We start from the raw sequence: 71,668 nt of genomic DNA, 5'->3' as shown, positions 1-71,668 counted from the left end.
GAGTTCTTTCTTCAGCCCAGCCATGTGTCAGCGAGGCCCGACACGGGCTTGGCTCACCACCTCCAATCAGTGGGATTGCTGGACTTCAATCACCAGTAAGGGTGGCCCCCTCCCTGCTGGGGCTGCTCTTTCCAGGGTGTTCCCTTGGCTGGTACCCTCACCCTGGTAACTATTCTTTTTTTTTTTTTTGCGGTACGCGGGCCTCTCACTGTGTGGCCTCTCCCGTTTTGGAGCACAGGCTCCGGACGCACAGGCTCAGCGGCCATGGCTCACGGGCCCAGCCGCTCCACAGCATGCGGGATCCTCCCGGACCGTCCGCATCGTCAGGCGGACTCTCAACCACTGCGCCACCAGGGAAGCCCTGGTAACTATTCTTGAGGGATTTCTGTGATTGTTATTAAAGCAATCTCTCCTTCCCCTCCTCCATCCCCACACCCCACTGTCAGGTTGGGCTTCCCTGATCTCAGGGAAATAGACCTAGAATTCAAGCTCATGTTGCTGCTTCATGGAGAGGCTCAAGGGACACCAAGGAAAACCCAGCCTTTCATGGTGGTTGTGAGGCCTGGAGATATTTATGCAAACTGTTTAGCACATGCCCAGCAAATTATAGACTTTCATTAAATAACCTAGATGCTATTGTTATTGTTTGCTGTGCAATCAACCTAAAAGCAGTCCCACTAAAACGGAGCGGGAAGACTGCAACTGCACCTCCCAGAGTGTTGCCCTCTTACTGCGATGGACTTTTCCTTCTCTAGGCTGCCTCTGAAGTTCAATGCCAGTTGGGTTCCCCTACAGGAACTTCTTGTCATGGGAGGGAAAACACACAGGTGATTTGTTCCACAACTTGCTTAGGGTCATCCTTTCTTAGAAAATAAGGCAAAAAAATTGAATGGGTGAGAGGAAGCACTACGTGTTTGGGAAGCGTCTATAACATTGTTGGTTGCAGAAAGTAGGGGTGAGGTAGAGAGGGGGCAGAGCAAATATGAAAAATGGGAAGGGTGTTCCAAGGGCACCTTCATCTGCTTTGCAGTACTGTGTAGGACCAAGATGACAGCTCCATTCCCTCTTTCATCCTCGGAAAGTCCTATGAGGTGGGATATTATTACCCCATTTTCACTTGAGAACACTGAGGGGAGTGGTCAGATAACTTACCTGAGGTTCAATAGCTGTTGAGAAGCAGCATTGAGCACTGAGATTCACCCCAGGTCAGCCTGAGCCAGAGCTTACGTGCATCCTTCCCAGATTGCTGTCTTCTCCATAGTGGTCCTGGGGTAGGGAAAGCAAGAAAGATCTGGAGTGAAGTAGCCTGATTTCCATTTCCTGACCCAAGCTACAAGAGGTGGGACAGCACTGCACTCACCCCCAGCACAGGGCCTGGCTACGGTAGGCTCCCAGCAAACACTGAGTGGGGCAAACAATGAGAACCGAGTTCAGGTGAACTCTAGCCAGGCCATGGAAGAAGGGCAGACAAATACCCACACTAGAAGTGCCATTTGCATCTTTTCTAAATGCTCTTTATTTGCTTCTCCCACAAGGATCTTGAATCAGGAACCCAGAGAAAACTGCAATTATATAGTTTGTTTGGGAACCATTACTTTTTATTTATTTATTTATTTAAAATAGACAAAATAACAGTGCCCATGAGATGCCTATAAAAACGGCGTTGACCTAAATAATGTATATGTAATTTACAATGATTTCTCTTTCTTTCTAAGATTCTTAGAATTAATACTTACATTTGGGGGCTGGAAAGGATCTTGGCATTTTTCTGATCAAAAAACCCCATTTCTCAGATGGGAAAGTTGACACAATATCATGCAGCTTGTCTAAGGCCAGCCTCCATGGAGCAACAGAGCTGGTTAAAAGGCCAGGGCACTTCCTACAGGTCACAAGTTTTTAAATTGTGGAGAAGAAGCCACCAGCAGGTAGTAAAATTAATTTTATAAATTGCAACCAACTTTTATCTTTATTTTTAAGATATTTTTTAATAGATTTCATTTTTTAGAGCAGTTTTAGGTTAACACAAAAATTGCACAGAAGGGACATTTTTAATTGATGAGCTGATATTGATACACGATTATTAACTAAAGTCCATTGTTTCTGTTAGGGTTCGCTGTTCGTGATACTCTATGGGTTTTGACAGATGCATACTGTCATGTGTCCATCATTACCATATCATACAGAATATCCTTGCTGCCCTAGAAATGTCCTGTGCTCCGCCTATTCATCTCTCCCCCACTCCTCCTGGACCTGTAATTCAATTTTTTATACACAAGATAGAATAGAATAAAAAAATCATAGTGCATACCTCATGGTATGGATATTAGTTCATGAAACTTTTAGATATTTGTAAATACATGTGTATTTGGGTTAAAATGTAAAATATATTTCTTACTATGGATTGAAGAGAAAAAGTGTTTGAGAAACACTGCTCTAAGCTATCTTTTACTTAAAATTCTGGGGAATAAATCCAGAAAATGAATACACAGATGGAACATTTCTTATATGAAACCGAAGCAAGAAAAACACATAACCAAGGGACATTACCAAAATAAACAAGCATAAAAAATGCTCTGAAGAGTGAGTACAAAGAGGTCAGAAAATTACTGTTTTTCCCCAAATCAGTTTTGATTTTAGTTTTCACTGGGCCTGCAAATCATTCAGATTTGAAGACTTTAAAGTTCTCAGAGTATAAGCTACAGTTAGTGTGTAGGGAGGAAGGGGTAGGAGCAAGGGCTGCCTCCTTGCAAACCGATTCTGTTCAAAGTTTCCAAAACTGTTAGGTCCGTATGGTAATCAACAAAGAAAAATTTCTTTTCCGGAGGGTTTTTGAGGTTTGTTTGGCTCTACAGCTTCACATTTCTTCCTTTTTCATCAGAAAAATCACAGAACAGGGATGCCGTTGTATTTAACTTCATGTCATATCAGGTGTCTGAAGATGTCTAAAAAATTTGAATTTATGCTTGAGTTAGATTCCTCTATTTTTAAAAATCTCCTTTCCATGTATATCGATGCTTCATGTGTCCAGGAGACATGTGGAATCTAGATATACCAGGGTGTCTAAGAGAAAATCCTGATTTCAAACTCAGAATCGCATTGGCTCATTATGTGGCCTGCAGGTAGACTAAGGTTTGAGTCCCAGGTTCTACTAGTGATCCCTGCGTGAGCTTGAAAAGGAATTCTCTCCTAGGGTTCTTTTTTTAAAATTTTTATATATTTATTTATTTATTTATTTGGCTGCGCCGGGTCTTAGTTGTGGTATGCAGGATCTTTTTAGTTGTGGCATGCGGGATCTAGTTCCCTGACCAGGGATTGAACCCAGGCCCCTTGCCTTGGGAGCACAGAGTCTTAACCACTGGACCACCAGGGAAATCCCAGGATTCTTTTTTAAGAGTGACATATAAAAATTCCATATTAAATGATGCTAAGATTATATTAAGTGCTTCTCCTTGTATGAGTAATGTGCTGGGCTAAGCCCTTTGCATGTGCTTCTAATCCCATCAAGAATCCTATGACACAGAAATTATTGTACTCATTTAACAGTTGAATAAACTTAATCTCAGAAAGCTTAAGGAGCATGCCCAACACCACCCAGAAAGATAGTGGTTAAGCTAGATTGGAACCCATGCCTGAAAGAGCATGGGCCTATCCTTCTGTGCCCCCAGGGCCTAATACAGTGCTCCGTATGTAGAACATGCTCAGTAGATGTTTCCTGAAGGGATGACTGATGGATAAGCAAAAGCTCAGCAAAGATTTGGGGGTGGGATAAGTAAGATACTACTACTAGTACTGCAATAATAATATATTATGCAATATAATAACATAATATACTACCACTACTTCTATATCTGTCATTCATTGAACACTTATTTGTGACAGGCACTATGTTAAAGGCTTTACCTGCATTCTATTATGTACAGAATGTACATACAGGAATTAACATAGCATATGATGTCAATGTTACTAACATTATTACATATGACTATAATGGGAGCTATCAGCATTATAGCAAAAGAGCTGAAAGTTATGATCTCTTCCAACACACACACTTAGTGCTTCTCTTGGAGCGGTATTGAACAGGTCCAACTGAGGGTCAGCTCTTTCAGCAGTGAACCAGCCCCAAACCTGGTTTCTCCTTCCGTCTCTTTTTCAGGTGGGTGCAATTATAACACGCTGTGTTGGTTAATCCCTACATCATATAAGGACGTGCTTTTTGGTGTGAGGGAGGAAGGGGGTTGCGTTTTTGTGCTCGCGCCTAGTTTGCATAAGGTACTCTTCTCTTTCGGGCTGAAATGAGAAAGAAGCCATGTGGTCTGATGGTGGCAGCTGGGAGGAGAAGGTGGTGACTCAGCAGGACTCTGCGTGGAACAGTGCAGGGCAGCTCTGGGGAGCAGCACGATCGGCCTCCCCCTAAGCCATGTGTGGGCTGCGAGCTCTGAGCAGAATCAGCCTGTCAGGCAGCCCTGGCATGTAGGAAGGAGAGGAAGAAAGTTGCCTGTGGTGGGACCTGGTCAGGTTGTGTCAGTGGCCTTGGGGACACCATGAGCAAGTTCTGGGACACAGGACTGTGTGGCATCATGCTAGTACTGAAAGTTCTTTGTGACCCAAGATAGCATATTTTTAAAGTGGGAAAGTACCAGGTATTGCTCACAGGTCTAGGTAAGGTCTTGAGCCTGTAGCCTTGAAATTAAACTTCAGGCAGGAATATTATGCATATTTTTAGAAATATAGCATTTTATCATAACTGGAGGTCTTCAATCTAGTGGTCCTACTATTGAACTCAGTATCAATATATTTTGAAACAGGACTTATATAAATAGAATATGAAGTCACTGTTACCTCTAACGACTTGAAAGTTTTTCAACAAAAATTCTCATGGAAGAGATCTTAGAGTGTATTCATTCATTCATTCATTTAGAGTGTATTCATTCATTCAAGCTACAGTTTATTATCCTTTTAAAAAAATATTTACACTCTCTGAGGTAGGCTGATGGTGACCTGAGTATACAGAGATCTTGGGAAGTCTGTAAAATATGAATAAAATTTCTTTGCCATATTCTAAGAACTTTAAAAAAAATTCATGTGAGATAATGTATGGAAAGTAACTGGTAAGTGGTAAAACATGATATGAAATTATTGTGTTTTACCTATTAAAGAAACAAGACATGGAGTGAGCAAAAATTTTGCTGAAAGTCATCATTAGCTAGTAAAGGAGGGACAAAGATGAGGTATAAATTCAGGTGACTGGACACATTACATGCTGGAGTTGATTCAGCAAAACAGTTTCCGGGCTTCCCTGGTGGCGCAGTGGTTGAGAGTCTGCCTGCCGATGCGGGGCACGCGGGTTCGTGCCCCGGTCCGGGAGGGTCCCGCGTGCCGCGGAGCGGCTAGGCCGGTGGGCCGTGGCCGCTGGGCCTGTGCGTCCGGAGCCTGTGCCCCGCGGCGGGAGAGGCCGCAGCGGTGGGGGGCCCGCATACCGCAAAAAACAAACAAACAAAAAAAAACAAAAACAGTTTCCTTTTTGTAGCCAGGATGTGCGTGACTGTAAGAAACATCAGTCCAACTGAGGTAAAACGGGGTACTTACTGAGAGTACACAGAGATCTCACAGGATCCAAGGACAGAAAACGAAGTGTTGCTGGGCTCCATTCAAATTGGCCAGAGAACTGGGGAGCCCTCAGGAGCAGGGTGACTCTTCCCTGTGTCTCTCTGTCTCTGCTTATGCGCCAGCTTCCGCCTTTCCTCCATTTTGCCTTCCTTTCTCTGCTCCTTCACCCTGCCAGAGGCACGGCTTGGCCGTTCCTCCTGGACTTACACCGTGGCTGGTAAGCTCCAGGACCCACCCTCAATTGACTACACACACTGAAGTCCTTCAGAGAGGAAGGAACTAGCCTGGCTCTTCTGAGAAAACCTGGGCCACTCAGGTCGTTTCTGAGCAAATGATTGGTTCTTGCTGGGTCAGGTGTGTGCTCACCCCTGGTCCAATCAGCTGTGCGTTTCCCCACCCCCATCACCTCCACCGCCCATCCCTAGAAGTCACATTATCTTACACTGTCTTGTGTAGCTATATCTTCCAGAGAGCTGTGGCTGGCAAGGGTGCTAAATTGCCAGGCTGGATGTTATCGCATAAAGAGAGAAGCTATTTATAGGGAGACTGTACTTGGAAAGCCTTTATGATGTATTTCATTTATGAAATCTAAGCCCCAAATTTCCTGGTCAAAAAAATTCAATTCAAGGGAACTCCCTGGCAGTCCAGTGGTTAGGACTCCATGCTTCCACTGCTGAGGGCCCAGGGCTCAATCCCTGGTCAGGGAACTAATATCCCACAAGCCTTGAAGCACAGCCAAAAAAAAAAAAAATCAATTCAATTTAATAAATATTGTGTTGGGCTCTGAAGATAAGACATATATGCCCATAAGATATGTCCACAAATAATTATAATACAAGACAATTCTATGAAAGTTTCTTAGAAAACTTTTAAGAAACTGGGGCTTCCCTGCTGGCGCAGTGGTTAAGAATCTGCCTGCCAATGCAGGGGACAGGGCTTCGAGCCCTGGTCCGGGAAGATCCCACATGCCGTGGAGCAACTAAACCCGTGAGCCACAGCTACTGAGCCTGAGCTTTAGAGCCCACGAGCCACAACTACTGAGACCACACTCCACAACTACTGAAGCCTGCATGCCTAGAGCCCGTGCTCGGCAACAAGAGAAGCCACTGCAACGAGAAGCCTGCGCACCGCAACAAAGAGTAGCCCCCGCTCGCTGCAACTAGAGAAAGCCTGCGCTCAGCAGCGCAGACCCGATGCAGCCAAAAATAAATAAATAAATGAATAAATTTTTTTAAAAAAGAAAACTTTTAAGAAACTTACAAAATTACATGAAAGCTTTATAAAGGATTATAAGGGTTAAGAACAGGCCTCCCTAAGGTGTGCTAATTTGGCATGTGGATTATTTTGTGTTAAAGGCAATGGAGACCCTGTAGGCTCAAGAGAAACTACTGCCCCTCCCTTAACTACCTGGAAGAATTAAAATTGGGGATTTTTCCCAGAAAAAGTTATTACCAGAAATAAATTTTACCTAAGCAGCGCCATCTATATGGCAGAGTAAACATCTAATTCCCAGCCATCTGCTCTTCTTATCATTCTGAAATTGCCTTCCTGTCCTTGGAAATTCCAGGCCCCGATCCCATTCCTTAGCTCAGGATGGCATACATGCCTCATTTTATCTTTCTGTCTCTGAACCTCTCATGTATGTAGGGTTTCCATATGCACAGATTAAAATTTGATTTTCTCCTGTTCATCAGTCTTACATCAATTTCATTCTTAGACCAGCCAGAAGAACCTAGAAGGGTAGAGGTAAGCTTTTCTTCCTCCCAGACAGCTTTGTTTTAAATACATAAATTTATTTTATTTATTTATTTACTGGCTGCGTTGGGTCTTCGTTGCTGTGCATGGTCTTTCTCTACTTGCGGCGAGCAGGGGCCACTCTTCATTGAGGTGTGCCGGCTTCTCATTGCCATGGCTTCTCTTGTTGCAGAGCATGGGCTCTAGGCACGCGGGCTTCAGTAGTTGTGGCACACAGGCTCAGTAGTTGTGGCGCACAGGCTTAGTTGCTCCGCGGCATGTGAGATCCTCCCGGACCAGGGCTTGAACCGATACCGCCTGCATTGGCAGGCGACTCTTAACCACTGTGCCACCAGGGAAGCCCCCAGACAATTTTAAATCTCCTGGGGGAGTCAGAAAACTTTCACTGAGTAAATGCACTTTGAGATATGTCTTGAAGTGTTCATTAAATTTTTATAGAGTGACCAGGAGGACATATGTGAAGCAGTGGAAAAAGGATAAGCAAAAACTTGGAGAAGGGAAACTATGTGTGTGCTCTGAGACAGCAAAAACTACAATGTGGCTGAAGAGCAGGGTGCAGGAGGGAGAAAAAGAAACCAGCACGAATTGACTGGTCTCAAGTATATGCTGGACATTTTCAGATGTCACCTCATTTAATCGTTTCAGCAATCCTTGAGGTGGTGTCTATTGCCCCTATTTTACCAAGTGCACAAAGGCCAAAGCCATTCCCTCCATTGTACCGTGGTGAGGATGAGGTGGAGAGGATGCAGAGAGCAGAGGGAGGGAGGTTGCCTGCCAGGTAACGAGCCCACACTCGACTCCGGAGGCACTGGGAGGGAAGTCATGCAAGAATTCGGAGCCAAAAATGGCCTGATTGCCTCTGAATTTTAGAAAAATAATGCTGGTGGTAATGGAAGAATTAAACAGAGTATTCTTTCTCTCTCCTTCATTCATTTAATTCAAAATATATATTGAAAACTTCCTTTGGGACAAGACTGTGGTGTACCAGACCTGTGGGAAAAAATGTCTGGGGCAAGATACAGCTCCAAATCTCACGAAGTTTACAGTTTCTGTGTGTGTGCATATAATGCATAGCTCATACATACTATTTTATTTTATTTTATTTTATTTGGCTGCTCCACGTGGCTTGCAGGATCTTAGTTCCCTGAGCAGGGGTTGAACCTGGGACCCCGCAGTGAAAGCACTGTGTCCTAACCACTGGACCTCTGGGGAATTCCCATTTGAGCTAATTTTTCTTTGTTTGTTTGGGTTTATTTTTGGCCAAAGAATTTTTATTACTTTTATGTACAGAAAACTCAATAGTGTACACTCACCTGGCCAGTTTGGTAGGCAGCTCTTTGGTCTTTGCCTTTTCCAGCTTGGCAATGTGAACCCCTGATTTTGGACCAAGGATGTTGCTTCCCCAGTGAAGGCAGAGGTTGTCATATCATCATCGTAATCAGTCCTGATGGCTTCCGCTAGCTTAGCCAGAGCCCCTTTGTCTTCTGAGTTGACTTGTGTGAAGGCAATGGTGGTGCAGGTCTTCCTGTGGACCACATGTCCCAGCCTGGCCATCCCCTTGATGATGCAGTAGGGATCCCCCATCTTACAGCACAGGGCAGGCAGGAAGACCACCAGCTCAATGGGATCCATGTCATGTACAATCACCACCAGCTGAGCCTTCTTGTTCTCCACCAAGGTGGGGACAGTATTAACCCCTGCTTGAAGGACAGGTGGCCTCTTGGTGGGGACACCCCCTTTGCCCTCAGCTTTCTTCTCAGCTCAGGCCAGCAACCTCTGCTTCTTCTCTTGCTTCATCTCTGGTCTGTACTTGTGGGCCAGCTTAAGCAGGTGAGTAGCTGTTTGGCGGTCCAAGGCCTGGGTGAATTGGTTAAAAGCAGGAGGCAATTTCAGCTGCTTATAGAGGATTTGCCACTGCAGCTGGATATAGCGGGGCCGTTTGACGAAGTGGGTGAGGTCCCTTTTGGGCTGGATGTCCTGTCCAATGCCAAAATGCTTGGGCCTTTTTTCAAACAGGAGATTGATCACCTTCTTGGCCTGCTGCTTCTTCACGGCAGCAGGGGCCGGGGCCACCTTCTTCCCCTGGTCCTTCTTTCCCTTCGGCATCTTGAACGGCTGGCAGAGAGAACTTGAGCTGATTTTTGTATATGACGTAAAGTAAGGTCCAACTTCATTCTTTTGCATGTGGATATACAGTTTTCCCAGCACTGTTTGTTAAAAAGACTGTCTTTTCCTCATTGAATGGTCTTAGCACCTTTGTTAAAAAGCATTTGACCGTATATTCAGGGTTTATTTCTGGGCTCTCTATTAGCTTCCATTGGTCTATATGTCTGTCCTATGACAGTACCATATTGTTTTGATTATTACACCTTTGTAGTAAGTTTTGAAATTAAGAAGTGTGAGTCTTCCGATTTTGTTCTTTTTCAAGGTTGTTTTGGCTGTTCTCTTGAGATTCCATTTGAATTTTAGGATGGGTTTTTCTATTTCTGCAAAAAAAAGCCATTGAGATTTTGATAGCAATCACGTTTGAATCTGCAGATTGGGTAGTATTTACACAGCATTTTGAATGCACTAAATGTCACAGAATTTATACTTTAAAATGGTTAATTATACATTTTGTTAATTTCAGCTTGATTTTAAAAAAAAAATTGGGCAATTTTACCTGAAGAGCAGGTATGGGGATGGCATGAGGCTGCTGGAAGGTAAAGGAGGTTGCGATCAGAGGGAGGAATGTTGGGATTGAAGACCCCAATACTGAATAGTTTAGGGCAGGTGAGGGCCCCTGGAGTTGAGCAGTAAAAATGGCTAAGGTGACCCAAACCTTATCTCCAAAGATACTGACTTCACAAGGAGATTCAAGACTGCAACTTCAGAAGGATACATGTCCAGTTAGGGATGGTGGCCATCACTGGAGTGGGGTGGGGATAGCTGAGATTATAGGGGAATTTTATTACTATAGTATCTTTTTAAGGTTGTTTTAAAGTTATCTTTTAAAGTTGTTTTAAAGCTATAATACAGGAACTTTACTTTAGGAAAGGAGGACAATGACCTAAGTGCCTTTTATTTTTAATCGTCGTGGGAGTGGGAGCAAGGTGTCAGATGATACAGGCATGGATAGGGCGTGGGCAGGCCAGCTGACTTAATCTCCTATTTATTTTCAGAGTAATGGTCTGGCAGTAATATTGTGGAGCTGGGAAATGGCCAATCCTGCCTTCCAACCCTGAAGTATGTGAGGCTTGTGAGAGTAAACATCCCTCAATTCAAGACGATAGCCAGGTTTCAGTTAAGGCAAGGAATGGGAGACAGACTGGGGATGTGGAAGGATTTGTTCACCATGAAATGGGGGTTCCAGAGAAAACAGAAAAGTGTGAGAAGGAAAGGGGCAGCTGGGGAATGCGTGTGGGAAGGCACAGGGCAGTTTGGGGACCAGTGTACAGGAGAAGATGGATGACCAGAGGCATTCACATTTTGGCACTTATATGGAATGGGAATAGGGTAGTTCAGTGAGTCACAGTGGCCTTAAAGGCCCAGAAAGACCTATGATGTCAAGTTTAGTAACAGTGGGACAGGCCTCCTGGGATTCAAACAGGATACTGGACTTCAGCTGGGACTTCGGACAGTAGAATTTGGGTAGACAATAAAACAACTGTACAAAGTCCCTGAGGCAGAGACAATCATGGATAGCTCGAGGGCCCACGAGCAAACCAGACAAACCGAAGCTGAAGGTTTGTATGGGGGTTTAGAAGGCTGGCTCCCAAGGGTGGGGCTGGGGTCTGAAGAGCCTTATAAGCCACCAGAGGAGTCAAGACATGATTTGTGGGCGGACTCTGGGAGGCTTCACGCCAAGGAGTACTTCCCAGAACTTCTGCTGCCAGTGTCCTTGTCCCCACAGTGAGCCACAGCCACCCCCCGCCTCTGCAGGAGACCCTCCAACACTAGCAGCCGTGTGGCTGACAGGGTCTTGGTGCTCTGGCCGGGTGTCAGGGCTGTGCCTCTGAGGTGGGAGAGCCGAGTGCAGGACATTGGTCCACCAGAGACCTCCCGGCTCCACGTAATATCAAATGGCGAAAGCTCTCCCATAGATCTCCATCTCAGCGCTAAGACCCAGCTCCACTCAACAACCAGCAAGCTACAGTGCTGGACACCCTATACCAAACAACTATCAAGACAGGAACACAACCCCACCCATTAGCAGAGAGGCTGCCTAAAATCATAATAAAGTCACAGACAGCCCAAAACATACCACTGGGCACGGTACTGCCCACTAGAAAGACAAGATCCAGCCTCATCCTCCAGAACACAGGCACCAGTGCCCTCCACCAGGAAGCCTACACAACCCACTGAATCAGCTTTAGCCACTGGGGGCAGACACCAAAAACAACGGGAACTACGAACCTGCAGCCTGCAAAAAGGAGACCCCAAACACAGTAAGTTAAGGAAAATGAGAAGACAGAGAAACACACAGCAGATGAAGGAGCAAGGTAAAAACGTACCAGACCAAACAAATGAAGAGGAAATAGGCAGTCTACTTTTGACCACCTAGAGGGATGGGGTAGGGAGGGTGGGAAGGAGACACAAGAGGGAGGGGATATGGGGATGTATGTATATGTATAGCTGATTCACTTTGTTATAAAGCAGAAACTAACACACCACTGTAAAGCAATTATACTCCAATAAAGATTTTTAAAAAAAGATATGATTTGTAAGTAACAAAGCTTCATTATGGGTTTTTACCAGTGGAAGGACATGAAAACAGCATTTAAGGAAGATTAGTATGAGAAACATCCATGCTAAGTGGATTGGGGCAGGAAAAATTGGGCTTGCCACAGATTTTGCAACTATCCAAACATGATGTGGTATAGGATTGGACTAGGGAGGAGAAAAAATGATAATTTCAAAATAAAAACAAACAGAACTCGGTTTATATGTGGGAGAGATAAAGAAAAGAAGGGATTAAAATTTTTCAAAAATTTGAACCTGGCTGAGAGTTATATCAAGCATGGGCAGGGGAGACCTGAAAGAGAAGGATCAGTTTAGGGGGAAGGAGTGGACAGTGATGAATTTAGTTTGGGACCTAGATTCATTTGAATCTTACAGCTAAGTGAGACTTTGCATCTAACCATGTGGAACAACTAAGTATCATGTTATATAGATAAAGAAATCTTGAATTTGAGATAACACAGAACATCCTAGAAGAGATGTCCTAGAGGCAGTTGGCCATTCAGAGCTGTACTTTAACGACAGATCAAAACTAGTGATATCCATTTTGGAGTCATAGGAATCGTCTTGTCAAATAACTGTAGGAATGGATGAATTATCCAAGGGAGAGGAAACAGTGAGAAGAGGAGAAAAGCCATAGGAGGAGACAGCAGAGAATTGAATCAAGAGGCAGAAAAGAGACAGGAATTTTGGCTTTGCTATTTGTTAGCTATAGGAACTTGACAATTTATTGACCTTTTCTGGGTCTCAGACTGCAGTCATATCAAGGCTTTCCAGAGTCGGGGTGGGGTGTGGTTGGGGAATCTGCTTCCAAGCTTTGAGTGAGCTTGGAAGCAGCCTCCGCTCCCTGGCTGTTGGCTGGAGACATTGGTATCTAACCATGTAAGCTTCTCCATAAGGGCACTTAGAACACGGCAGCTGTCTTCTCTCTGAAAGTGAGTGAATGAGAGAGGGCCCGGTCTCATACAACCAAATCTCAGAGGTAACATCTCATCACTTTTGCCCAATTCTATTCATTAGAAACAAGTCAAGGGGAAAGGGTTACATAAGGGTGTGAATACTAGGGGGCAGGATTATTGGAGGCCATTTTAGCAACTGCCTGCCATAATATCTAACAGTTATATTCTTAGACACTCATACTCATTACTTTTGTAGCTAGTTCACTTAAATTGGCAATTTAATAAATATTGAATCCACTGAGGTGGGCACAGGCACAGGTGGGGCACAAAGAAGGCAATTTTACCTAGAGGGAAATTATGCTTGCACTGATTCTTTTTTTTTTTTTTTGGCTGTGTTGGTCTTAATTGCCTCACGTGGGATCTTTCCTTTCGGTGCTGGGCTCCAGAGCGGGTGGGCTCTGTAGTTGCGGTGCGTGGGCTCAGTAGCCCTGTGGCACGTGGGATCTTAGTTCCCTGACCAGGGATGGAACCCGAGTCCCCTGCATTGGAAGGCAAATTCTTAACCACTGGACCACCAGGGAAGTCCCGCTTGCACTGATTCTTAATGGATAAACAGGAGTTTATCAGGAGACAAGATGGCCAAGTTAAAAGTTTATCCAACGATTATAATTTGGACTGTGGAGTTCTTAGGAACTGATTTTAAAGTTGAGTGGAAATATGGCAGGCATGAAGAAAATATTTCCTAATTTGAGAAGTCTCCAATCTTATCAAAATGTGAAACATTGAGCGATTCACAGGATTTTATCATTTGGTTTCAAATATATCTTTAGAAATCCTAATAGTTTAACACAATCTACAAGATCTTGAAACCCATTTTACTAAATTAGCACTCCTAAGTTTCATCTGTTTTCTAAAAATATTTTATGAGCACACTGATCAACTAAAAACTTGCATGAAATAATTCAGAAATTTAAGATTACAATTTAGAATGTACTTAGGAAAAACACAAAGGCTATTCTCCCATTTTCAGTGCTATTACTCTAGTACGATAAAGCTGAAATTCTAGTTTTATTTTTCATTGTTGATTTTACTAATTCTGTGAGCTTTGTAGGCCCCCATAGTTGACACACATTCTAGTACCTTCTTGCTTTCCTCACCCATACATTCAGTACTCAGGATGCGTAGGATTATGAGTATGGCTGAACTTCAAGTAAGCTGGTTTGGCAGTTTCCCAAAGTGTCAAAAATGACAGAACAGGGCTTCCCTGGTGGCGCAGTGGTTGAGAGTCCGCCTGCCAATGCAGGGGACACGAGTTCATGCCCCGGTCCGGGAGGATCCCACATACCACGGAGCGGCTGGGCCCATGAGCCATGGCCGCTGAGCCTGCGCGTCCGGAGCCTGTGCTCCGCAATGGGAGAGGCCACAACAGTGAGAGGCCCGCGTACCGCAAAAAATAAATAAATGAATAAATAAATAAATGACAGAACATTAAGGAGCTTCTCTAAGGGCTTCTCTCCTCATGACTAGGGCTATCACTGTAGAATGGGTAGTCCCATTTCTCCCCTGTAAGTCTGAATTACTCTTTGGGGCTGTCTGATCACTCAGGCTTTGGCCCAGTCTAATCTAACTCCCCCAAATCTAAGCAACCAGAAGGCATAACAAGAAGTGACAGGAGGCCCTGAGTAATGCCAGCTCATCACATTTGGATTGAATATTGATTGACATTGAATTCAATTGACATTGAATATTGATTTTGATTTTCTGACCATTGTTCTCTAACAACTAAAAGGTTTGGTTCATCATTTTACTGTGGTATTAGCAACCAAATGTTGGATCCCAGTGCTTGATGGTCATGTAACTCTGCTGCCAGTGGGTACGGTGCCTGGGAAGTAAGAGGCATGCCACAACACAGACCCTCTGTGTTAAATCATCTCCCACTCAAGGGCTGCTGCTGGCAGCTGGAAATTTGACTTAGGAATCAAATATGTTGTTAAGCACCATTGTTTTTGTGTACAAAGAACAATGACTGAGACTTTTTTCTTTTAAAGCATTCTTAATGTTATACTATTATAGTGTCCCTCATTTTCTATTTCTTCACTTTCTTTGAAAAGCAAACACTCTTTTCTTGGTAATTAGGCACACAAGTAAACATAAAACACCCCAGTTTTTCTTGGATAGCTTATCTCCATTTTTATGACTACCATTTAAAATTAAAACAAACAAACAAACAAACAAGCACTATTCAGTTCTCTCAAATTAGAGGCATTTTCTTTTCTTGCTTTTTCTTTTTCCTTTTTTTTTTCCTACTGTAGGCTATTGATTTCCTTGGGGAGGAGGAGGAATCAATAATAGCTAATCACAGATAAAATGCATCCTAATTTTAGTATGAGTAAATAATGCATTATAAAGAAATAGAACTTCACATGTTAATATGCAATCATCACATTTAAAGTTAAAATAATTTTAAATTTTGCTGGTTTTTAAAAAATAATATTTAATAAGTAGTAATGAATATGTTTCACCTTTACTTTGTGACTAAGTAAGGAAAGTGTCTAAGAGGTCCCTCTTCTGCAACATCCTCCCAGGGCAGAAATCCCTTCTGTATCTCTGAGTGAGTCCAGTGACAATATATTGATAGCTTTCTGCTCCACAAGACATCCTAGGGCACTGCCAGTTACTATGCTGTTAGGAAGTAATCAGAGGTCTACGTGCAAGGCACTGTGCTGAGTGTTCCATCAGATTAAAAAAATAAGAATAAAATCCTTGCCATAAAGAAGCTTCGTGAACTTTTCACAAAGTTCAGACAATAATTACAATAACATAAGACAAGAAATTAAAGGGGCTATAGGAAGGCACAAACCAAACCTTGTGGAAACTCAAGGGGAGGAATGAGATAGCACATCTAGCCAAGGAAACCCACTGGTCCTAGCTCTGCTGTCTGGACTGACATTGTAGTTTCTCTTGTCCACTTGCAGAGCTTGACATAGTCTATAGACGAGTCCAAAGAGGCAATATAGTTGAGGGGCTTGAAGCTGGGTCTTGGGCATTAGACATCTTTGGACATGAATCTGGACCTTTTCTTTTTTAGCTGGGTGACCTTGAGCAAGTTACATAACCTCACTGTACTTCTGTTTTTTCATTTGTAAAATGGGCATAGTAAGACCTACCTGACAAGCTTACTGAAGAATTAAATAATAATATAAGGGGCTTTAGCATTAGTGCCTGGCACTTGGTGTATAAAAACTCATAGCTTTTGCTTTTACCTCTTTTTCATTTTCCCTGTTTCTTTCTCCCCAATTTATCTCTAATATTTTTATCACTCCTAATAATATGTTGTTTCTAGATCTCCTCACCTTTATGGCTATCCTCCTCCAAACTATCTCGTTTTCATTCTCCTGTACAATGTGCTACCTAGAACTTTACAACAATAAAAATTTCCCCCCAAAATGTTAACTTTTCCTGTTGGTTGGTTTCTGACCAAAACAGTAAACCAAACCACTACTTCCCTTCTAACCTGTACTTCTATTAATGCATTAATTTATTGAATGTTCAAAATTATTGCATTCAAGTTTTTTTTGTTTTGGTTTTGTTTTTTAGCAATTCCACACATGCCTTATCAGTTCATGGCAAGCTTGTGGCCAACTACCTTCTCTAGGTACTATTTAGGTAATTAATGAACAATAGGTCTCTCCTGTCTTGTACTTGTGCTATTGATTTTTTTTTTTTTTTTTTTTTTTGGCTGGTCAGACGGTTTGTGGGGTCTTAGTTCCCCTAACAGGGATTGAACCAGGGCCATGGCAGTGAAAGCACTAACCACTAGACCGCCCGGGAATTCCCGTGCAATTGATTTTTTTAACCTAAGTGAAGGTCTTTTCCTTTCACTCTCTTGTGTAGGCTTTGATTCTTTGTAGCAAGTAACAGAAAGCTAGTTGGAACTAAAAACTTAAGAAAGACAAATTTTTCTGTTGGCATAACTGAAGAGCAAGAAAAATGGGACAACTAGAATGCTGACTATCCCTTCTTCATCATGAGCAGTGGCTTCATTTTCTCACATTGCTTTCTACTGGGACCCTTATGGCAGCGGCTCCTGGCTCATACTGTCATGACTTGAGCCATAGAAAAAATGATTCCCTCAAGAAAAAATGATTCCCTCGTCCATTCCTCCTCCCTCCAACCAAGGTCTGAATCAAATATATGCCAATCGTTATTGAGCTGCCTCTGCCCCCAAGAGAGAGTGAGAAGTTGTCAACCCTTAAACTGGTTACTTTGTCCCAGCAAGGCAGAAGGTTGAGAAGGTAGCAGTTCCTAGCAGAACTCAGGGTATGGCAGGGGAGATGTTCTCCCAAAGGGATGAGGAGTACATTTTCTAAAAGCAATGGAGGGGAAATTCCCTGGCGGTCTACTGGTTAGGACTCTGAGCTTCCACTGCAGGGGTCACAGTTTCCATCCCTGGTCAGGGAACTAGTATCCTGCATGCTGCGTGGCCAAAAAAAATAAATAAATAAATAAATAAAAACAATGGAGGTGGCTTAGAATTAAGTGACTTAGACAAGTAGGACCTAGATGAAATGAAGATTCTCAAACTACTGTTGTTACAGACGGTTGAATGACCCAAAAATATTACTTTTGTGAAATCAAGTCATTTATGTTTCTTCTCCCTATTTAAGTAAAGAAGGAACTAATCTTTTATTGTCTTATACTGCATGGTCTTTCCTCCTTTTAGTTAGTATTAGGTAAAGCAAATTTAGATTGATATAAATGTTTATCCAAGAACTTGCAAAACTTCAAGTTAAATGACAAAGTAACAAAAAATTCTCATTAAATAAAATGTAGCCCGCAGTTACTTATTAATAATCATTTAGGTGCTCAGGTGACAGCACCTAGGCTAGGTTATTTATTTTAAAAAATAGAGTAAATCATAATTCAGACTGGACAAGAATAGATTTCAGAGCTCCGATCTTCTATATGCCCTGAACCAAAAAGTTTAGGATGTCTGCCAGGAAGTTGTTTTGAGACAGAGAGATACAAGCTTATCTTGCTATGTACTACCCAACAAACAAAACACTTATCAGGTAATGCCTGACAGCAAAGTGAAAATGAGATTAATTTTCCAAGGATTTCCTAACTTCCAAGGATTAGAGAAAGATATGAGGGAGTAAACTCATGGGTCACGTCCATTGATTATTCTAGTCATGTATGTTACATTTCTTTTTAAAATTTTTATTTATTTATTTAATTATTGGCCAAGCTGTGTGGCATGTGGGATCTTAGTTCCCTGACCAGGGATCCAACTCATGCCCCCTGCAGTGGAAGCTTGGAGTCCTAATCACTGGAGCACCAGGGAATACTTGTATGTTACATTTAATTTGTAAAACTGGATTATTGCTTTGCCCTTTTACAGAGGTTTCAAAAACAGTCCTCTTAAATTAACAGTGAGTAATTTGTTATTTCTTGAAGTAATAAAAGACATCAGTGTATTGCTTATGACGTGCTTATCTTAGAAACCATCCAAATCACTTGGGAGATATGCTGACCCATAGCTAATGACATACGCAACAACTGCAATGAAAATAGAAAAAAATTCTTTTCCCTCAAACTGGGTTTGTATCTGGGCTCTCTCACCCTTTGCCTGCCAGGCATACCATTCTATAGTTCAAATTGTCCTGTGGACAAAGATATGGGTGATGGACATGAGCGATTTCAAATCAGTGCTGGGATGCAGGACACCTGGACTGGAATGCCACATAACCCCTGCTGACCTGATCCCTACATCTTGTGAGAAAAAAAAATTAAATATGACAATAAAAAGTCTCCTTCCAAATTAAGTGATCTTCATCTGAGGTGAAAATCAACCTAGGTAAAGGAATTACGACTCTAAAAGATTATAACAACAGATTCTTAGCAAATAAATGATAGCACCTTATATCAATTCTGTTCAAAGAGAGAATGGTGTATAATCTGAACTCTGTGCTCAGCAAAGTAATTTACAGAGCAAGTGAGTAATAACTCATTTTTACCTGTCCGTAAAAGACATAGCACCAGATTCTTGATAAGCAAGTTAGCTTTTTCGAATATTATCAGTGCACAAAAAGATGTGGTAGACAACTGAAATATCATAACATATTAAAGTGTGAATGTTTTAACTATTCGAAATCTATATATTTTGCTTTTCTACATGATAAGGCGTACTCTAAGAATGTACCTTAGCAATAGAAATTCTTATTAAGCTCTCTTTAAACATTCCCATTAAATTAGGATTTTCACTCTCAGTTATCACTGGCCTCTTTATTTTGTCACATTTATATATGTGACTACAAGATATTTCTATTACAGGCTAGTAATTTTAGGTTTACCTATTGTTTTTTGAGTGACTTGTCATTATCAACAATCTAATTCGTTCAGTCTTTTATATCTACTGGCACAAAGGCAAACAACTTTGAATCAACAGACCAGTATGATCTAAGTGTGAATGGTATTATATCATTTTATCTTAAGGCTCTCTACTTAATGATAATACTTTCTCTGGCACAACCTGTGTTTTTGTGTCTGTGTAACCTGACTTGGCAAAAAAAACCCAAACCTCAAACCCGAAACACAATTAAATATGCTGTTCTCATTAGGCAGCTATCATTCTGTTAAAGTTACATACTATGTTGCCTAGTTCATTGAAATACAGTTTTTAAGGCTCTATTGTATTCATTAAAAGCTAGCATTATTTAGATTTGAATACACAAATACTAATTGTGAGGGCACATAGTTTGAATGATAAATTGTTCGGTTGCTTCATTGTATAAATGATGATGGATTAGGGTCTAATCCAGTTGAAAGGGTGGACATTCACTGACTTCACTTCAGCTGCTCCCCACTGGAACCTCTGCCATGTGTCTGTGCCTCCCACTCCACTGAAATTCAGTTAAAGGTCACACATAACTTGTTTTCAGGCCCTTATCATTCTCCTTACTGGATCCTTATAATAGCTTTCCAAGTGTTCTCCCTGCCACACATGTATAGTCCTTTTTCTTCTCACCCCTACACTCTCCCCTTTTCTAAAATTCAAATCACTCCCATGATTGAAACGTTTTTGTGTTAAAAATCCAGACTTCTTAACCTGAGTTTGGAGTTTACCAATGACTTGCCATTTTCCTAAATCAGAACCCCTTTTCAGCCGTTTCAGGGATATGACATCCTGATCATTCGTTCCATCTTGAAACACCTTCCTTGAATGGCTTGACATCGTACTACTGTGATTCTCCTCCAACTCCTCTGGCTGGTCCTCTTTACTGGCCTATCTTCTCTCTGGCATTTCTCTAAGTCCTGTGCTTATATCCCTTTTCCTGTAGACCTTAACATTTCCTTAATTATCATGTCTGTAGGAGAGGCTCCTCAATTCACAGCCAAAAGGGCTCCAGATCTCCCTATTTCCAGGGGCTTTTGGACCTTTTTTTTTGCGGTACGCGGGCCTCTCACTGCCGTGGCCTCTCCCGCCGCGGTGCACAGGCTCCGAACGCGCAGGCCCAGCGGCCATGGCCCATGGGCCCAGCCGCTCCGCAGCATGTGGGATCTTCCCCGACCGGGGCACGAACCCGTGTCCCCTGCATCGGCAGGCGGACTCTCTACCACTGCGCCACCAGGGAAGCCCTGGACCATTTTTACACGGATATCTCATCAACAGCTCAAACTATGCTCAAGGAAGGCTCATAGTCTTCCCTCCGAACTAGGTCATTCTATTTCTATCTCTGTTCATGATTCCAGAATTCTCCCTGTTGATTAGTTTCATATCTCCAAATCATTTGACAACTTCTCCTTTCCCTTGATATTCAAGATTACCTCTACACTTTCTTTGACTTTTCCCTCCCATCTATTCTGAACCTCTTGGTACTCTTCTTAAGTGCTATAAGAGTATCCTTCACTGTTTCCCTCTTCCACATTTTCTGTTTTCAATTCCACTGATGCCAGAGTAATCTTTTAAAAATATCTTTGAGTATATCATGCCCCCGATTAAATGGTTCCAGAATGAAGTCCAAGCTCTGATCCCTTCTTGATCTCACCCTAACCCACCTTTTCCATCTCATTTGCAACACGATGCCCTAAGTTGGAGTCACAAAGGTCACTCACAGTTCTCTGAACTGGCCCATTTCTGTGCCTTCTCTCACATAGTTCCCTTGCCTGGAATATCTGCTCTCAAAATCACTTATTTCCCATGTCTGGAATGTCTGCTCTCAAAATCTATCTCTACCTTTCCCCACCAGCCTTTCTCTCACTTAGCTGCAATCATTTCCCACTTCCACTAGGTTCCATGCAACATTTTATCTATCTGTCAACAATTTAGTTATTTTGTGTAGTTGTTTTATTTCCCCTGCTAGATTGTAAGCAAGATTTCAAGTGGGGTATTCATTTCTAGCCCTCCTCCCTCCACCAGGGAGGGGGTCTAGTAAAGTGCTGTGCTTATAAATGTTCTGAAGCGAAAAGAATTTTTATGGAATGAAAGAGAAAATCAAGAGGCAGCAGAGTGAAATACGGAGACATGAAATCAGGAAAAGAGTCCACAGCTCCTGATTTCTACCTAATACTTTCATCCCAGAGCCTACATTTCAGCGTTGCTACCGTTCTACTCAGGAATGTTCTCTCTCTTACTTTCGTATCTCATGATTTAGTAATCAACCACAGTGCAGCTCACAAAGTAAACAGACGGTCGGCAAGTACCAGAGGAAAAAAGTCTGGGTCTTTATCTCAAAGATTTTGGAGGGGTGTATCAGTACATATTGAGTCTCAGTTGCAAGGCAATAGCACGGGAGGAGTCAGGGTTTCTGATGAGTAGCGCGAAGACATGTTAAAAAGATGAGAATAAACTAAAAGGCATGCAGGTCGTCCTAGGTTCGCCAGTAAAAATAAGTTTGTTATGGAGTAGTAAAATTCAAATGACCGCGCAACGAGACGTAGGGGGTTAAAGTAATGTGCCCTTGTAACGTCGGTAATGCCCTCTCCGACACTGGTCCTTCATTAATAAGGACTGGGTCTGACTGCACCAACTCTTTTAAAAAGGAAGACATAAATGCCACTCCTTAAAAAAAAAAAAATTCCTACTGCACCACACTGCAACGTGCGAGCACGGGGACATTTCCACGAGGTCACGAGCCTCTGCAACCACCCGAACACTGGGCCGAGCCTTCCTGGCCATTAGGAACTCGCTTCCAAAAAGGAGCGCTGCATCCCGCGGGGACTGGAGCTTCACCCTGGGAGGGCAGTCCCCAGGCGCAGCCTACAGAGCCCTCCAAAGCGGAGGCTCTCGAGGGGGGGAGTCTCCGGGGTGGCTGGCACGGACCTCCCTTTCACCCTCTCCAGGCAGTGCTCGCGTCCCGCAGCCCATGGCCCCGGACTGCGCTCGGCGCTGCGGCCGCCCGGCCCAGTTCCTAAAGCGCCCGGGCCCGCCTCGGGCGTGAGCGCAGGCGCCCAGGCGGCAGGGGCGCGGGCGATGCAGCGTTCTACCGGAGCCACCTCCCTTATCCCCCGCCCGCCCACGTCCGCGCGACGGTCTTCCACGGGCGGGGAAGCTGCCGAGGGCGGGAAGCTACCGGACGACCGGCACCTGCATCGCGGGGTCGCCCGGCCCCACCCCCTTTCTCTCCCTCCGCGCCGTACCCCTTTCTCTTCCGCCCCCTCCCTTCTCTCCGGGCCGCAGCCCCGCTCCGCCCGGCTCCCGCGGCGACCCTGCCGGAGCGACGTCACTAGACCCCGCCCCCTTTGTATAAATACTGGCGTCTCTGGTGCCGCCTTCTCACACTCTCTGGCTCTTCACTCGGTTGCAGTGCTTGGTTTCTTCGCCTTCTCTGCCTCTTCTCATCCTTTCTCGCTCTCTGCTCTGCGGTGTGACGAGGCTGAATCCTCTCCGCACCCAGCCCTCGCCTTTCTTCTTCTGCCCGCGCTGTTGTTCTATTTCTCTCCTTCGGCCGCCGCCGCCACTGCTGCACAGCTGGTGTCGGTGCCGCGCTTTTCCCCCCACGTCGTCCCCGCAGCCTATGGCCCAGGCCGCCTTGGGTATTTCTGCTCAAGGTAACCACATCCCTCTTTAAAAATTCCGCCTAAAAAGAGAAGACGCTTTACCCGACTCTTTGGGCCGTTATCTCACGTGAGTACTGACCCGAGGGGCGCGGCCGGGGCCGGGGCGCGGGGCGGCCTTGGGGTGCTGCCGGGTGCCTCCGGCTGGGCCCCGCCGCCCGGCCGGCGTCCCCGCAGGGCCCCGCGGCCGGCCGCCTCGAACATGGCGGATGGCGGCGTGTGTGGCGGCTGCCGGTGCTTCCGCGGTGGCGGCGGCGCGGCGGACTGGGGCGGCGGGAGGCCGCTGGCCGCCGGGCCGAGCCCGAGCAGCTGCTGTTGGGGCGAGGGGGCGTGTGTGTGGGGGCGCGCGCGGGGGTCTCGCCGCCGGGGGTCGGCGGCGCCTCCGGGCGGCGTGCGGCCCCCACCCCGCTCCCGTGGTGCATTGCTGTTTCCGGGGAGGGGGACTGGCTGCAGCCCTGAGGGGCCTTGGTCCCGCCGCCCGACCCTGAGCGGCGCCGCGCCTTAGCCTCGGGAGCCTGGCGGGAGCGCGACCGGTTGCAACCGCCGCGGCCTTAGGTTATGAATGGAGCGGGGCGGGCCCGGCGCCGGCCTCCTGTGACAGCTGCCGGAGGAGGACGGGTGCTCGAGGGTGCGGGGAGTGCGGCCCCCCTCTGCTGGAGGAAAGTTGACGCCGCAAGGGGCCAGGCGGCGGGGAAGCCCCGGTGTCAGGTAGCGAGCGAGAGGCCTTTGGCCTCTTCAGGAAGCCTCGGGGCTGCTGCTCCGCCCCCTGCGGCGCTCCTGATTGGGTCGAGTCGCCTTCACTCACCCCAGCCACCTCCTGGAGCCCGAGGATTAGTCACCATGGCTTCGTTTTCCCGGCCGCGCCACGATTCCAGGGCAGAGAGAGGGAGAGCGGTAGGCTTGGGTGGCTTATCAAGCACTGTTTTGGCAGTTAATGGTGCTGTTTTAACCCTTCCCCAGTGTATATCCTGAACGTGTGTTTCTTAGGCTAAGCTGCTGGTTCGGCGACCTGAAACGGTCGGGAACACAGTTTACGGCCCCATGATGTTTCAGCAGATTTAACTGGCTTTTGTGATTGCCTCGTGGATACATTAAGATGTTTTGTGTCCCGTCTGGTTTCCACTGTTGAACCCCCTGCTTGGATGGGAACCGGAGGACACTTAAGGATGTGTGATCAAGGAAAGGTTGATGTGGACGAGCCTGGCAGAAATACAGCTAATGATTATAGGGCAAGGCTCTAACAATCCTTTGATTTCTTTTGCAACCATAGGAGAGTACAGATGCTGGTTATGAAGGCAAATAAGCCCAGAAGAGTTAGAAGGAAAGATAGGCTCCTGATGATTATAGGTGATATGGTAGGTGCTGGAATCAAGTAATAATCAGTGCCGTCCCTCCTGCCACCCAGGTTTAACTTATAAATTGTCAAACATACAGAGGGAGTGAAAGAATTGTACCCTCACCTACGTTCAGTAAACACTTAACATTTTCCTTTATTTGCCATTCCACTGTGCATTCATCAGTCTTATTTTTCTTTGTATTTCAAAGTAAGTTGGAGACACCAGAACACTTCACCACCCCTCCAACTTCAGTATGCACATATCATTAAGTAGAGTTTAATAGGGTAAAATTCACAAAACAGCAGAATGCACAAATCTTAAGTATATCATTTGACGAGTTTTGACAGAAATACAGCTGTGTAATCCAAACCTTTAACAAAGATGAGAACATTGCCATCAAACCCAGAAAATTCTCTTTTGCCCCTTCAAACTCCATCCCTCACTACCCACAGAGGCAACCACTGTTCTGACTTTTTACTAACCATATAGATTAGTTATTATGTAAACCTATTCTAGAACTTCCATAGGCATATATAATGTATGCATTGTATTTTGTGAAAGGCTTCTTTAACTCAGAATGTTTTTGATATTCATCCATTCATCAGTAAATTGTTACTTTTAACTGCCGAGTAGTAGTCCATTATATGAATACCTTGCCTGATTTTTTTTTTAAACAACTTTATTTTGGAATAATTTTAGATTTATGGAAAAGTTACAAAGATAACATGGAGTAACTTTGTATTTCTCACCTAGTTTACCTTATTATAAGAGGTATCCATAGTACATTTGTCAAAATTAAGAAACTACTTTGATACATTACGGCCACTTAAACTCCAGACTTTCTTTGGATTTCACCAGTTTTTAATGTGCTTTCTGTCCAGGGGCCAATCCAAGATACCACACTACATTTAGTTGTCATGTCTTCCCCAGTCGTCTCTGATTTGTGACAGTTTCTCATGTCTTTGACAGTCTAGAGAAGTACTGGCCAGATACCCAGTAAAGTGTCCCCAATTTGGGTTTGTTTGATATTTTTCTCATGATTGGACTAGGGTTTGGGGTTTTTGGAAAGAATACCCAGAACAACTTGAAAAGTCATTGGTAAAGGCAGTGTAAGTTGTTCAAAGAAATACTGATAGTTTGGGGGATACTAAGTTTCTGGGTAGTTACTGTCAAAGTGATGGGAGGTTTTTGGTGATTTATTGGCCAGCTGCTGACTCGGTTAACTCTAGTTTTCCCTGTGCTGTCTGCCAAGATAGTGTAGAAACGGACATTCTCTTCAAACAGTTAAGGAATTTGATTGCAGTGTTGTACACGATCCAACTGATAGAAACACCATTCTAAATGAGAAAAATTTATCTTTCCCTATACCTACTATTTTTCCATATCTTTATTTTTTTATAAATTTATTTATTTATTTTTGGCTGTGTTGGGTCGTCGTCGTTGCACACGGGCTTCTCATTGCGGTGGCTTCTCTTCTTGTGGAGCACGGGCTCTAGGCGTGCAGGCTTCAGTAGTTGTGGCAGGCGGGCTCAGTAGTTGTGGCTCACAGGCTCTAGAGCGCAGGCTCAGTAGTTACTGTGCACGGGCCTAGTTGCTCTGCGGCAGGTGGGATCTTCTCGGGCCAAACTCACGTCCCCTGCGCTGGTAGGCAGACTCCCAACCACTGAGCCACCAGGGAAACCCTCCATATTTTTATTTAACCTCCTCTTATGGTTTATCTTGACTGTACAGATGAACATTCAGTTCATCCTTTGTGTAAATGGCCCTGTACCCCTTTTATTTATATTAAAGGGTACCTTTCAAAGTTTAGAGTCTTCATTTCCTACTAGTATCTTTTTCATTAGGTGGAAATATTTTAGAGATCCTGCTGAAGAACATTCTTGAATGTCTGAAGTGTAATGTTCTCAATATTTCACAGTACTGCTCCTGAGTTGCATTAAGCATCAAAATAGCTATTGATCTATAGCGGGTCGGGGTGGGGGGGATGGATGAAAATGTCTCAGCCAGGATAATTATCCTATTCCTTAGAACAGTTTAGAGTAAACTCTGTCTCTGTCTCTAGCGTGAGTCGGCTTTTAATTTACTTTTAAAATTACCTTGGTTTGGGAAGAATTGGAACGTTTGTTTTGGAGTACTTAGTTGGAATCTAACGTGATGATATAGTCACTGTTGCATATTAGTATGGATTTTTGCCTCATTGTCCATAAGTGTCATTGAGCATGTGAGCAGGATACCCCTAGTAGATTGAAAGAACATTTTACCTCCCCTAAGGGTGCCTCTATCCTGGTTGAGATGAGATATGCTTAAGATTGTCTAGAGTGCTTCTGAAATCTCAGATTCTTCTAATTCCTAAATTTCATTATTTTTCTGGTTCCCTTCTTACCACCCATCTTCTAGCAGATACTGTCAGGTTGTATTACTTTAAGGTAGCAATCACTGAGTTACAAATAGAAGTATAGATGTAGCTGTTTAGATTAGAGGTGATAAGTCTATTCTGTCAAATCATAATAGGTAAAAACCATTTCTAAAACTTATTTAGCATTTTGTAGCGTGCCAAGCACGTTCACATTCATATGTTGTTCCTAGTGATAGTAGAGTGACTTAGGTTGGGAATGAGGAGGAGGTAAACCTTAAGAGGTTACTTGTCGGATACGTAAGGCAGGTCTCAAAAGTTATTTCACATGTGTACTTAGTGTATTAGCTAAGTCACAAAATGTTTTTCTCTTGGATGTGTAGTAGGATTTTACACTTAAGCAAAGAAGAACTTAGAATTTGGAGAGTAGAAGAAGGCTTGTGGGTAGTTTCACACTATTAGATATACATATAAAATCTTGCATACACACCAGGTTAGTGAGGGCACTTGGACATCTTAAAATTTGAGGCCACTTAGAAGTTTGGGTTTTGGAGGACAAATAAAAGCAAAAATGAAATTCGGTGAAGGCTGGAAACTGAGTAGGTAGATAGAGTAACTTGGTAAGATGACCATGACCTCAAATTCTGTCAGTTCTGTACTCTAGCAGCTTGGAAATGCTTACTACATAAAAAAGTACTTGGTACTGTGATAAACCCTTTGGAAACATCATTTTGTGTAATGTGCTTTAATGAAACACTTCAAACTAAAACTTCTTCCCGCACTTAATCTTTACATCAATTTAACCTTCTTGAAGCGCCACCTAACATTTTTTACCACTGGACTTATATATTTTTATTTTCTTCTTTAGGGCGAACTTTCTGACCAAGTATACAACTACCCAGAGGGCCTAGGAGAAGTGCTGTATAGAGAGCAGTTCGACTTCAACGCTGAGCCACCTTGGGAACCTAGCTGATGATAGGGGGGTTCCATCTCCTAACTTGTCCATGTAAGTATTTTCACATCTGCAGAATGTGAGGGAGGGTCTTGTAAAGTAGAAGTAAAGGAGAGTTCTTGTTGCTCAGTCTTTTTCAAAACTTGAAATTGTATTTACCACTTACACCCCACCCCGCCCCCCACCTTTTTTTTTGGCCCAACTGGGTGGCTTGAGGGATCTCAGCTCCCCCACCAGGGCTTGAACCCAGGCCATGGCAGTGAGAGAGCCTGAAATCATAACCACTAGGCCACCAGGGAACTCCCCCACTTCCTTAAAGTTGATTCAGTTGTATGCATTGTTTACTAGTGGCTGGATCCTTATTTACTATATCTAAGTACATACTGCAGGGTAAGTTTTAGGAAATCTTACTATTCCAGATTTTAATATAAGTTGGAGAGGTGGTTTTTTGTTTGTGTTTTAATGAGGTGTGGGTAGTAGTTTAGCACGCCATTCAGTCATTTAACTTGTTAGATTCAAGTATTTGGAGTATTCAAGTATTCAATACTTGAATTCAAGTATTCAGGCAAAAAATTCTGCTCTCCATTCCACTCAAACCTCTACCACAGAGCATGAGATATAAGAGGTGAATCTTAGTTCTTATTTTTCTAGTTATGAGCATCTTGCCAAATACAATGTAATTTCTAAGAGTTTATGTTCTTTTTCACAAAATGACTTTGTATAATACTCACCTGGTAGAAAAACTGGTTGTTTTTAGAGGTATTACTGAGAGATGATACATGTTTATCTCTCAACCGGCTACCTTCCCAAGATATCTTCAGGGATAGTTTTTGACTATACTTGATTTTCTGTGTATGGATTTAACTTTGAATTTAAACCTCTGTGCCCAATGCAGTTCCACAGTAAACTGTTGTTTGAACTTGTGCTGCTAGATTTGTGTGGTTCATTTAAAATTTTTTATTATTTGTAGATTTCTTGCAATTGAAATTTGGGTTTTGGTGTTGAGGTTTGGATGCCTTTAAGTGGGCTAGAGACTTGGAGGGAGTAACGTTAGAAAATTTCAGGAAAGAGATCTAATTGGAGGGTGTATGTTAAAGCAGACCTTTTCAACACATTTACTGTTAACCTCAAATTACAATTTTAGACTTCTTTTTTTAAGTCTAAAGAGAAAGGGGGGAAACAGTTTAAATAATACGAATTCTTGAAAGTTCTACTGACTTGGAACCCAGGCTGGAGGGTTTCCTGTACTCCCATACTGGCTTTCTCCTAGCTGTGTGAATTTGAGCATATTGCTTATTTTTTAAATCACAGCTGTAAAATAAAGTTGAACTAGAACAGTTCCTTTAACTGTAAATTGATACAATGATTTATCTTTTTTTGAGGGTTTTAATCGCCCTTTGTTAATGCAGTGTGTGGTCTTTGGAACAGTAGTATTAGCATAACCTAGAATAGAACTGCAGACTCTCAGCTCCACCCAAACCTGAATCAGAAATCTGCATTTTAACCAAGTGGCTTGTATGCATATTAAAGAGAAGTACAGTTGCCACCAGTTCACTGCCAAGCCAGTTATCTCTTTAATTTTTGTTAGTCATCTATTCTCCTTCCAGGATATCTGATGTTTTCTCCCAAGTTGGCTTAGAGATATAAAACTTTTTTGAGTGGGGTGTAGTTGACTCCATAGTTGAGAGGGGAATAGATTCTAAGTTGGAAGTTTCATAACAAGCTTCATGTTTTAAGCACGACCATATTAAAGGATAAGATTTTTATTTCAAGTCTCTTTTTTTTTTTTTTGCGGTATGCGGGCCTCTCACTGCTCGGGCCTCTCACTGCTGTGGCCTCTCCCGCAGCGGAGCACAGGCTCCGGACGCACAGGCTCCGGACGCACAGGCTCAGCGGCCATGGCTCACGGGCCCAGGCGCTCCGCGGCATGTGGGATCTTCCCAGGCTGGGGCACACACCCGCGTCCCCTGCATCGGCAGGCGGACTCTCAACCATTGCGCCACCAGGGAAGCCCCAAGTCTCTTTAATGGAAACCTAACTTTGCATTATATTTTATATTTCTACTGGTGTTTCCTCTTAGGCTTGAGAAACATATTAGTGAGCTCATACATTTATAAATGATTCTGCCAACTCAGGGAAAAGTCTTTAAGGTAATTAATATTGTAGAACTCAAAAAGTCTGTAATTTCCGCGTCTTTTTTTGTTTGTGGAGGCGTAGTTTATATAGGCACAGGTAGAAAATGCTAACACTACATTCTGAAGGTTCCGGCAGCCAAAGTGACTGACTTATTTATTATGCCCAGGTACAGTGTATATTATGTTAAGTGAAACTTTAGTTCTTGGTGCTTTGCTATAAAGCTACAGCCACAATCCCTTATTCATGTAATTCCAAAATCCAAAAGTTAAAAAAAATTATATAGCTTCCTTGATGTGACCTAACCTGATTTGGGAACAAAAAGTTGACCTGAATCTGAGCTAATATGAGGCTATTTTTATTTTGACTTATCCTGTTTAGTGCTAATATTCCTAATTCTGCTGCCTCCTGGAGAGCTTTAAATAATATATTAAACGTATATGTACTAAATTGCCATTCTAAAATCTGAGAAATTTTGAATCCAAAAAGATACCTTGCCCTAAAGGTTTCTTGACTAGAATTAGTAAAGGTGGCAAGAGAAATTGTACATTCCAGAAATGTCCTTAGATATCAATAGCTGTTTGCAATACTAGACATTGAAATCCTGATATTTCCTGTGGAGCAACAATACTGTTTGGAAAATTAGAAGTCAAAGGATTTAACACACTGGCCTTCATGGAAAACACTTAGCACATAGCACTGCAAAATGTATAATTCCATGACCCATGTTATGCTTCCAGCACTCCAGTAGGATTTCTGTGCAGGTGGTCTAAGCTCTAGGATTTGGCTTCAGAGTTAGGTTTTCAAATCCAGGTAACCATCTGAATTTTTAGATAGTTCATTTCATTAAGTATATGGAAACTATAAGCTGCTTGCATAGTAAAATTTTTTTTTTTGGATATGTGTGTGGTGTAATGTGTGAACACTGTAAAGATATCATAACAAATGCTTAAGCTTAATAATATCTCAGATTACTGAAGGGCTCTAATTGTGGAAAAGTTTTTGTGTACGTTTTAAATTTCTTAGGCTCTGTGCTGCAGTAGTTTTTTCAGTGGGCTATATTTTCAAGTTATTTTAGCTAGAGCGCCAATTATAATTAATAGATCAGCCTAATGGAAAAATTTTAAAGGCTGTTTCAGAAAACTAAATTCTCTTGTAACCAGCTGCTTTTATTAGCAGATCTAGTGATGACGTCAGATTGAGTTAATTATTAACATATAACTTTTAATGTTTTGTTTCTAAGAATAGAAAAGGGATTCAATTAATTGATTTGTCTAAATGGACAAATTTTGTTTAAAATTTTAAATATTTAAATTACCAATATTTGGTAATTTAAAGATTCTGTGATGTAAGCAAATTCACAGAACTTTTATTAATGGTTTTTGGTGCTCTTTGACCACGAAGACAAATAAAACTATCATTGAAAATACACAGATTTAGGGACCAGTTTTTAAAGTATGTGTATCCCCTTGGCATGCAAAAAGTAGTATTCAGTGGTGCCTCATTGCTTGTGTAAAATAGCAAAAAAGCATTCTGTAGAAGCCCAATGGGAGTAATAGGATGTTAATGGGTAAAACGGTTTGGGGGACGTGGTATTCTTTCTTCAGGCAAATTTAGGCTTTTCTAGGGGGGCCAAATAGATTAGAAAGCAGTGTAGACCATTTTTAAAGGGAATAAAATTGTTCTTGCATTTATTACAGAAGATAGTGAGCTGAGAAAGTTAATAGTCACTACCAATCTGTGTATTCCATTACACTCCCTTTGGTCTTAAATTCAGAGTTTTTGAGTTTGGGGTTTTTCTTCTCTGCCCTCAAAAAAGCATTTAGAGACACTTAATTCTTCTGATTAGGAGTAAATAAGGTATTGTGTAAACTGTACGTCATAAGCTATAAAATCTAGGTAAGTGGTAGGCTGCAGGTTTAGGCTGGCCATTATTCAGACCGGCCTAAGGAGGCCGTTGCAAGTGCAATGCCGTCGTGTTGGTAAGGCCTACAAGACACAGATGATTTTGTCCTTCACCTCCATTCCAGGGCCATCCGTGCACACTGAAGCAGTTTGTCACAACCTAACTGAAACAAAGATTTGGCCATCCTTTTTTCTAATCTAGGGAATAATGTGAAGAATATTATGGCATAAGTAGAAAATATTTGTGCAGCGTACTGAGTTGCAAGGATTAGGCTGATGAAGTTCAGCCTGCCCAAACCATACCCAGCCACCATGAGGTCTTAAATGCCTGTAACTGAGTGAGTTGCAGCAGGAGTCAAGATGATAAAACCCTTTCGGGATGCTCTGCTCTAAACTTTTCCACCTTTCTTCATTATCTTATGTAAGCACACATTTCATTTCTGTAGGATTTACTTGGTGTGGAGTTTTAACCTTTCTTTCCTTTACTGTCTAGTTTTGTAAACTTGTGAATTGATCTTTGTTACCTTGAGCAAAATTATTTGGGGGTACCATGGTTTTTGTTCTTGTTTTTTTATCTGTGATGTGTGTGGACTTGATCCTTAGAAGTTTAAAATTTTTTATGAAGACAGCATTCTCTAGAACTGCTCTGTTCAGTACAGTAGCCACTAGCCAGGTAGCTATATAAATTTAAAGAATTCAAATCAAATAACATTAAAAATTCAGCTGTTCAGTTACTTGGGCACATTTTGAATGCTTGGGAATTATATGTGGCTAATGGCTATTGTTTTGGACAGTGACAAAGAATGTTTCAATCATCATAGAAAGTTCTGTTGGACAGCATCACTCTAGGATAATTGTTACTGTGAATGTGAGTGGTATTAGCCATATTAATCTTAAAATATCTATTAATAAGAATCATAAGAATTACACATTCTCTTCTTTCTCCTTAGGTTTGTCTAATAAACTGTTCTTGACAGTAGGGGCTTTTCAGTTTTATATTCTAGTTGAATTCTTTAGTTGCCCAGCATGTTCTTAAGATCCAGCTCCCTGCTATACTTCATGTGCTCATACAGACTAAACTTAATATTAGGTTTACGTTGAATATATGACTTCAGATTATTTTTGATCTGTTTCTTTCTTTTGGCGGGGGGTGGCTTGTGGGATCTTTGTTCCCCAACCAGGAACGAACCCTGGCCCCCTGCAGTGGAGGCATGGAGTCCTAACCACTGGACCGCCCGGGAATTCCCTATTTTTTGTTTTTTACTACAAAGATACTGTGGTGCCCAGTTTATAAAGAGCTCCTAAATAAGTATAGTCTCTCCTTAGTTCATCATCTAGGTTCAGCATGGTTGGCATGTTATATTTGGCATGACCAAGAGTAGGATGGGATATCCTAGTATGTTGAACATGGATACTATAGCAAAACAAATAAAACTCAAAATGAGAGATATTTGCTATCCCGAATTCATGAAGAGCTCTTATAGGTCAATAAGAAAAAGCAAAAAACATGTAGGGAAATGAGCAAAAGGCTTAAAAACAATTTTTTTTTTTTTTTTGCGGTACACGGGCCTCTCACTGTTGTGGCCTCTACCATTGCGGAGCACAGGCTCCGGACGCCCAGCCGCTCCGCGGCACGTGGGATCCTCCCGGACCGGGGCACGAACCCGTGTCCCCTGCATCGGCAGGCGGACTCCCAACCACTGCGCCACCAGGGAAGCCCTTAAAAACAATTTTTCACTAATAACAGCAGTTTCTACTCCCAGGTATGTGGCCCTAGACTGTAGCACACTGCTTGGTTCTTCATTTGTGGATCAGCTAGTTTGCAGACCACAACTTGAGCAGTGTTCCCCTTGGGTACATAAATAACAGCAAGAAATTATATTATGGTGTTTATAAACAATATAGCAAAAAAAATGGGACAACCTATAGGTCCTCTTTGGATAAATAAATGTTGTACATCTACAAAGAATAGTACACAGCAATGAAAATTAATAGATGGGACTCCAGTCCCATCTATCTGTGTGAAGGAATTGAAATTATAAAGTTGAGCAAAAGACGTCATAGTAGGAAAACAACAGTGACTCCATTCAGGGTTCAAAACCAGTAAAGCCGATGTTTTAGAGGGCAGATAGAGGAATAAAAAGATTAAATAACAAGGGAATGATGATTGGAAAAGTCTGAACATGCTTATTCTAAAGGAGATGCGACCACTGCTACCTGTAAAGATGTTTAGGGGCTTCTGAGGTATTCAGTCTTCCTTAACCTGGTGTTTACTGCAGTCATTGTAATGGACACATGCTTTATATAATAAAAATAAATTGTCCTCTTGGTGAGGTGGCAATGAGATCTGCCCTAGGGTAATCAAAATAGTAGTTAAGTGCATTTATTTAAAAGGTTATTTCCTGTGCTGCACCAGGAAAACTAGAAAGCTTGAAATAATATGGTTATGTATTTGCTGCTATTCATGTTGCATTATAATAGTTATCTGTAATGTTACTACATTTTTATCACCATAGGGATTTACATATTTCACTTATGTACAGGTACATACTTGCTCCAGAAGAAATTTAGTCTTCACATCAGATAGTCAAGACACATTTTTTAAGAGAGCCTAATCTTGTCAAGTTCACTTGCAAAAGTATATTGCTATGAAAATCCTGTATTTCCATTTTCTCATTTAGATGTATTTTAGAGTTTAATGTGAGGCATTTCATTGGGCAGCCTTTACCCAAGCATTTCAAACTTAGCCTGTTGGGCTCATTTCCTTTAGGATTCCCCCCACCTTTATGTATTTCCTATTCATTCTTGTTCTTGTCTGTTTTTTTTAAAATAATTCGTCAGCAGTCACCTTTAGTGTTCTTCCTCTAGAGTTAGTTTTTTTCAACCTTATCAGCTGAAAAATAAACTTAAGGGTGTTTATTGCCATTATTGGCTTTCCTCTTACTGTCAATTAAAGCAACCCCTGTCCTGATGATCCTAAGTACTCAGTGTAGGCTGTTGTTGTTATCCATCACTTTTGGTCCAACATGGCAAAAGTTCATATGGTCTTATGATCACACAATTTATTGGAACTTCTACCTACTAGTTCTGATACGTAGCTTCCTGGAACTGCCTTCCTGGAGGCCTGCTCCAGACCTCATGTTTGTAGTACCAGTGTCATCCCTTCTGGCCGATTATTTCCAAAGGTATTCTCTGTGGTAAGTAACATTTTTCTGTGGGATGTAGAATGCAGAGGTGACTTTGACAGCATTGTGTCTATTTTTTTTCCCCATTGTGTCTATTTTTAAAGCTGTGAGCTGAGTGCTAAGTCATCAAATGCCTATGTAAAAGTAATAATAAAGGTAGATTAGAAAACTACAGGTGGAACTACCATGTGGCCCAGCAGTCCCACTGCTGGGCATGTACCCTGGGAAAGCCATAATTCAGGGAGAGTCATGTACCAAAGTGTTCATTGCAGCTCTATTTACAATAGCCCAGAGATGGAAACAACCTAAGTGTCCATCATCGGATGAATGGATAAAGAAGATGTGGCGTATATATACAATGGAATATTACTCAGCCATAAAAAGAAACGAAATTGAGCTATTTGTAATGAGGTGGATAGACCTAGAGTCTGTCATACAGAGTGAAGTAAGTCAGAAAGAGAAAGACAAATACCATATGCTAACACATATATATGGAATTTAAGAAAAAAAATGTCACGAGGAACCTAGGGGTAGGACAGGAATAAAGACACAGACCTACTAGGGAATGGACTTGAGGATATGGGGAGGGGGAAGGGTAAGCTGTGACAAAGCGAGAGAGAGGCATGGACATATATACACTACCAAACGTAAGGTAGATAGCTAGTGGGAAGCAGCCGCATAGAACCGGGAGATCAGCTCGGTGCTTTGTGACCGCCTGGAGGGGTGGGATGGGGAGGGTGGGAGGGTGGGAGACGTAAGAGGGAAGAGATATGGGAACATATGTATAACTGATTCACTTTGTTATAAAGCAGAAACTAACACACTATTGTAAAGCAATTATACTCCAATAAAGATGTAAAAAAATAATAATAATAATAAAGGTAGAAATACCCTTAGGCTTCTTCAGAATAATAGTAGTAGTGTAAATTTCAAAATATCTTAAGTTCTCATTTTTAATGAGTAAAATTCCTTTTAGAAAACTGGTCATGTGTTAAGGTTGGGTTTCCTGCTTAGATGTCTCTGAAACAGTACTCTCAAACTTTCAGCTCTCCCTGTTCTAGTTCCAGGGAGGTCTTCACTTCAGAAATCCAAGACTCATATTCATCCAGCTTGGTGTCAAGTGGGCTGTTGCTGCCAGAATTATCTTGTGATTATTTGAGAGATGTATCAGTTTCTTCTGAAGTACAATCAACTGTAGAAGCCTTTGTAGCAGGTGTGTAACAAGGCAAGTGCCCAGCTGCTGCAACCACTCCTCTTGGAGCTACCCTCTCGATGACATGAGGACTCACGACCTCATGAAAGACTCCAGGGAGCAGTGTGTGGTTCTTGGGAGCCTTTTCTTTCCTTGGCAGCTCTTCCTGAAAAATGTATTATCCAAAAACACCAATATGAAGGTGTAAATAAGGAATGTTAAACATGCTCTTTTCTTCCCAGCTATGATGTCCAAGAGGAAGTTATTTCGTTTATAAACATAGTATTGTGATTGCAGCAGTTGTATTAGTGTAAAATAAGCTGAGCTTTCTTTCACCATATATTTAGGTGTTTGGTTTTGAAAATAGCTCAAAGGCTCTTGTGAGTAGAGAACACATTTTAGTGTCTATTGATAGAAATAAACTTGGGAGCTTTTATTAAAAATGGATTTGCTCTTTTAAGTTTAATTTAAATAAGTCAATGTCCAGCAACACTAGACTGTAGTATGTAGTGGTCTATAACATGTTGGAACCAATAAATCAGTCCTGTTTTTGATTTATACACCTTTAAAAAAAAAGAATGGTGCAGTGTTCGTTGGGAATTATAACCAGGATTAGATTGGAACATGGGGTAAGTTTGGCATCATTTGGGTTTGAGTCTGCTGCATTCCTTTTTTTGGCCGGAGCACTTTGCAGGATCTTAGTTCCCCAGCCAGGGATTGAACATGGGCCCCCTACAGTGGAAGTGCAGAGTCCTAACCACTGGACCACCAGGTGAATTCCCTGAGTCTGCATTCTTAATGGAGAGATCCCTGGAAATTCCCTGTGATGTGGATTAACTTGGTGGATCTGGCATACAGTATAAACTCTGCTCACCCCCAACACATGCACACTTATTTTCATTCTGACTCCCTAGGACATGCTGTGTGTCAGATTTTTGGTTTAACATTACCACCAAGTAACTTTAAATGCCTCTTGAAAACATTTTACTCAAATATTTCTTTACTTTAGTGCCTTGTAAAGCAGAAATGTAGAACATGAACCTTTTTGCAACAGTGAAACTTTAAAGTATTTTTGCTCACATGTTAAGAAAATTGCAAGCATAGGCTTCTGAGGGTATGGTTATGAACTGCTTTTAGGACTCTTTCAGTGAGATCGGGTGTAGGAAAGACTTAAGAATAGTCTATGCTTAGCCACCAACTTAAGCCTTTTCAATTGTTGGAAATACTGGGCTTCCAAGTGAACATTTCATTTGAGCACAGGGTTTGTGGCTCAAAATGTGTTAGAAACCCTCTTTCCTGAAGGTCTTTGTGTTTTGTGGATTCTTTTGAGGAATTAGTTTTTCCTGGGCATAGCTTTTAGTTTTTAACTGACAGTTGAGCTTTGCATTTACATGTGGGTCACTTGTATATCAAGGTTTTGGGCTCCTTTTAAGGATGTGAAAGATGGACCTCTTTTTCAACACACTTCAGGGAGTTCTTTCCTGTCATCACCACAACGCTTAAGTTTCAGAACTCCCCATTCTTAGAATTGTCCTTTGTCCATCTTTTCTCAGCACCTACTCTGGGCTAGGAAATTATGGAAATCTTAAGACCTTCTTAGGGAGCATCTGAGAAGATAAGCCGAGATAGAGCTCACTTATCTCAACATTTACCATCTTTTATGTATAGACGTTATTAGTATTGGTTTTAATCAACTATTATTGCAGTGCTTGGTATAATTACGGAAGTAAAAAAGTTCTACGTTTACATCTGTCTTAGTTGTTTCAGGTGTGTTGGTCCCAAAATCCTTTTTGTCAGGTCCTGCCAATATAGCAGATTTTATTTTATTTTTTCTGTCACAGTCCTTTTGTGAGTAAGCTAAGGATTGGTAAACTAACCCTATGGTTACTTCAGAAGTCAGAGTTCCATTTCAGTGATGGTAATATATCCACTCTAATGTACTCTCAATCTTTCCTTTAGAGCAGGGCATGCTTTAACATATCTTTATTCATGTTGGTAGTACATTTATTTGTCAGCTGTTTTAGTTTGGCCTTTACTGTTTAAAATTATTCCACTTCACAAAAGTCCGTAGTGACAGAAAGCAGATAAAAATGGTTGCCTGAGGTGGACAAAAGGGACATGCAGAAATTTATCTTTATGGTAGTGCTGGTTACAATGGTGTATACATTAGTCAAAGCGTGGGTGTACATTATTGCATGTAAACTGTTGATAAGATGGATGGAAAAGAAAGAAAAATTCAAATTTAGAGTTTACCTGAGAGCTTTAGACAAAAGATATAGAAGGAGCAAGGTTGAAATGTAGAAACTAGTCATAAAGAAAGGTTTGAAAGGCTATGAGAAGGCATGATAGGATGTTTTGGTACCACATGTGAATAAACTTTATTATACAGAGGTTTAGGAACTATGGGAATTTATATGTCTGAGAAATGGTTAATTGATTATGGGGGTGTCATTTAGTCTATCAAAGAGACTGAGAGTTGTGTTTGGTTTCCAAAAGAGGGATCCCATGTTTTCTAGGAACGGGACTGCTGGGGAGACAGAGTTTTCCTTTTAACAGACAGGCATACCTCGTTTTATTGCGCTTGGCAAATACGGCATTTTTCACAGACTAAAGGTTTGTGGTGACCTTGCTTTGAGCAAGTCTATTGGTGCCATTTTTCCAACAGCATTATTTTTTAGTTAAGGTATATACATTGTCTGTGTTATTTCAGTGTGTGTGGGGGTTTTGGGTTTTTTTTCACACCTAATAGACTAGAGGATAGTGTAAGCATAACTTTTATAGGAACTGGGAAACTGAAAAGTTTGTGTGACTCGCGTTAATGCAATACTCACTTTATTACAGTGGTTTGGAACTGAACCTCCAAGGTATGCCTGTTAATTTGATCATTAGCATCTCTAGAGCTAGCCTAGTTAGTTCTGTGCGTCAGTGTCTTCATCTGTAAAACAGAATAATACTGTCATAGTGGGGTTTTTTTTTAATATTTATTCATTTATTTATTTTTGGCTGCATTGGGTCTTCGTTGCTACGCGCAGGCTTTGCGCAGGCTTTCTCGAGAGTTGTGAGTTGCGGCGAGCCGGGGGCTTCTCAGTGGGGGTGGCTTCTCTCGCTGCGGGGCACGAGCTCTAGGTGTGTGGGCTTAGTTGCTCCACGGCGTGTGGGATCTTCCCGGACCACGCTTTGAACCCGTGTCCCCTGCATGGGCAGGCGGATTCTTAACCACTGCGCCACCAGGTAAGTCCCTGTCATAGTGGTTTTAAAGGTTAAGAGAATATTGTATAAGTACTTGGCACACTTATAAAAAATGTCTGCTTTTAGATTTAAGCTAGTTTAGCAGGCAGTGAGAGTTGAATCTGTAGATTTTATAGTTTGAAAATAGTTGGAGCGGCCGCCCGCTCCATCTCCAGAGCGCCCTTCAACTGTCCCCTGACCTGCTTCCGAGTGCCAGTGCAGCTCGAGCCTGCCGACCATGCCCGCGGGCGTGTCCTGGACGTCCTACCTGAAAATGTTCCCTGCCAGCCTCCTGGCCATGTGCGCCGGCGCAGAGGTGGTGCACCAGTACTACTGGCCAGACCTGACAATACCTGAAATTCCACCAAAGCCTGGAGAACTCAAAACAGAGCTTTGGGGACTGAAAGAGAGACAACATGAACCTCAAAATTCATCTCTGCCAAGAACTCTGTGAATAATATTATGAGAATTAAATATGTATTTTTAGGAAAAAGAAAAAATAGTTGGAAAAAATTTCCTATCCTTATGACCATAACCTTACTTAATCTAGAAAAATTTCTGAAGAATGTGGGCATTCAGCAGGTAAGACTGGATTGAATGGGCCTGATGTTTGTGCAGCTGTTTAGGATCCTGATGTTAGAGGAAAATTAGCCTTCTTGTAAACACTAGATGTAGGAAATTGAGGTTCATCTTGTCCTGGCTTTAAAAGCTAGACTTTACATTTGGTAACAGTTGCCTGTGATGGTCAGTAATTGATAACTCAAGGTTCCCAGGTAAATACTGCATAGAGTCTCATGAGTGGAAATACTAGGCTAAAGATCTTGATTAAGTATTTTTCATCATTAATAGAATAATTGATCTTTTTGAATGAGTAGGTTTTATCTGTTCTGTTGCTTTAGTGCATAGTTGAATATCCCTCTAAAATTGATGTTCCAGCTGGTCTTACATTGCTTAAAATAAACATGTATCCTCAAGCCTAAAATGTGTACTTTCTGGGTACAGATTTAAATCATTTCTGGTATCATAATCTAAGAGATTTGCTCAGCTAAACTGAATGTAGTTGAGTTCTTGGAAATAAAATTGTCATTTTTAAAATACCGCTTGTATTTTATGAAATTTGACTAATGCTCTGGCTTATTGATGAGTTTGTTTTGGTACAACCAAAAAGCCGACACTTTTTTAAAAAATTTATTTAATTTATTTATTTTGGGCTGCATTGGGTCTTTGTTGCTGCACGTGGGCTTTTCTCTAGTGCGGTGAGCGGGAGCTACTCTGTTGTGATGCGCGGGCTTCTCATTGCGGTGGCTTCTCTTGTTGTGGAGCATGGGCTCTAGGCACATGGGCTTCAGTAGTTGTAGTTCGTGGGCTCTAGAGCGCAGGCTCAGTAGTTGTGGCGCATGGGCTTAGTTGCTCCGTGAAAGCCGACACTTTTGAGAACCATTGAAATGGAGTATATTTTTAGGACAAGGGCCGTCACCCATGGTGAACTCTTGCATAGAGCAGGGAGAGGGGAAAGGAAAGGGGGCAATCAAGGATGTAGGAAAAGCTGTGCAGGTTTTAAAATAGGTTGCCAAGAGCTGGTCTATGTCCGTTATAGTTAATGTGGCAACCAGAAATCAGTCCCAGGCAATGAGTAGCATCCTGTCTAGAGGACTTGTTTTGTTTATGGACTTTATATTAAAATAAATCTTTGCCTAAAGTAATGTAAGGATCAGTGAGTTCAGCAAAGAACATAAACTTATTGTGTGTGCCGCTCCAGAGGACAGTGGGTGATTTGGAGAAAGAGGGAAAACTTTATTTGATTGGGGAGGGGTTGGATTTAGTCTGATGCCCTTTTAAAAATCAGAGTTCTTAGTAAATAAAGGGTTTAGGATGTATAATACGTTCCTAGCTTATGCCTAGTTTCAAATTATGATGGCATTTTTGTATTTCTGGCAGTTGGTGACTTAATTTTAGCTCTTCCGAGTCAACACTTAAACAAGCGATTTTAATTTTTTTACAACCATCTTTTGAGGAAGTAGTTAAGGTAGTTAACTGAAGTTGACCTCAGATTGCGCAGCTATTAAATGACACAGCCAGGACTAGGTCTTCTGACTTGTAGTCCAGTAACATTTTCACCAATCAGCTCACCTCATAAGAGACTTAACATTGTTAACTTGATTTAACTAGTCCATTTTAGCTTGTGGTGGGATCTAGATAGTGTGTATCAAAACTACGGATTGTCCCCTAAAGTTGGCCTCCACTTTCACTCATTCCTATTGTTGATATTTACACATCACCTACTCTAGAATTCTACTTAGAAGACGTTTATCTGCAGTTACCTGGTAGCACACTGTTATGTGGCTGGCAGTGTATTGAAGTTCAGACTATTTTGATTTCTTAGCTGCAGACATTTATTCCGCTAGCTTTCTTTACTTAAAATGAGTAAAATTGTGTGATGGAGGAATCACGAAACAAGATGAATAAAACAGACTGGCTCTGCAACTCTGTATGTAAGGTGACCATGTTTACTTGTAATATTTTGTGCATATGTGTCAATTACCTTCTCAAGAAATTGTCATATTAAGCTTATTTTTTTAATGTATAAATTCACATTTATTTGCTTTAAAATGGGCACTAAAGGAAAGGATATTAGTGATCTAGTATTTGTGAAAGTGTTAAGTGATCACAGATTCTTCACTGAATTGGGTACTTCTTATTAACACACTCTCATTGACAACTCATACATTAGGTTTGACTAATGAAATAATACAGACTTGGAAATAACTTCTATTTTGACAGTTTGTTGCATATTCTAAGGACCCAGACGTAAGGCTTGGTGGCCCGTCTCTTGTTTTTCCTGGTTTATGACTTTCGGCTTTGTGGAATACGGCTGAGATGAAAGGATTTATTGACGATGCAAACTACTCCGTTGGCCTGTTGGATGAAGGAACAAACCTTGGAAATGTTATTGATAACTATGTTTATGAACATACCCTGGTAAGTGTGTCATCTCACATTTCTGAAAACAGTGTTATAAATTTCTGAAATCTGAAGCATCAGTGCTTTGTTTCCAAGGTCTTAATATAATAAAAGTACTTTGTTCCAGGTTGTCTTGACTTGACAACCCCAGTTCCCCTTGAGAAGTGATGAGATTTTCTTTCTAGCTCACATTAAAAAAAAAAATGCTTCCGGACAGCCCTTTCTCTTCTGTGCTTTATAGCACCTGTTTTGTTTTTTGTGTGTGTGGTACACGGTCCTCTCCCATTGCGGAGCACAGGCTCCGGACGCGCAGGCTCAGCGGCCATGGCTCACGGGCCCAGCCGCTCCGCGGCATGTGGGATCTTCCCCCTGCATCGGCAGGCGGACTCTCAACCACTGTGCCACCAGGGAAGACCTGTATGTTCTTTTATTTTCTTGATATGTTGCCAGCTATCCACTTAATCAGTACATGGCTTCTTACCCATTTTTCTCAACTGTGTACTTCCGTAGATTTTAATTTATATTTCAGATAATCTTGGTTGTGTATGTTGAATGAGAATTTATACTGAATGCTTACTCTCCACTGCCCAAGTGTCAATTTCTATAGAATCATATTTATTGCTACTTAAGATCATTTTTGTTTCGTACTTACTGATAGAAAAATTTTGTTTACTGCCTTACTGATAGAATTTTTGTTGAAGCTAATTTCCCATATTCCCCAAATTCGAAGAATTGTTTTTGTGTTACTGGTGTTCAGTAATAGGATATCCAAAAAACTTTCTTCTTCTCTTGACCTTTACAAACGTGCTTAAGTCTTCTCACACACCAGCAAAATCCTGTTATTTCTCTCTTCTGCCATCAGAATTCTTTTTGGGGGGTGAGGAAGAGTGACGCTTGTCCTACCGTTCAGTCTGTTCTATAGCTAAGTCATTCTACAGTTAATTCTCTGATGTCACTAGTCTTAGTCACTTTTACAACACACTTCCTGGGGATGGCAGCATGTTTTTTAAGGATGGGGTAACTTCAGTACAACTGTCCTATATGTGCCACCCGTAACCCATAATTTCTGGTTGTGTCTGTTTCTTGGTCAGTATGTTCCAGTAATGTATACCTTCAAATAATGTGGACTATAGAAAACAGTAATAGCTTCATGGCTTTTCAAACAATATTTGGATGTTGTATGTTTTTAATAAGATTATTTTGTCTTCCATCTAACATTGGGTAATTTATGCTCTGGATGACATGCATAGTCATCTCTCTACCCCTAGAGTAGCCCCAACTTCGAAATCATTACACATCTCTCCCAATCCCTAATTAAAATCTGTTTGTTTGTTTGTGTCACGCTATGTGGTTTGTGGGATCTTAGTTCTCCAACCAGGGATTGAACCCAGGCCACAACAGTGAAAGCGCAAGTCCGAACCACTGGACCTCCCGGGAAATCCCCCAGTTTTCTTTCTTTTGAGGGAAGAATATCCTTACTCAGATTTATCTGACATTTAGTGTACTTCTGTATTTTTAAATTCAAGTTTGCCACCTATATGCACACAAACTACCAACTTTATCTCCTTAAAAATTGGTTTCTTTTGTTTCCTTGTTTTACTGTCTTTAAGTGAAATTCATAATGGAGATACAGCTTTTTGTTTAGGTTTCCTCATTCAACTCACCGTATTAGGAAATTAGATTGTATACTGCTAAAGTAGGTTTATTTTAAACGGTTAAGGAAAGCATGGAAGGAAATAGGTAGTCTCCTTCCCCTCCACTCCCCAAAAGTAAAATTGAGTCAATTCTGAAGTAGAAAGTTACTATAACTGATAAATTTTTTTTTATCGAAGAGAATATTTTCTATACCAGCATAGCATAGCACAGCACAGAGTCAAATTTAAAAAGAAACAAGCCTTAAGTGTGGTAGTATGTAAATGTTTATTTTGGCTCATTTGTGGAGGAAAAGGGAGTTATTTCCTATTTATGATACTCTGTTTTCTATAGTTTTTTATGTTTTTCTTTTTCATAACCATAATAGACAGGGAAAAATGCATTTTTTGTGGGAGATCTTGGAAAGATTGTGAAGAAACACAGTCAGTGGCAGAACATAGTGGCTCAGATAAAGCCATTCTACACAGTAAAGTGCAACTCCACTCCAGCTGTACTTGAGATTCTGGCAGCTCTTGGAACTGGATTTGCTTGTTCCAATAAAGTAAGTCATTTTCATTACTTTATTACTAAACTGCAACATTTTAAAATTGACTAATTTTTGGTGACCCACAGCAGTAGGAGAACAGTTGCAAGGAAGTTTTGACTTTTGAATGTGTTTCTTAACTCTTGTTTAAATTTGCAGTTTAATATTGGAAATTTACAAACTTTCAAGGAACGTTTCAGTGAGATGAGATTTTATAAGCTTTATTTTTCTTTAATCAAAAACTGTTATTCCTCATTTTTAGCCTAGAGCTAGCTTGACCAAATTACTTCTTATGACAGCAAGATAATATCCTAAACTATGAGATTTCTCTGATGGTAATTACAGGCGTACCTCAGAGGTACTGCAGATTGTATTCTAGACCACTGCAATAAAGTAAGTCACATGAATATTTTGGTTTCTCAGTCCATATAAAAGTTATGTTTATACTATATTGTGGTCTATTAAGTGTGCAATAGCATTATGTCTAAAATATAATGTACATACATCAAATAAAATAATGCTGTTGAAAAAATGGTGCCAGTAGACTTGCTCAACACATGGTTGCCACAAATCTTCAATTGTAAAAATGCAGTATCTGCAAAGTGCAATAAAATGAGATATGCCTGTATACCTTTTTAAAAAAAAATAGGATCAGTATTTAATTTTAATTTTATTTTTTGGCTGCTTTGGGTCTTTGTTGCTGCGTGTGGGCTTTCTCTAGTGCAAGCAGGGGCTGCTCTTTGTTGTGGTGTGCAGGCTTCTCATTGTGGTGGCTTCTGTTCATTGCGGAGCATGGGCCTGGGCGTACAGGCTTCAGTAGTTGTAGTTGTGGCTTGCGGGCTCTAGGGTGCAGGCTCGGTAGTTGTGGTGCACAGGCTTAGTTGCTCCGCAGCTTGTGGGATCTTCCCGGACCAAGGCTCGAACCTGTGTCCCCTGCATTGGCAGGTGGATTCTTAACCGCTGCACCACCAGGGAAGTCCCTATATACCTTTTTAAAAGGTTTTTAACAGAGTACAGTATGGTAAGCATTACCGGAATCTGAACTATGACATACATAATCCTAATTTAACCTTATGTAATTTGAATTTAACCCAAAAATAAAGGTATGGGGTAGTGATTGAAAAGTAATAGAAAGCTTGCCTTTTAGATGACACTGTTTAAAATCTGTTTTTAGACTGAAATGGCTTTAGTGCAAGAATTGGGTGTATCTCCAGAAAACATCATTTACATAAGTCCTTGCAAGCAAGTGTCTCAAATAAAGTATGCAGCAAAAGTTGGAGTGAATATCATGACATGTGACAATGAAGTCGAATTGAAGAAAATTGCACGTAATCACCCAAATGCCAAGTAAGTGTAAAACTAGGTACATGGGACTATTATTACCTAGGGTTTGGGGTTGTCTTTAGCCTGGGAAAAGGGGGCATTTATGTAGAGCAGTGGTATATGTTGTGATTACTGTGACTTATTTCAAGTTCCTTTATGGAAAATGCTACTAGCATTTTATTGGCTACTTCTGATCCTTCCTGTGGAGCTGGAATGAGATAAGGGCATTTTGGGATATGAATTTATAATCTTTAATTCAAGGAAGAGAATCTGGTTGGTAGGATAATCAAATTAGAGCCACAGCTATATTCTCACAATTACATTAACCATGCTAGTTATTTGTCATATTGGGAACAGGATGTGTTTTGGTCAGCTTTTTTCTGGTTAGCTGAGGGTTTAATCTGCCCTTTTAGATGTGGTTTCTTGAATGGTTGTCCTTTGTGTCAGTGTCTTAGGAGCCTAGTCCATAGATTCCTGGGATTTCTTGAAGGCCCTTCTCCTCAAACAGGAAGTTTAATGTTTTTACTTGTACCTATATGCATCCCAAGAGTTACTTTTTTAACTAAAAACTTCACTTTTTAAAAGCAAAAAAATTTAAGGCAAAATTAATATTGCCATGAATTGGTATATCAAGAGGATTTTACAATATACTGAAAGTATATTAGTACAAAATTGTTTCCTTTTTAATAGGTTATTGTGTATGTTATATGTTGCCGAAAATGTGTATCATATCCATATTTCCCTTGTATTCATAATTTTCTTATTGACTTTAATGGTATTCTTAGAAAGGTATCCTGACAGGATTTATTACTCTGAAAACCTTTGTTTTGATAAAGGCCAGTTTTTTGATAAAGTGGTTCTAGGGAACCGCTTGTCTCTCTTAAAAGTCTTCTGGGGGTGGTGGTGGGGGAGTCTTCCTTTTCTGTGACCTGATTTGGGGTGTTTACTGTATTAGATTATAAATGGAATGGTATATTCTTGATAGAGCTGGTTCTACTTGTAGGTAGAATAATTTTGCTTTTACAAACAGCATTTTTGTATAATTGCATTTTTTTAGTGGTTTGTAATTACTTGGAGATTGCCTGATAGTCATGATCATTTTGCCTTGGTTGGCGTGGTTTGGAAGGAGATACCAAATAGATTTGAATCAGCAGTCTAAAAGGCTGCTGTTGAGATACGTAAAATAACTTAGGACTTCCTAATTTTTTTGTTAGTTGTACAAAATTAATGGGAGGAATGTTCAGAATAAGTGGTAGAAGTTTCGCTAACTAGAACAATTTAGGAAATTTGGAACATTTAAAGCCCTGATCGTTTTTACTGAAAGACAACGATGGCATTGCTATTCAATTTAGTCTTTCTAGGTGGATTTATGGACTGATGGACTTGATTTGAAAGTAATGTCTTTCATTACAGAGCCCAACCGACTCTTGATGCTACAACAGAGTCTTAACTTCCTGCATTTTCCAAATTCCCATCCTTGTAAGCTTCATGCTTTAGGCCCTAATTGCTAGTTTTTTCTCTATACAGGATTGTTTTTCATTAGGTTCACTTGATTCATCCGACGCTGGATTTTGGAGCGCTGACAACATAATCAACACACTTCCTACAATCTTCAGGCTTCACATGTGCTGATGATGATGTAAACCAACTCTGCCCCAATCATCTTCCCCTTCTCTTAGGGTCTTACTACATATTGCAACAGAAGATAATATTGGAGGTGAAGAGGGTAACATGAAGTTTGGCACTACCCTGAAGAACTGTAGGCATCTTTTGGAATGTGCTAAGGAACTTGATGTCCAAATTATTGGGGTTAAGTGAGTATTTGTTTTAAACTTCATTTTGTGATGATAATCTTTGTCTTTATGTTACTGATTTAGAATTTCATTTGCATGAACTCTAATAGATTCAACTTTGGGTTTAATATACACATTTCCCTTAGTTCAGGAAAGCAACTAAATATGCTTATCCTTCATACTGTTTTGTACCTGTACCTTCCCCTCACCCAGTAAAGAGAGAAAATAGTAAATAACAATTCAGCTAGTAATGTAAATCACCTCTTTTTAAATTGAATGGAGGGATTTACTAGAATTCTAATGAATACCAAAATGGCATTCAGCTTCTAAGTTGTTGGAGATGTCATTTCATTTTTTCTTTTTCCTATCCTAAGACTTTTTCTCTTCTTTTTAATTCCTCAGGAGCACTTCAAAAAATCAGTAGACTTTGTTTTACCCTCTCAGCTTTCTGTGTGAGGAAACTAAGACCCAGAGAGTTAATGATTTTGATCATAGTTTCAGAACCATGATCTGAATCAAATTTGGAGCAGCTTAATGCTCCAAATTTTAAAATTGCTCATAAAGATGGATAAAGAATCACCACTGTTAAGCTTAAATCTACCATACTTGATAATATCAACAGTATTGGAGAGTTTTCATAGTTCAGCTAAATTTTATTGTTAACACACGGGAAAATTGATTTGGGGTACATTCTTCTATGAATTTTAACATATTTTTGTAACCACTGCCACAGTCAGGGTACAGAAAGAACCATATTTCAATTCAATTTATTTTATTTTATTTTTTGGCTGCACCATGCAGTTTGTGGGATCTTTGTTCCTCAACCAGGGATTGAACCCGGGCCGCCTGCAGTGGAAGCATGGAGTCCTAACCACTGGACCGCTAGGGAATTCCCTATTTAAATTTAAATAGTCTGAATCATTGATAAGTATCACTGTTAATGAATACTAACCAGTATCAGTACTACTCAGCTGTATTAATGTTCACTTGTATTTATTTCACAGTAGATACATTTTTATATTTTTAGATAAAATTGTGCGTTCAAATTAAAGGTTTTGTAGGGTGATGCTTGTTACTTTACCATATATGCATAAAAAGCATGTCCCTATCTGATAGTCATGAAGCATAACTGATAACTTATAAAAAATTGTTTATAAAATTACAGTATTATCCTAATATTGGATAATACTTTTCTAAAAGGCTGGTATTGTAACTTGGATGATTAGAGGCTCGTGCTTCTAATGCTTTAAATATTTGGTAAGGTTAATGTGAATATTTTTTGTGTCAGTATGGTGAATGAGAAAGGACTTACAGGAAAGGCCTCTAAAACTTGCAGCAGCTTCAAATTTATTACTCTTATTTCTTTCAGATTTCATGTTTCAAGTGCTTGCAAAGAATCTCAAGTATATGTACATGCTTTATCTGATGCTCGATGTGTATTTGACATGGCTGTAAGTTTTTCCCTTAAATTATTTTGATATTTTAAGCCAGGATGTTATCTAAGATTCAGTGGTTTTCTACCTCTGAAGTACGCTCATTCATTCTTTTTTATGACATGCACATTTTTAAAAATGGGTGTGAAGGGATTAAATAGTAATTTACTTGCATATGTCTAAAGATAATACAGAAACATCAGGAAGACAATATATATAACATTGAATGAATCTGCTTCTGTTAGTAGAAAGCAAGAAATTTACTAAAGGTCAGAACAGAGATTATTTACCTCCCTTTTTTTTTTGAAATGTCCCTATATGCATTACAATTTGGAAAAGCATTTAAAGATTTTCCCCCCTCCACATCTCTAGGGAGAATTTGGCTTCACAATGAACATGTTAGACATTGGTGGAGGCTTCACAGGAACCGAATTTCAATTGGAAGAGGTAAACCTTGTTCAGTGGGTGGACATACTGGAATAATCTCTCATTCTTTACTGCTTACCTGGTAGATTTGTAGACGAGAGTTTTTACAGCAGCAACTAAAGGTGTAACATTGTTTAAAATTTTATTCTAAGAAAATGAATAGGCAATGAGAAGATAGCTTAACTTTGAAAAGTTTAAACCCTATAGCATAATTTTATCACAGAAAGTTTCTATTTTCAGTACTTGATGGCACAGATGAATTCATAACTTGGAGAGCTTGAGCTATTTTATCCAGATACACACCACTCCTCACCTTCCTAATATATAGAAACTGATTTGAAATTTTGTTCCTTCATTGATAGTGATTGAATATAGAGACATGACTTTAAACAATCACCAGTAGCCATTAGCCATTGGAGTTAAGAAAATTTTTTTTTTAATGCCATTATGATAGTTAGAAAATAAACTTTGATGACTTCAAAGCCTGCTTTATCACAAAGCTTCATGGTCTATAATTCAAATACTTAATTTTCGTAGAAAATTTAATAGCTATTAGTCTCTTAATATTGTGAATTATCTAATCCAATATTAAAACCATAATGTGGGGTTTTAAATCCATAGGTTAATCATGTTATCAGCCCTTTGTTGGATGTCTACTTTCCTGAAGGATCCGGCATTAAGATAATTTCTGAACCCGGAAGCTACTATGTGTCTTCTGCATTTACACTTGCAGTTAATATCATTGCAAAGAAAGTTGTTGAAAATAAGTTTTCCTCTGGAGGTAAGTTAAAAAGTTTATAGTTTTGTTTCTGTTAGTAGGTAATTCCAGTTAGTTCGAAGATGAGTTCATCAGATACTACTCAGGTACAAATTTACTGTAGGACATTTCATGGATTATAAAGTTGTGGGTGGTCTTCATCCATCAGTAGGCAGCAGCTAGGGAGCTTTTCAAAATGCCCTAGCCAAGGTCCCATTCCATAATAAGACTTTCTGAATCCAACTCTCCTTGATACTGATGTTGAGATAGGCTTATTTTAGATAAACTTACCCACGTGATTGATTCCCCTTAGGAACCAGTACAGTCTTAAATGTATGATTTGACAAGTTAATGAAGGCTTACACTGTCATCTCTATCAAGCTACAAATAATTTTCGTATCTTAAAGTTTTTTCTCAGTTTTGTTCCTTTGCCAGATAATCACTCTGATTATTTTTCCACCATAGATTAGTTTGGGCTGCTCTTGAACTTCATATAAATGAGGTCATATAACATATATTCTTCTGTTTAAGACAGCTCAGTATAATGTCTGAACCATTTTGTTTTACATTTATTGCCAATTAATATTCCATTTTCTGAATGAATATACATTGTATATTCATTGTATCCATTCTCTTGCTGATGATTATTTGATTGTTCCCAGTTTTGGGCTATTAAGAATAAAACTAGGGCTTCCCTGGTGGCGCAGTGGTTAAGAGTCCGCCTGCCGATGCAGGGGTTACAGGTTCATGCCCCGGTCTGGGAAGATCCCACATGCCGCGGAGCGGCTGGGCCCGTGAGCCATGGCCGCTGAGCCTGCGCATCCGGAGCCTGTGCTCCGCAACGGGAGAGGCCACAACAGTGAGAGGCCGGCATACCACAAAAAAAAAAAAAAGAGTAAAACTATTACTACATTCTTGTACTACTGGAATTGTGGACATTTTTCATTTCTCTTAGGTAAATGATTAAGAATAGAATTGCTGGGTCACAGAGTAGGTGTCTGCAAAGATTTCAGAATGGTGTTACTATTTTGCCCCTCCAATGACAATGTATATATGCAAGTTCTGGTTGCTCCCCACCTTTACTGACTTTTTGTGTGTGGGGGGTGTCAGTGTTTTAAATTTTATCCATTCAGTAGGCGTATGGTGGTTGTATTTCAGTGTGTAGTTTTAATTTGCATTTACCTGGTGACAAATGATGTAGAGCACTTTTTTCATGTCTTCATTGGTTATCCTCCTTTGTGAAGTGTGTTCAGTATTTTAGGCTAACAGTTTTAAGGTATGTCAGTATATATATATCGGTGTTTATGTTTTGAGGAATGTGAAACCTACAAGTCAGTTCTGTAAATACTAATTCAGACTTTAATACACCTTTTAGATGTTTTACTCTAAACTCATCTTTACTTTTCCTGTTTCATTTCAGTAGGAAAAACCGGAAGTGATGAACCAACCTTCATGTATTATATGAACGATGGTGTTTATGGTTCTTTTGCAAGTAAACTGTCTGAGGACTTAAATACCATTCCAGAGGTTCACAAGGCAAGTTTTATTACATATAATATAAAAACTGCTTATATGGCAGTTTATGAACGAGCTGTTATTTTTAAGATACATCCCAATTTTTGGAGAAATATTTTAGGATGGGGGAAGGTTGCCCCTTTTTTGAGGATTTGCATATCTCTGGCTGAGTTCCTTTAGTTGCTTCCTTAGATAGAGTTAAGGAGTATCACTGCCGCTGGTTCTAGGCCTTTCTTCCAGGGGCACATTTGATCTGAGATAGTGAAAAAATGCTCTTATCCACCTTCAAATTCAGTGCCTGCCTGAGTAAAAACCTAACAAAACAACAACCTTTTTTTCTCCTACAGAAATACAAGGAAGATGAGCCTCTGTTTACAAGCAGCCTTTGGGGTCCATCCTGTGATGAGCTTGATCAAATTATGGAAAACTGTCTTCTTCCTGAGCTGAATGTGGGAGATTGGCTTATCTTTGATAATATGGGAGCAGATTCTTTCCATGAACCATCTGCTTTTAATGATTTTCAGAGGCCAGCTATTTATTATATGATGTCATACAGTGATTGGTAAGATGTTGTTTTTGTTTTAAAGCAGATTGGGTATTTGAGGTGACAGAATGTTTGCTAATTTTAATTCTGTAATGAACGCACAACTTAAAAGTAATAGCAAAATGATCTTTTAAGAGTAATTGGGGGACTTGCCTGGTGACGCAGTGGTTAAGAGTCTGCCTGCCAATGCAGGGGACACGGGTTTGAGCCCTGGAAGCTTGAGCCCTGGAAGTTTGAGCCCAGGAAGATCCCACATGCTGCGGAGCTACTGAGCCCGTGAGCCACAACTGCTGAGCCCGTGAGCCACAACTGCTGAGCCCATGTGCCACAACTACTGAAGCCCGCACGCCTAAAGCCTGAGCTCCGCAACAAGAGCAACCACTGCAATGAAGCCCGCGCACCGCAATGAAGAGTAGCCCCTGCTTGATGTAATTAGAGAAAGCCCGCGTGCGGCAATGAAGACCCAACACAACCAAATAAATGAAAATTTAAAAAAAAAAGAGTAATTGGAAGACCACTTATTTTACAGTCCTATTTCATTGTCCATTTGTTATGTGGTTGTGTGCTCTTTATCCTTAAATTCAAATTTTCTTTTTTCTTATGTAGGTATGAGATGCAAGATGCTGGAATTACTTCAGACACAATGATGAAGAACTTCTTCTTTGTGCCTTCTTGCATTCAGTTGAGCCAGGAAGACAACTTTTCCACTGAAGCTTAAGCAGGCATTAACGCTTTTTTAGATATGAAGTTGCAGGTTAAGCTTGTCTGGTCTACATTCCAGTGTGGAAAAAATTTGAACAATCTTATTCTGTTAATTCTCTTGGAAACAAAAACTACTAGTAATAGCTGTTTGGGACCAGACAAAATTAGCTCTCACCTATAATTCACTGGGGGTAATTGGGAGATTAAGGTAATGTATCCACATTTAAACTTATCAGTTTGCCCCACCCCTTAAGCGTTTAAAATAAAATATGCAACAAAATGGATGACTTAGTGGAGATGGAAGCCCATTAATTGGGTTCCCCATTAAACCGTTTACATACAAGTACACAGTTTTTATACTAAGGATTCGTGTTTAAAAAGTCTTGTAAAGTTAATGTCTTTCACCCAGATATATCAAATGTCAGTGGAAGACCAGTGTGATTTCATTAGATACGTTTAGTGTATTTAGAATGTGTAAATTTGTGCTTTGAACTGTAGTTTAATAAATGTACAATTGCATCATAGTATTTGTTGTATTTGACCTAATGTAACCCTTGTATGATTGCAATAAAATTTTGTGTAGATTTTACTGTTTTTTCAGGCTAAAACTTTGGGAAAGGGGCTAGCTAGCAAAGGTAGTTTTGAAATAGATGTGTATATGGACTGTTTAGAAGGTTATTTTCCTTTATAGCCCATTTAAGTTTAGTTTGGCTCAGTACATTTTTCAGTTATTTAATTAGTAATTTAAGTAAAATGTTTGGTAAATCATTGTGAAGTTGAGATTCATTATGGAGAGTTGATGTGCAGTAAGCATGTTGTTTAACAATTTTAACACCAAAAATGTTAATCCTTCATAAACCAATTGTAATAATTAATAGGTGTTTCTGTACAGATAGAATGCATAGAGTACCTTAGTAAATCTTTGAATCACAAATCTTTTGACTGAAATGGAAGATTCTCTTAAGTACCTTGAAAAAACTTTGGGGGAGGGAAATAAAATTGCAGAAAACTGCAGCGCACTAAATCTTAAAGAAGGGCTACATCTATATCCAGAAACCTGATGCTCCTTTGCACGGAATATTATTTAAATTGAAAATTGTGAGGTGGGGTGGGGAGAAGCACACCTATTTTCAGTTTCTCAATTGCAGTGATTTCAGACTTAGGGTTTGTTTTGTTTTAGCTGTTCACTTAGCTTCTTGTTATTTCCCATTTGTTCAGCTTAGTGTAGTTTTAATTCTTTTCATACTAAAATTTTATGGTGATTGGGGGAAGTGAGTTAGAGTCACTAACATGACAGTTGTTGCCAGGAATTTGCGTTGTTCACTGCTAGTATATTAGTTATCCTAGATCTCAGAATCACAATAGTAATAAGCAACAGGGGTCATTTTTTCCTAACTTACTCTATGTTCAGATGTGGAATTTCTGTCTACCAAGAGGAAATGTGACTTCACTTTGGTGCCAATGGACAGAAAATTCTACCTGTGCTACATAGGAGAAGTTTGGAATGCACTTAATAGCTGGTTTTTACACCTTGATTTCAAGGTGGAAAGAAATTGATCATGAATCTCTAATAAATTTCAATCTCTTAAACCAGTAGGTGCTTAATATTTTTGATTTGATTAATTCCCATTTGAATTTTGTGGGTCCTATTAATTAAAAAAAAAAGACCCCAATCTGTTGTCATCTAAATTACCTTTGGGCTTTTCCAAGATGTAATGTGGGGTTTTATGCAAAATTCCAAGCTACCATGCAACTTTTTTTAACTGTAATGAGGAGGAATTGTTCCTAACCTTCTTTACTTGTGCTTTTTGGTCCAGAAATGCCAAATCTTTTAAGAGATGGTACAACTTTGAGTCATTGGCCTGACTATACAACTTTGAGTTTCATGGCGTGTCGATTTTGCCATATTTATAGGAGAGCTATTCTGTGTATAACAGCTCAGAGTTGCAAGTAAGACATGAATGATACGGTAACTTTAAGAAATATCTGTGTTGTATTTGAAGGCTGTTTGCCATAAATCTGAAGTTTGAACTTATGTATTTCTATTTGGTTTGCTTAAAATAATTAATGTTAACAATTTTTTTAAACTATTGTAATCTTAGTTCAGAATTTAACTGAAACTATAAAACCCAAATGATTTCTATATAGTAAATTGAACTGTAAAGGTAACTTGTGTGTGATTCTGAATACACAGATAAAATGTTTTTATTCCTCCTTACATTTTAGTTTTGCTTTGCTTTGGCTTCTGTCGTGAAAGACTTGTAATTGTACATATCAGCTTTGTGTGTTAACTTGTAAGCATTCTTTCAGAATCTTGCTTTATCACATAGTAACAAATTGAATCTGGTAAAATGATTCTGGATATTACATACGGAATACTGAAGGCTTTGATAAAGTCCAATATATATGTGAGCCCAAAGATTTTTCTTTGGGTCACATATTCACCAGCTTCCTAACAGGTTTAAACTTATACTTAAATAGTTCTGTATAAATTAAGCTAGATATTCCTTCCAAGTAAATGTGGGCGCTGATATTGAATGCAAATTTGGGTTGAAAAAGCCACACCAGTTTTTTTTGGGTTTTTTTGTCTCTTTTTGGGGAGTTACTCTTGATTTCCTCACAGTAGTTATTAGCAACTTGAGCAGTAATGTAGTAAAGGATGCTTGCTTAATTGGCTTGAAAGTATGAAATCAGAAAAAAAAATCTTAATCTTGCATATTCAAGTTGTGAATAAATCTTACAAATACTTTAATCCCTGCCTCATCCATCCTGAAGTAGGGATAGAAGTATGGTATAAAGTGTTTGCAGATGCAGGCTTTCAGGGGAAGAAACCTGGCCTAGGGGTAAGAAACAAAAACTAGTTCTAGTCTAGCTTTTGCTGGAGGCTGATCTTTACCTACTTAAAGGGATAAGCTACCAGCTTTTGTGTGTTGTCTTGGAGCAGGTAAGCACCATCTTTCTTACTCCTGAATTCCATGACCTATACCTATATTGGCTTCAGTTTCAAAAGCAGTTCCATTTTAATCTTTGAAATCCTGATTCTACCATAATACCGCTTATGCTTGTCAAAACCCTTTGTAGTTGATGGATTAGGAAGAAATTTAGCACTGGGTCAATTATGGGAAAGTGCAAAGTTAATCCACAGCTGGCTAACAGACGAAGTGATCATGTATTGGCAATAGAAAAAAGGGGTTGGGGCTTCCCTGGTGGCGCAGTGGTTGAGAGTCCGCCTGCCGATGCAGGGGACACAGGTTCGTGCCCTGGTCTGGGAAGATCCCACGTGCCGCGGAGCGGCTGGGCCCGTGAACCATGGCCACTGAGCCTGCGCGTCCGGAGCCTGTGCTCCGCAACGGGAGAGGCCACAACAGTGAGAGGCCCGTGTAACGCAAAAAAAAAAAAAAAGGGGTTGCATGAGAGTGCAAGAGAAGAAAGATCCTTTGGTAAACCAGCAGGATCTTATTAGATTCAGCCCCAGATTCCAGTTAGAGTTTTTCCTAAATGACGGTGCCAGACTTCATCCTGTTCGCCTGTGCTTACAATTCTGTCACCACTCCTTTTTTTTTCTGTCACCACCACTCAACCTGAGTGGCCCCTTTTTATTGTCAACACTTTAACCTCTCTCTTCCCGCAACTCAGCCCCCAGACGGCCATCACCCACTTTGCTGGGACAGCAGTATACAAAATACCCTAAATCCCGGCCCACGTGGCACTTCCATCTCAGGAGGCCTCCTAGAGGCTTTCAGCTCACTTCTGGATTCTGAGGGATGGACCTGCCCCCACTTTATCTTTCGGCCTGCTACAGTAAGTGGTCTGACCCTTCAGGGTCCCCCGCATCCCTCATCCAGGATGCTGGGCTGGACAAGAGTCAGCAACTGTGTAATATCCACACAACCTCAATTACACACCAACAACTGCAGGTGGTTCTGTGCCACACAGCTCAGCTTGTGAGTTCCTCTTTCAGTCTGCGACCCTGAAACAAAGCTGCTTTTCCCCATTCTGGCCTCGGCTGCTGCCTGACTCAGACTTCATGAAGCAGCAGTAGAGCCTAGTGGTTAAGAACGTGGACTTGGGGTATCGTAACTCCATTTCTACCACTTACTAGCTGTGTGACCTTGGACAAGTTATTTAACTTCTCTGATCCTCAGTTACCTCTTCCATGTATTGATGTATAACAAATTGCCCCCAAACTTTGAGTTTCATTTCTTCATCTATAAAAAATAGGATTGTAAGAATTCAATGAGTTTTTACATTTAAAGTGCTTAGAAAAGTGCTCAGCATGTAGTAAAATTTCAGTATGTGTTTGCCATTATATCTCCTGGGTTCCTGCTCATTGAATCTCCCTGGGGCTTAGAACCCTCTTGCTCCTGATGACTCCTGAATAAGATGCTTTGGTAGTGGAGACTGTGTGGAATTACTGGTGACTCTACCTTCTTCCAAAAATTCTTTGAAATATCCTTCATATAAGATAGAAACTAGAGGGGACTTCCCTGGTAGTCCAGTGGTTAAGAATCCACCTTGTAATGCAGGGGACACAGATTCGATCCCTGGTGGGGGAACTAAGATCCCACATGCTGACGAGCAACTAAGCCCACAACTACTGAGCCTGTGTGTTCTAGAGCCCGTGCACCACAACCAGAGAGAAGCCTGTGCACCACAAGGAAAGATTCCATGTGCTGCAACTAAGATCCAATGCAGCCAAAAAAAAAAAAAAAAGATAGAAACTAGGTAAGAATATGGCAGTTGGGCTTCCCTGGTGGCGCAGTGGTTGAGAGTCTGCCTGCCGATGCAGGGGACGCGGGTTCGTGCCCCGGTCTGGGAAGATCCCACATGCCGCGGAGCGGCTGGGCCCGTGAGCCATGGCCGCTGAGCCTGCGCGTCGGGAGCCTGTGCTCTGCAACGGGAGAGGCCACAACAGTGAGAGGCCCGCTTACCGCAAAATTAAAAAAAAAAGAAAAATATGGCAGTAAAGTGGAAAACAACTTTAAATATTAGATAAAACTGAGGCAAGGTTAGTCCAAAAGTCATCATCACAAGGTGCTGCTAAAGTCTGACCACGCTTTGTCTCTGAGGTTCCTAGCAGCCAGAGTTAAAAGGGAAACACTTTAAATTCAAATTTTAAAAATGTTAACAAAATTCAAAGCATCCATAGGATATGAGTGAAGCTTTCTTTCCACAGTGCAGAGCACAGTGCCAGGGGCAATTAAGCTCAAAATGCTCTTTCTAGCAAGGGCCCAGATGCAGATGGCTGGCCTTCCGTGTTGGTGGAAACATAGAAGACATCGCTGCCACTCAAGAAGGGCTCAGGGATTGGGCGGCAATGGCTGATCTTCCCACTAGATGGCGCTCGTGGATTATCTTTGCTCATAGTGCCTCCTCGAAGTTGCAGCGAGCAATTTCGGTTTTCTTAGTTGATTTCACGTAGTATTAAATTCTTATGTTCTAGCATGTTTCTGAACGTCACACAAGCCTCCGCCTCTCTGTCCCAATCCATTGTTACAGTGGGTTTCGAGGTGGGTCGGAGCCAGGAGGAAGAGGGGATTCTGCCTCACCTTCCTTCCCCTCCTCCATTCACCCACCCCCATTAGCAACAGCTTTTGCCACTGCAAATCCCAGAGTACAGGTTTGCAGTGACCATGACAACTGCTGGAGCTGAGCCCACTGACAAGTTACCGTGACAACTCTGAGCCCAAGGGGGACCCTTGTTCCTGGGTGTGAGACAATATAACCAAAGGCTAGAAGACCTGGGCACTCAAGGAATGTGGTGGTTAAACTTTGTGGCTTTTTCCAGGTGCATTTTGAATTCTAAGTTGGGATGTCAGGTCCACCAATGACATAACTATGGCCACACAAAACCAACTTTACATAGCTTGATGCATCCAAGGAACCCAAACACCAGGCAAGCCTTTGGACCCTCTCAGTCTGAAGGTCAGGTTGGGCTTTTTGTAGGATCAAGTGGTTGAGGCCAGCTCGAAAAGCAGGGAATGATTAGGGCTGGTGGGTTGGGAGAAAAGGGACTCTTGCTGATTGGATCTGTGGGGAATGTTTTCTATGTGACTATGGCTTTGCTAGATCCATGAATCAGTTTTTGCGATTTAGAAGTTAAGATCTTGAAGGCAGTCAGTCAACTGGTTTCTCAGTCTGCCATCTTCCAGTAGCTCTTGAGGTCATGGCTGTATCTTTTTCATATCCCCAAAGCCCGGCACATAACAGATGCTCTTTGTTGGGTGGGTGAATGAACTCACAAACACCGCCTCCTTTCCGGGGTTGTCCCAAGATGGGCGAGCAGACAAGATAGCGGATTCATGGAATACATATTCAAGAAGTACTGACTTTATGCCAGGCACTGGGCCAGGTGCTGGGAACACCATGATGGGCAAACCAGACAGGACCATGTCCTGAGGGAATCAACAAATACATGCAAGACTACAAAAGAGTCTCAGCTTTGAAGGAACAGCACTGGTGCTAAAGAGCAGATGATGGGGCACTTGGCTTGGTCAGGAAGATTTCCTGGTGAAATGATAGTTGCCCTGAGATGTGAATGAAGAGTGGAGTTAAGTAGGTGAAGAGATGGAGGGAGAATGTTCCAGGCAAGGAGTACGGCCAGTGCAAAGGCCAGGAGATGGAAATTCAAGGGCCTGAGGAAGAAGGTCAGTGCTCCTGGAGGATGGAGACTCATAGCACAAGCATTGTGTAGGATGCCCCAGCCCAGGCAGGGCTCTACCAGCCTTTTGATGGATTTCTATTTTTATCCTAAGAAAGATAGGGGTGGCGTTACTCCTTTTATAGCTCGAGGTGGGCTGTGTTTCAGAGCTGTCAAACGATTCTGCAGAAATCCTAGGTGAAGCCATAAACATTGGAGCCTCTCCTGGTGGTCCTGCAGTGTATGGGAAGTAATTGAGCTTGTGTTCGAAGGGATTTGTCTGGCTTCATTGTGGAGAAAGGACCTGAGGAGGGCAAGAATTGGGCGTGGCAGCCTGGTTAGGCTCTGGCATTGGGACCAGATGGTGGTGGTGCAGTGAAGGGCTGCTTCAGAGGTAAATGGGCAAGACGTGGTGAGTTGGATATAAGGATGGAGGAGACGGAGGGGGAGGATGCCTCTGAGTTTCTAGCTTGTGTAACTGGATAATGGGCTCGGTCACTGACACGTTGGTCACAAGAGAAGAGGACCAGGTTTTGAGGGGAGGCTTGTGAGTGTGGTCTTGGACATGTTTGCATTTGAGGTGACTTTGGGGTGGGGATATCAGTGGGAGGCTGGGTACTCAGTCTGGAGTTCAGAGAGAGGCCCAGCCCAGAGGCTGCGCATGGTTCTGTGCGTGTGGTAACAGCACAACCAAAGAATGTCAGCCGAATGACATGCCCTTTTGGAGAAGTTACTGTCGTGCCCCTTTGGTCATAGGTGGGTGCGGGTGTTTTGGGGGACTTCGGCTCTCTTCCAAAATCCCCAGGTGGGGTCCACTGGGACAAGCGTAGCCCTAGAAGTGAATCCAGGAAGAAACAAAGGCAACCACACAAGTGGTGACGTCCATTGGTTTGAAGGTGGCAGCCTGGAGTAGAGAAGGAGGTGTGGCCACATCCAAAAGTCTAATCCAACCATATCCTACCCCTTCACAGGGCACCCCACATTCACTCACATCTCATCAGCTGGCACCTCAATTACCTGTGATTACCGAGCACAGACTGAGGCAAATGGGAAAACAAGCGCACACAGCAGAGACTCACATCTTCAGACCCTTGTACCTGAGGTTAGTGCAGTCTCTTCAAATTCAAAATGTTCTGGAAACTCAAAAGTTTTTTGTTTAGTTCGGTGCAAACTCATTTGGCCTCAAAACCTGCCTGAAGGGACATGAAGCTGTTTATAGTGTTTATTTATCCTAGTTGGTGCGAATAGTCACACATTTTGCTGCAGGAATGTGGTGTGTTTGATTACAGGGTGTTGTGCTGTTCCAGAGCCCGCAGCTGGTGGTGGTGGCGTGTGGGGGGTGGTCACCTTATACAGATACTGTGAATAATTCTAAATTCCAAACACATTCCTTCAAATTCTAGAAGGGGGCTAGTGGACCATTTTATCATCAGTCTTTTACTACTCAGGGGAGCATACAAGAAAATCTAAGCATGCTAAAAATGATGGTCTTGAAAGTGTGAAAAGCATGATCCCATGTTGGTAGAAACAATTGGTTTTTGAGCACTCAGAACACTGCTAAACAGTGTTCTAGACACTGAGGATGGTGCAGTGAACAAAACAAGGCCTATGAGTTCACAAAGCTGACAAAATTGTACTTTTAAAATTCTATAAAAGATGCACACACAGATTTGCAGATATGAAGTATTTGAAGGTCAGACAGTAAAATTCTAAAACAGGCATTATGAGTAATTTGTTTTCTTTTTTCTTCTCCACATTTCCAAATTTTCCTCTAATGCTCAGCACTCGTTTTGGAATTATTATTATTTTTTTTTTTCAGTACGCGGGCTTCTCACTGCTGTGGCCTCTCCCGTTGCAGAGCACAGGCTCCGGACGCTCAGGCTCAGCGGCCATGGCTCACGGGCCCAGCTGCTCCGCGGCATGTGGGATCCTCCCGGACCGGGGCACGAACCTGTGTCCCCTGCATCGGCAGGCGGACTCTCAACCACCGCGCCACCAGGGAAGCCCTATTATTATTATTTTTAAAAGAGAATGGAGATCTTTAATTAACTAGGAATTTCTACGAACCTACAGCAGGACCGGAGCCCTCCTCTGCCTCTGCAGTCGGGTAGTCGCTGTAGATGCGGGGGGAGTCTCCGTGCACTTCTGAGTCCGCACCAGCAGAGGGCGCCGCGCTCACGGGGCTCGGGGCGGGGCCGCGGCCGCGCTTTTCTCCCCAGCAACACCCGCCCGCGCGCCGCTCCGGAGGCGCGGCCTCCCGGCTTTCCCCGCCGGGCCTCCCCACCCGCCCCGCCCCCCGCCCGCAGAGCACCCAGCCGGGGCGGCGGCCGCGCTGCTCGGACCTAGCCAGCGCCTCGCCCCTAGGTCCGGGCCGACCCTGGCGCGGTGGGCGGTACCCGGCTCCTCGCAGACCCGCCCGCGCAGCGCGGGAGGGAGGAGGGGGTGCCGCGCGCGGCCCCGCCCGCCCGGGCCGTCTGCCCCCACTCCGCACCCGGCGCCGCCCTCCCTCTCCCTGCCTCCGCCCTTCCGCGGGGTTGGCCGGGCCGTGGCTGACTCGTACTTTGGAGCCGGATGGGGAGACGTGACTGCCGAGATACGGGCTGCGCCGGGAACAGGCGCGGGGGGAGGGGGCGGAGGCCGAGTTTCTGGGCACCTGGCGGCCGGGGCGGATGGGGAGCGCAGAGGCTGCCCCCTCCCCCCGCTCCGGGTTCCCAGGGGAGCGGGAAGGGAAATGCGCCCCGCCCTGGCGCTCGGGGGCCCCCGCCCTGGGCCTCGGCGTGTGCGCGTGTCGCGCCGGTTCCGTTCCTTCTGCTCCTCTGCTCTGCCGCGCCCCGGGCCGCCCTGCAGCGGGGAGAGTCTGGCCTGGGAGGGCGGCCAGGTTAGCAGTCGTGTCCGCCGTAGGTGGTCAGTCCTCTCTCAGGAACGAGGGAAGGAATTTATGCAGTCAGATCCAACCAATATTGAATCCCAGCCTCGGTCCAGCTTAGTTTCCTAATCTGTGAAATGGGAAAAGGAATACCTAACCTCCCAGTAGGCCCGCAGGTTTCACACCAGGAACCTTGTGACGCCAGGAGATGTGCCGGGGAGAATTCTAAGGGAGGGAAGAATTATCCATTCCTAAATCCAAGAAAGGGCCATCTCGTGGCGTCTCTACTGCATTTCCCAAGGCCTTCGACAATCTCTTGTTCGCCCTCATTTTGCCCAGGAAAGACCTTCCAATACACACTAGTTACCCTTCATAGAGTTTCCTCCTCCGTAATGGGGATTCAAAGGGAGAGGAGTGCACAAGCACTTCAGTGACACACTTTCTCTTTGGGTTAAATGCGTCCGCCCTAGGATTAAGTTTGGCTTTTCTAGGGCTCTGATTGCAAACAAGGCTTGAGATGAAAAACTCAAAATCCCAAGATCTTAGAGTCAAAAAGCGGGGTTGGGGGAGGTCTTGCCCCACTATGCTTAACTGCTGGTCTTTCACATTTCAGTCACTGCTCTGCCACTTGCTGGTTGTGCCTGCTTTACCAAGGTACTGAATGTCGCTGTCTCAGTTTTCTCAGCTGTCAAATGGGAACACAACACTGCTTGGTGGTGACAGGCTCAGGTATCCAGGATGGATCTCTGACTTTCACAAACTCTCATGAGTCCTTTAGGCAGCATTGCCATTTGTCAGGAAATTCTTCCTAGTTGTAGATCCTCCCCAGGTTCAAGGCCATATTTCTGCTTCTCAGTCCTGGGAGAGGACCGTTGGTTCCCCCCTTGTTAATGTCATTTCCCTTGCAGCAGACAGGCCACTGCCAAGCTCCTCAGCCTGACCTTCCTTTACCCCTGGCTTCAGATATGGTTTTGGGGTCCTCCCCAAATCCTGTAGATTGAGGAGGTGCGGGTGGACAAATGCTGAGAGAGCTGAGAGGCCCAGACATGGACATTTTCCCTAAATTTGTGACTTACTAGCAAAACAGGAAGAAAAGAATGCTTACTGAAAATTACCTCCACGCTGGGGTGATTTATCTCAGGGCCCTCACAAGAACCTTTGAGGCAGGAAGCGTCACCTCCTTTTTGCCCGTAAGAAAGCAGAGGACTTGTTGCCCAGGTCCCCAATCTGTCCTTAGCTGGGTCCTCCTCCACCTCTGAGGACAGAATGTTACAGGTGGTGCCACCTCCACCTAGGGCCTCTTCCAGGTATGCCTTGTCGACAGGAAATGGCTGCAGTTCCTACTGATGCCTGGTTCTCCTGCCAGTGAGGTTCATGGTCGTTATCACTGGCTTGAAAGGCCAGTTGGCTCTTGGGAAACAAACAGAAGCCTCACCCTCCCTTCCTGTTGGAAACTTTGGCCTCAGCTGCAGAGTGGATGCCTGGGAAACACGTTTCAGCTCCAGCCTTGGGGAGCCCAACTGCTCCTGGAGATCTGCCAAGGCCGCTCTCGGGGGAGGTGGGGGGTTGTTGGAGTTGGGAAGTCTGAAGGCCAGGGGGCCCCCGCTCTGGGAGTGTGGGCCTCATCTGGACACTCTTGACAGTGACCATCTGCATCAGTGGTTCTCATTCCTGGCTGCCCAGTGAAAGAATGCTGATGCCTGGGCTCCACCCCAGACCAGTGAAATCACCTTTCTGGGAGGGAGCCCATGTGTCAACATTTGTGATTTCTAAAGCACCCCCAGGTAATTCCAGAGTGCTGTCGCGGTTGAGAAACACTGAGGGAGATCAATACAAACAGTGGTCAAAGGACAGAATGGGAAAGCATTCGATATCTGAACAAAGGAGGGTCTGCGTTAGAGACCAACTAATAAAAGCTGTCCGAGGCAGGAAGGCTCCTTCGGCGGTGGCTGAGCAGGACTGTGGAACACTTGGAAAGAGTCCACCCGTCTGGGAACTGGCATGACTCGGTGCCCAGGGACAGAGGGAGGAACCCAGCGTGACTCCAGGTCCCTCTGGGCCACTGTGCCTGCTTCTGAGATCCACGTTCGTGCTGCCGGGAGAGGCCCCTGATGCTCCTGTGCGCCTCAGTTTTTCCAGTCCAACTGGATTGCTTGCCGTTCCCAGAACTCCCCCTGATCTTTCCCCTTCTAGGTTTTGGTTCCCGGCATTTGATTCCATCTGGAATGTCCTTTCCCCATCTGTTGAAATCCTTCCTCTTCAAGGTCCCTGCCCTAATGCCAGCTCCACCAGGAAGCCTCCACCTTCTGGAAGCGCCTTCTGGAAGCGCCTGTACCCCCTTCCCAGACTGTCACTGCCCTGGTGTGCGCAGGGTTGTCTCCCTGGCCAGGCTGTAGATGCAGGAAGGGCGGGGACGATCACACTCCTCTGTGCCTCTTCCTCCCCAGCCTGTCTCTCGGGGTGGGGTGGAGGCGTCTTGCGTGGAGGAGCCCCACGCTTTTCCTGAATGCTACAGAATTTGTCCCTGTTCCAGGACAGGGTGGACAGCCACAAAGATAAATCCTCTCTGCTCATGCCCCTTCCTGATAGTTCTCTGGCCCGTCCGCTCCATTTCCGGAGTGTCAGGGGGGCTTGTGGTTAGCAGGCAGCGACAGGAAAGAGCTGAGGCCAGGCCTTGACCCAGCACGTGGTGTCCGCAGCACCAGAGCAGCTTCCCTTGGGGAGGGACGGGTAGAAAGACTGAGGCAGGGGATGAGAGCGTCGAGTCCCTGGATGCTGGCGCAGTCTCTTCCCACAGACAGACCCAAAGTCTTAAAGGGAGGGGTAGGACCCCGTGACCTCGGGCGCCGCCGAGGCCAGTGCTGGAGCCACGGAACCGCCTCCTCCCGACAGCGGGGCGTCCGCCAGCCCGCGCCGCAGGTGACCCCGGTGGCTGCCAGTCGTCCCCGCTCCCCGCCGAGCACCCCCAGCGCCTCCGCCGCAGCCGCCTTCTTGGGGTTTTCCGGCTCGGAGCGCCTCAAACGACCTCGGCAGCCGCCGGCCCGGGCCGCTCCCCCGCCCCGCCCCCCGCCTCCCTGGCCGCGGAGCAGGGCTTTCTGATGAGTCAGCGGGAGCCGGGGAGCCTCCAGCCTCCCTGGGCATCTGCTCCGGTGACGCACCGTGACTCACGGGCGCCTGGGCAGCCGCAGCCGCCGAGCGCGCAGCGCGGAGCCGGGACGCCGAGCGCAGACCCCCGCCGCGGCCGAGCGGCCCCCGGGAGGGCCCGGCTCCGCGCCCCGCGACCGGCGTCTGGCTCCTCCCGCGCGCCCGGCTCCTCCCGCGCGCCCAGCGCCTCCAGCCTCCCGCCTCCCACGCCTCCCGCGCCTCCCGCTCCCGCCCGCCTCCGGCACCCTCCTCCCCCGGCCCCTCGGCTCCCCTGGCCCCAATCCAAGCTGACATCAGACGCTGGCCGCCCGGCCACCCTCTGAGTCAACAGTTTCCGAAGCGGAGCCCGCTGCCAGGGGCAGGGAGAGAGCGCTACCTCCGGGGGAGGCGGTACGGGGCTGGCCGGGGCTGGCAGCCGCGGGAGGGTGGAGGTGGGTGGGGACCAGCGGAGCTTTTTACAAGAAGTCACGGGGGGTAGGGGAACCGAGAGGGTGAAAAACGCCCTAAGGAGCTGCCTGGGCGGGGAGGGAATCTGCGCCCGGAGCCACGTGCTGGAGCCGGCGCTGGGTGGGTGGCTTGGGGAGGCGTGGGGGAGGGAGAGGCCCTTGCTGGGAAAGGCCCCAGGCCACGTTTCTGGGGGAGGAGAAGAACCGCGGGTGGACACGCTCGGCCTCAGGCCACCAGGGAATGTTCGTGTCTGGAGAACGCGGCCCAGATCCCTTTGATGGGAGCAGCTCTGGCCAAGCCTGGAGGGCTGGCCCTGCCTGCTTAGGGTTGGACCTGAAGAAATGCACTGGCCTAACCCAATGGCCTCCGCTGACCTCGGTGGGATGGGGTTAGGGCTGGAGGCACCTCCACCTCCCACCCCTCAAAGAGGATGTCTGTCCAAGGGTCAAAGAATTGGAGAGGCTGAGTAAGTTGACGGTGGGTGGCTGCCCAGTGAAGGCGGGGGGGGGGGGGGCGGGGGGAGTAGTAGGAAGAAGGAAGGAGGCATAAAAAGAAGGAAGAAGAATTTTAAGAACATGCCAAGGACATAACTGCAGTCCTTGGAAAGGTGAGTTTCCTACTACCTGAGGAATCCTCAGAGGAAAGAAAATGGATTCGCTGCAGGAAGGAATGTGGAGCCTGGGCTTCTTCCTCTGAGTAAGAGACTGGAGCCTCTGGGTGCTCTGGTCTGCCACTGTCCGTGTTGAGCACCCACTTTGAGAGGCTGCTTCCTGTGGCTCTAGGATGCTCAAGAAGGGCAAAAGACCCTTTAAAAAGTACCCACCTGCAGTGGCCTAAGCGGCATCTAGAAGCTTCCTTAACCCTGACAGTTTTCTCTGCCCTGTCAGAAGGGAGAGGAGCCAGGAAGACAGAAAGGCAGCAAAGCTCCACAGGCACCTGGGTTTCCTCCTCTCCCACTCCATCCCACCTCACCCCACCCTCCCTTGACCCCCAGGATGAGCAAGACACAACTGCCGTTAGTGGGCCTCCAGCTGCAATTTATTCTCAGTCTCTTTCCGGGATTTGACTTGCCGTTCTTTCCAAAGCCACGGCTCGACAAGTGATGCCAGCCCATGGAGGGGGTGTTGTGTCTCATCTTGCAGGCAGAAGTAGCACAAGAGCTGGGTGAACCAAACCCATCCGGATCTGTCCAGAGCTGTTTGTCAGTATGGCCTCACGGGACCACGTGAGCTGCCTCTTGCCCCATGTGACCCCCATTCAAACCCAGGCAGAGCAAGAGCTCCCGGCCCCCTTCTCCTTGGGCAGCCTTCTCCCAAGTGTGTGGATGGGTGGCTCATTCCTGCCAGGTCAAAATAGCATTGAGCCAGACTTCTGGGAAGCTCTGTATTCCAGGCCTCTGTAGAAGAGTTAAAAATAACAGCTCTTGGGAAGCCAGGGGGTCTAGTTTGCTGAGGCGGGACAAGATGCAGAGCCCTGTGACAGCAAAGGGCAGAAATACTGGCTGGGGATCTGTATGGAAAGTGTTAGTAGCAGGAGGTCCTGGGCCTTGTGTGGTTGCCCTTCGGGGAAGTTGGTGGGCTGGACCAGTAGGGGTTATCCTAGGAGGCTAAGGCCAGGTGCAGAATGGGGGCTGTGGCCGGATACTTAAGCCACAAACACTGCAACCCCCAACTTCCACTTTTTTTTCATGCTGAGAACTCTCTTGGTAGAGGCTGCTTCCTCCAGTGTTTTAAATTCTGATTTCTCATGTATCTGTCAGAGAGACAGTTATCACGATCTGGGTGAAGCTCTTTTCTGCCATTCCACAATCTGTGGACTTGTAGCCCTCCGCACCTGCACATAACCCTTACCATGCTTTGCCTGGCCTGAGAGGTTTTACTGTCTTCAACTTCCCTCTCTACCCGGAGGCCTACTGGGAGGCCCAGAGTTTCATCTTTGCAACTCCCTCTTGGTGGAACTCATGGGGAAGTGAAGTAGCGTCACCTCTGCCCTCCTCTGCCCCACGCTTGGCCTGATAGCCTCCTTTGTGTCTGAGGGCACTTCCTGTTTGCTGTGTCTGCTGCTTCCACAAGAGCTTCATCCTGGGTTTTGACCCAAGCTGCTCTTTGCCTGACAGTTCCGCCCAGCCTTTGGGACCCTGGCTTGTTATCCTGATTGACACCTGGCAGCTGTTCAGCAGGGAGAGCTTATGCATCTTCCCTTAGCAGTTGGAACTAGGGCAAAGGGTCGATGGAGCCTGAGTGTCCTTCACTAAAGCCAGCCAGCCCGTTGCATGTGCCTGCACATCCAGGAATGCAGGTGGACCTAACTGAAGCTAACATGTCCTGTGTAAATCCACAGTCATACAAAAAATACGGGCTGCAACCCTTCACAAAACTTTTTTCAAAGCATATCATTAAATATGAGATTCCTGGTATGTAGTTAGAGGGCTCATTTTCCTTGCAACTTCTGAGGAATAGATATATTGAAAGTGAGATACAAAATTAGGAGATGAATTAGCAGAGATTAGACTATTTTCAGGGGTCATGTGACAAAGTCCTGTATTACTGCAGATGCCAGAAAAGTTGGAGATGAAACTGAGCCGAATGAGGAATATCTTGCCTCGAAAGATTGGGCGTAACTCCTCAAAACATCTGGCATCCCTTGGTAGCGTTTATCACTCCACTGAAAAGTTGACCTACTTCAGCCATCCTTGACCACGTAATGGAGCAGAGAGTGGGGCACTGTGTGTCAGAAAATCTGGTTCCGTCTCTGGCTCTGCCGTGTCTGAGCTCTGCTACCTTGGGCCACCTGCTGATCTGTCTGTGCCTTGGTTTCTTCTCCTGTAAAATAGAGATCCTTATACCTACCTCTTAGGGCTCTTGTGGGGACCAGAGGAGGTAATTGACACTTGGTGGGTGCTCAGTAAAGGGTAGCTTAAAATGTTTTAGTCTTTCTAACTGTTGGGATAACAACTTCCTTAAATGTATAATCTTCTCCATTGGGATTCTTTAGGTTTAGGGTCAAGAAGAATTGGGATTCTTCTGTCCAAGGTCAAGAAAGTCAAACAGAGAGCATTGAGCTCTTTTTCAGAAGCCACTGGAGCAAAGACCAACATCTCTAGGAGAGGTAAGGAATTTAAGAGCAGCACAATCTGCTAACCAATCGTGGATTTCAGGCCTGAGAGAAACCTGATAATGAATCATTCTGAGGCCTAATCAGTGACAAAGATGACCTTTGCCCAGACACTGGCATGTCTGAGCTGCTGAATGAGCCTTTAGTGCAGGAGGTGTTGAAAGAGCCTAATAAATACTTATTCATTGAGTCAAATCCAAGAGTTTGAAGACAAATGCAAAGCTTATATTTTGTGTGCCCCTTGACCGTGTGAGATGTTACCCTGAGGGAAAACACTAAATCAGACCCTGCTCTAGTGTGTGATGGGTCCCAGAGCCACATATCGGGGCCCTGGACTCTTGCTTCTGTGAATGGGAGCAGGTAATGTTCCCAGGAAGGACAGATTAATGGGCTGCATTGGACATCCTTTGGAGAGGGAGTAAGAACTGTCCTTTGCACCTCACCTCAGCTCTTTTTGGCCCATCTGACACCAATCCAGGGAACATATGGTATATTAGTCTCCTAGGACTGCATAACCGAGCACCACAAACTGGGTATCTCGAAACAACAGAAATGTATTTGCTCAGAGTCCTGGAGGCTGGAGGTTTGAAATCAAGGTATCAGCAGGGCCCTGCTCCCTCCGAGACTCTGGGTGGACTCCTTCCTTGGCTCTTCTTCCTAGCTTCAGATAGCTGGCAGTCCTTGGCATTCCTTGGCCTGCAGCTACATCACTCCAATCTCTGCCTCTGTTAGCCTGTGGTGTTCTGTGTGCGTCTTCATATGGCAATCTCCTCTTTATTAGAACCCCAGTCATACTGGGTAAGGGCCCACCCTAATAGCCTCTTCTTAACTTGTTACACCTGCAAAGACCCTGTTTCCAAATAAGGTCACATCCACAGGTACTGGGGGATTAGGATTTTACAGTATCTTTTTCAGGGAAAACAATTCAACCCATAACATATGGTAAGAGCCATACCTTTGATAAACAGGCTGCCGCACAGGCTGAGAAGGTCGTCAACATGGGCATTCTGCCCTGTGCCAGCAAGGGGGCAAATTGGGACAGTAAGTTGGCAGTCCATCTATCAGGAGCCTCAGAAACATTCATATCCTTTAATCCAGTGATTCACAACTGGGAATTCAGCTGTAGGAAGTCATCAAAAATGTTGATAAAGGGCTTCCCTGGTGGCGCAGTGGTTGAGAGTCCGCCTGCCGATGCAGGGGACACGGGTTCGTGCCCCGGTCCGGGAAGATCCCACATGCCGCGGAGCGGCTGGGCCCGTGGGTCATGGCCGCTGAGCCTGCGCATCCGGAGCCTGTGCTCCGCAACGGAAGAGGCCACAACAGTGAGAGGCCCGCATATCGCCAAAAAAAAAAAAAAAAAAAAAAAAGTTGATAAAACCTTATGCACAGAGGTATTCATCTCAGTGTTGTTTATAATAATTATTAGAAACAACTTCAATGTCCAGTAGTTAGGGATGGTTATTAAAATAAGCCACATCTACATGAGGGGGGTGTTATATGGCCTTTAGAAATGATATTTCCAGAAAAAAATTTGTAACATGGGAAAAAATGAAATAAAATGATATATTCTATATGTTGTCAACTTTATAAGAAATATACAAGGAAGAAAAACATCAACATAATGTTAGAAATCTCCCCCCTTCTTGTGAGAGATTATGAGTGGTTTTTGAAAATTATTATTATGGCATTATATATATTCTCTGCATTAGCTTTATAACCAAGGAAAAAAAACCCTAATGTTATTTTTAAAATAGACATATAACTAGTTTCCTGGAATATACATTCCAGGGAAGTTCTGGCTGGGAGGAGAGTAGCAGCTGCTGGGTGTCCAGCTGATTTCTGTGTTTATAAGCCATAGCCGTAACCCTCTAGAGTTTCTCAACATGTAGTTGGATGGCTCCTTGCCTCAGAATTACCCATGATGCTTATTTAAAAATGCAGAATTCTAGGCCCAACCCTAGGCCTACTAAATCAGGATCTCTGGGCGCAGGGCCCAGGAATTTGCATTCTTATAGGCTCTGCACACTTGAGTTTGAATTCCCCTTGCCTTAGAGGCTGTGGACAACGCACTCATCAGTAATCCAGCATGGTTTCTCACATCAGTCACTTTTGCTTTGAAGAGAAATTATTCTTTTTATAAAGTTCATTCTTGGTTGTGCCTAAGACAGGAAGCTGCAAAACATATTCAAAAGAATAGAAAATTCATAATTGTATTTTATTTTGGAACTCAGTAACAGCAAGTTGTGTTTCCTAATTTACATTAGGCTAATAATTAAAACGAATTAACATTCCCAGACTCTACCCTAGGTTGGAATTGAGTAGCTGCAGGAGGACATCAGCCCACAGGGAAAGCTTTACCTACTAACAAGTGGGTATTCCACATGCCGTTAGTTGAGAATCGTAGTTATAGACATGATTACTTTTAACTCACAACCTGAGGTGTCCTTTATTGATTGGTTTAGGGGAGCGCTATCAGAGGACAGTAGAAAGTTCTCCACTTTGAGGT

General features: G+C 43.2%; 1 protein-coding gene and 1 pseudogene across 3 annotated transcripts; one reads left to right on the top strand and one right to left on the bottom strand.

The window, feature by feature from the left end:
- Nucleotides 1-8,671: 8,671 nt before the first annotated feature.
- Nucleotides 8,672-9,474, bottom strand: LOC132507974 (large ribosomal subunit protein eL8-like; annotated as a pseudogene).
- Nucleotides 9,475-22,774: 13,300 nt separating this feature from the next.
- Nucleotides 22,775-55,169, top strand: AZIN1 (antizyme inhibitor 1). Of its 3 annotated transcripts, XM_060127782.1 has the most exons (13): nt 22,775-23,106; nt 27,595-27,732; nt 35,969-36,114; nt 42,103-42,300; nt 44,303-44,476; nt 45,633-45,805; nt 47,461-47,595; nt 48,944-49,025; nt 49,380-49,454; nt 50,055-50,214; nt 51,611-51,726; nt 52,053-52,267; nt 52,856-55,169. In XM_060127782.1, exons 4-13 carry the CDS (start codon nt 42,199-42,201, stop codon nt 52,965-52,967), a joined length of 1,344 nt encoding a protein of 447 aa, XP_059983765.1. In that variant the 5' UTR covers nt 22,775-23,106; nt 27,595-27,732; nt 35,969-36,114; nt 42,103-42,198; the 3' UTR covers nt 52,968-55,169. The 3 variants fall into 3 exon arrangements, with proteins under 3 accessions (XP_059983765.1, XP_059983767.1, XP_059983764.1); XM_060127784.1 differs by lacking the exon at nt 35,969-36,114 and having other exon boundaries at nt 51,614-51,726; XM_060127781.1 differs by lacking the exon at nt 35,969-36,114.
- Nucleotides 55,170-71,668: the final 16,499 nt, after the last annotated feature.

The sequence above is a fragment of the Lagenorhynchus albirostris genome, chromosome 17 (genome assembly GCF_949774975.1).
Source record: "Lagenorhynchus albirostris chromosome 17, mLagAlb1.1, whole genome shotgun sequence".
Taxonomy (NCBI): Eukaryota; Metazoa; Chordata; class Mammalia; order Artiodactyla; family Delphinidae; genus Lagenorhynchus; species Lagenorhynchus albirostris.
This window is presented reverse-complemented; position numbering and strand designations above follow the sequence as displayed.

Coding starts and splice junctions, on each gene's coding strand:
- AZIN1 (XM_060127781.1), top strand. CDS start 42,199: ATGAAAGGATTTATTGACGATGCAAACTACTCCGTTGGCCTGTTGGAT. Junction 45,806..47,460: donor CGTAATCACCCAAATGCCAA/GTAAGTGTAAAA, acceptor CCCTTCTCTTAG/GGTCTTACTACATATTGCAA. Junction 47,596..48,943: donor GTCCAAATTATTGGGGTTAA/GTGAGTATTTGT, acceptor TATTTCTTTCAG/ATTTCATGTTTCAAGTGCTT.